At 36.1% G+C, this 72,089-nt stretch overlaps 4 protein-coding genes, 1 long non-coding RNA gene and 3 pseudogenes across 6 annotated transcripts in view; 4 read left to right on the forward strand and 4 right to left on the reverse strand.

Annotated features, from left to right (window-relative positions):
• The first annotated feature begins 3,116 nt into the window (after positions 1 to 3,116).
• Positions 3,117 to 20,240, forward strand: LOC120178663. Its single transcript, XR_005521532.1, has 3 exons — positions 3,117 to 3,128; positions 13,256 to 13,265; positions 20,075 to 20,240. It is a non-coding gene; the product is annotated as an uncharacterized LOC120178663 (long non-coding RNA).
• On the forward strand, positions 11,637 to 13,247 carry LOC120178646 (uncharacterized hydrolase YugF-like). Its single transcript, XM_039184446.1, has 5 exons — positions 11,637 to 12,083; positions 12,166 to 12,245; positions 12,474 to 12,708; positions 12,789 to 12,858; positions 12,932 to 13,247. The coding sequence occupies exons 1-5, from the start codon at positions 11,758 to 11,760 to the stop codon at positions 13,241 to 13,243; spliced, it is 1,023 nt and encodes a 340-aa protein (XP_039040377.1). The 5' UTR covers positions 11,637 to 11,757; the 3' UTR covers positions 13,244 to 13,247.
• Positions 15,334 to 18,367, forward strand: LOC120178655 (annotated as a pseudogene).
• Positions 20,241 to 33,255: 13,015 nt separating the features above from the next.
• Positions 33,256 to 36,451, reverse strand: LOC120178670 (pentatricopeptide repeat-containing protein At3g02330, mitochondrial-like). The gene has a single exon (XM_039184471.1). It carries the CDS (start codon positions 36,427 to 36,429, stop codon positions 33,730 to 33,732), a length of 2,700 nt encoding a protein of 899 aa, XP_039040402.1. The 5' UTR covers positions 36,430 to 36,451; the 3' UTR covers positions 33,256 to 33,729.
• LOC120178133 lies at positions 36,438 to 37,906 on the reverse strand (annotated as a pseudogene).
• Positions 37,791 to 39,108, forward strand: LOC120178697 (annotated as a pseudogene).
• Positions 39,109 to 39,249: 141 nt separating this feature from the next.
• Positions 39,250 to 43,151, reverse strand: LOC120178681 (protein FAR1-RELATED SEQUENCE 5-like). Of its 2 annotated transcripts, none has more exons than XM_039184479.1 (2): positions 40,683 to 43,150; positions 39,250 to 39,688 (listed from the first exon to the last, which is right to left on the reverse strand). In XM_039184479.1, exons 1-2 carry the CDS (start codon positions 42,888 to 42,890, stop codon positions 39,515 to 39,517), a joined length of 2,382 nt encoding a protein of 793 aa, XP_039040410.1. In that variant the 5' UTR covers positions 42,891 to 43,150; the 3' UTR covers positions 39,250 to 39,514. The 2 variants fall into 2 exon arrangements, with proteins under 2 accessions (XP_039040410.1, XP_039040414.1); XM_039184483.1 differs by lacking the exon at positions 39,250 to 39,688 and adding an exon at positions 39,938 to 40,007 and having other exon boundaries at positions 40,683 to 43,151.
• A 26,447-nt stretch (positions 43,152 to 69,598) lies between these two features.
• Positions 69,599 to 72,089, reverse strand: part of LOC120178707 (3-hydroxy-3-methylglutaryl-coenzyme A reductase 2-like) — a 2,525-nt gene continuing 34 nt past the window's right edge. Inside the window, exons 1-4 of the mRNA XM_039184501.1 lie at positions 70,919 to 72,089; positions 70,633 to 70,814; positions 70,195 to 70,541; positions 69,599 to 69,983 (exon numbers count right to left, since the gene is read on the reverse strand). The exon at positions 70,919 to 72,089 is cut by the window's right edge and continues 34 nt beyond it. Of these exons, the coding sequence (XP_039040432.1) occupies positions 69,741 to 69,983; positions 70,195 to 70,541; positions 70,633 to 70,814; positions 70,919 to 72,024 (1,878 nt within the window). The 5' untranslated portion in view covers positions 72,025 to 72,089 and the 3' untranslated portion in view covers positions 69,599 to 69,740. The remainder of the gene's footprint in view (positions 69,984 to 70,194; positions 70,542 to 70,632; positions 70,815 to 70,918) is intronic.

A 72,089-nucleotide genomic window follows, 5' to 3' on the forward strand; every position in this document is an offset into this window, starting at 1 on the left:
CAAAAGATCTCCCTTATGAAGGTGAACGGTAAAGATGATTGATGACGTGGATGGATATGTGGAAAATCGATGGATAATGTCCTATCAAGCCTTCCTAGTCGCGATGAAAAGGAAAACACAATAATATGGCTCTAACCAACCCTCCTATTCGCGATGAAAAGACAAATTGGAGTGTGAAGATTAATCTCCCTCACAAGAACTTGAAAGAACTCAAGGAGAAGAAGCTTCGAAGGCACAAGGCAATCAGCACTTGCAAAAACGAATTCTCGTTGTATTATTAATCAAAGAAATCTTGATTACAAAGTTGAATGAAGCCTCCTTTATATAGCGGCTGAGTTCTAAAAGTCCTAAATAACTAATGAATAAAATAATAATAAACTAAACATGTCTTAACTCTAATTTCTAATAAAATAATAATAACTAAAATTAATATTTTAACCCAACCTTAATTCCTAATAAAATAATAAATCTAATCCTAAAAGATAATACATCATCCTATATTAAATTATATTACAAATAATCAATAAAAATATTGAGAATTCGTAATATTTATAAAATCCCGTTTTAATCCCGTATAGGATTTTCTGAATGCACTGTCTTCAGTAAAATGGTCATATATTGAGTTCCCGATATCGGAATGATGCAATTCAAGAACCTTTGGAACGATAAGAGACATACGGTCGTATCTCCAGAGGACATATTAACCAAATAAGATCAGGATACCATTCAAAAAGTTGTCGTAAGTCTGCCTCTGTTCTGATCTTCTTTTCCAATGCTTGGACGAGTGGATCATTTGGAAGAGTTATTACTTATTCCTTTGATGTGAGCCTTGTGATGCACGTATCATCCTCCCTTTCTTCAAAAATATTCAACATCGAATCTAAAACATTAAAGGGAGCAACATTAGAATCATTTAATGATTCATTCACATTATACTTACCGAATAGATATGCTTTGAATCTTCGAGACTTTGTTCTTCTAATAGGTTCGAGTAGAAACATTAGTCCAAATAAGCATGTATTATGGACTCTGGTGCATGTATCATTCCCCCACTCCTCAAAAGGATTCATCCTCGAATCTGAAAATCCAAGAGAAAGAGACTTAGATGTGTTGAAAGGAAAACTTGTGAAACATTTACCAGGATCAATGTGATGTGTCTTTATGCATTTCAGTCGAGGTTTCTTCTTTGTAGGAACTGATTTCTTGTAGTCTTGAAATCCTCTTTTGCATACAAGTCTTGTAATCTGATGTTTAGGTTGAAATTCAACATGGTGTCGACCACTGTTTGCTTTCTGTATGATTGCTTCAGATAATTTCTCCATGGGTTTATTCGTGTGTGGTGAGAATGAGTGTTTAAAAACCATGTCAACTGGTTTGTTAAAGTAATTCCTTAAGTTTTCTAAGTGTGGTTCATGAATTAATAATTCTCGGTAGGAGATTTGTGGATTGTAGAACCTGTTTAGTTGGCAAGGAAACTCATATACAAGATAAAACTCATTAAAAGCACTTTTAAAAGTATGGGTAGAAATATCATAAATATCCGAGTTATCGTGATATACATCTTTTATATGTTCAATTCTTGGAATAGTAGCATGCTTAAGAGTATACTTTCGTGGTAGTGCATCGTCTAATGTGTTTTGCGTACCTCGGTCAGCTACGCACTTAAAGGAGTTGTGTTTAGTATGGATGACAACTTCACGAGCCTTACCTTGTAAGAAGGAGAAGAAGTATGTTACAATGTCATTAAAATGAGTAATAAAATATTTACCTTTGAACTCCCGTAAATCGTGACTCTTCATTGATATGGCATAATGATTAGGGCTTTCAGGTGGTAACCCGTCAGGAGGGTCACCTAATATATTCGACAACTCTTGGCTATAGAAGATGTTGTCGGCCAGTCTCGTGTTTCTTTTACTATTTCATCATTTACATGGATTTCCTGTGCACGAACTATAAAGCCTGTAGAGTTGTTCAAATCATGTTTTGTCATTAAGATGGCGTCACGATTAAGGCTTTCCTGGATGTAGCCTTTTTGTAACAAATCCAACTCTTTGGTTTCTTCGAGATTGTATGTTTGACGAGGTATGATAGAACCTTGAATTAGATTGGTTTGGCGTTGTTTTTCTCTTTTCAGTGGTAGTTCGTTAGGTAGATCACCTAACACTTCTCGAAAATCCTGTAAAAGAGATGAAAACACACTAGGCAAATCCTTATTAATGTTAGAAATCGAAACAATTGATTCCCTAAAGCGAACAAGGATGCAAGGCTGTTTGTAAAGAAGGTTCTCTCTCAATTCTTTTATGCTCACACATAGATTTTGAGTCACTCTTTTCTTCTCACATTTAGGTTCACTCACCTCCCATGGGTCATTATTCGTTTGGCTTTTATAACTAGTGACCTCTTTTGCTTTTGCCTCTTTTTCAACTTTTTCTTTTTTTGCTTTCCCTACCTTCTCACAAATTATCATTTGATCTTTAGGGACTGGAAGTGTGTCATTCTTTGCTGGTCGTTCTTTCTCCTTGTCAGGTTTGTCATCTCTTGGCTTTTTTAGAGAATATGGAGTAGAAGATGAGGAAGGATTTGAAGGATTACCTTGGTAAGAGGATGAAGTACCTTGGTAATGTTCACTGAATCGAGGTCTCCTTTGGATTTGTGCTTCGATTGTCATTGCTTTCTTTAGTGCGTCTTCAAGGTTTTCGTACCCTTGTAGATCAAGAAGATCAATGATGTTTAAGTTTAAGCCAACGATGAATCTTGACACGGTGACCTCTTCTTTTTTGGTTATGTTAGCCCTATTGAGTAAGGATTACATCTCCTTATAGTACTCTTCAACTGAACTTCTACCTTGTCGAAGTCGGTCTAGTCGTAGTTTAACTTCTCGTGTATAATGTGTCGGTAGGAATCACTTCCTCATGGTTTGTTTGAGGTCGGTCCAAGAAGTGATTGTTGGAATTTGGAAGTTCTGGATCTTTTTCCTTGTTTGCATCCACCAAGTTTGAGCATATCCTTCGAATTGTATGGTGATGAGGTGAACTCGTTTAGCTTGGGGGCAGTCATGGTATGCGAACATGAGATCAACTTTTCCTTCCCATTCGATGTACCTGTCTGGATCATTGTCTCCTTTGAAAGTCAGGATCGTGAACTTTAGTTTTGCAAAGAGTTTGGGTGCTTGAAAATATGGTTGTTCTCGCCCGGGTACCACAAGTTCAACATTGTTTGGTCTTGGATTCTGGTTTGGTAGATCCAGTTGTGGATTTTGTCGTTCTCTCATGATTTCATAAAATCTTTCAACTTGAGTCATGAGTCAGGAAAGTGCGACTAAGATAGCCGTAAGTTTCTTGTTGTTATTGTCGCCCATCCTGAAATCATAATACTCAAAAGAAAATTTTAAAGTAAAATAAAAATAAAAGGAAGAAAAATTAAACAAAGCAAGAAACCTCACAAGTCACTCCAAGAAAGTAACACAACGAGAGGCAAGTAAGTCAATCTTGTACTCTTTAAAACTCACTTTACCAAGTAGTCTTCCACAGTTCGTATCGGAGTTTGATTACTAGCAAAGGCGATAAGAAAACCTAAAAGTTCTAAGAGGCCAAACAAAGGTTAGACTCTAAGAGAACGAGAATGCAAGGAAGGAATAAGTATGCAAACTCTTTAGTCCTACTAAAACAAGAAATATAATGTGTTAGATAATGCACAAGAACAATAAGAAGAAAAAACAAAAGAACTTAAAGCACTAAGAGTCAAAGAAAAAAAAAGAACCAACCCAGAAACCTGGAAAAACGCTGGATCAACTTGAGCAACGTTTTTGAGGGGGTTACCGGTGTCCAAAAATTTTGGGAAAATTCTTGAATGTCTTTAGATGCGTCAAGAAACCACCTGTAAAATTTCAGAACCAAATACCTTCAGTAGTATCCAGTGGACTCTGTTGAACGGTGAGTCCTCAAACAATCTGTTTTTCTTGATCGCTTCGTTTGAAGGTGCTCTTGATCTCCAAATATTCCGATTTTTTGTGTAAATGATCTTCAATATATGAAGTTTCAATATGAAAATTTTCACCACGAAATTCCTTCTGTAGAATTTTCAAGAAATTCGACAAGATCCTAGACCGAATCTGCCGATGAAACTTGAAGAACGTATTTGAAGGCTCTAATGAACTCTGATTTGGGTGAATTTTGGACTGGAGATTTATATTAGGATGAATATAATATCTGGAGAAAATAAGCCCTAAATACCTCTTTTGTAAATTTGTTTTGAAATTTTGGCTTTTTGGCTTTTTTGTTTTTTTGTTTTTTGTTTTTTGTTTTAAAAATAGCAAACTAACAAGAAGGATTTGAATCTAAATTAAAATTAAATAAAAAGAACCTGAAACGATGAATCTTTTCTAGACTAGCTCCGTTGGGATACCTTGACGGTTTTGTGTGCAAGAACAAGCAAGATTGCTTGCTTCTTTCCAAGAATCGGCGCAAATCTGATACCAATTGATAGGGAAGCGGTGGCGGATTGATGAACGTTGCTCTTTTTGAAGAATCAAACCTAGAAAAGATCTAGACTCGATGAAGAACAATAAGGGATGAATGGGGAAGGTGGCAACAGCTAGGGTTCTTTAGAGTTTCTTTTTGGTGCTGGAAACAAGATAAGAAATAAGATTAAAACAAAATAAAGAAAATATAAAGGAATTGCAAATAAAATAAGATAACCAAGAAATCAAAAGATCTCCCTTATGAAGCTGAACGGTAAAGATGATTGAAGACGTGGATGGATATGTGGAAAATCGATGGATAATGTCCTATCAAGCCCTCCTAGTCACGATGAAAAGACAAATTGGAGTGTGAAGATTAATCTCCCTCACAAGAACTTGAAAGAACTCAAGGAGAAGAAGCTTCGAAGGCACAAGGCAATTAGCACTTGCAAAAATGAACTCTCGTTGTATTATTAATCAAAGAAATCTTGATTACAAAGTTGAATGAAGTCTCCTTTATATAGCGGCTGAATTCTAAAAGTCCTAAATAACTAATGAATAAAATAATAATAAACTAAACATGTCTTAACTCTAATTTCTAAGAAAATAATAATAACTAAAAATAATATTTTAACCCAACCTTAATTACTAATAAAATAATAAATCTAATCCTAAAAGATAATGCATCATCCTATATTAAATTATATTACAAATAATCAATAAAAATATTGAGAATTCGTAATATTTATAAAATCTCATATTAATCCCGTATAGGATTTTCTGCATGCACCGTCTTCAGTAAAATGGCCATATCTTGAGTTCCCGATATCGGAATGATGCGATTCAAGAACCGTTGGAAAGATAAGAGACATACGGTCGTATCTCCAGAGGACATATTAACCAAATAAGATCAGGATCCCATTTAAAAAGTCGCCGTAAGTCTGCCTCTGTTTTGATCCTCTTTTCCAATGCTTGGACGAGTGGATCATTTGGAAGAGTTATTACTTCTTCCTTTGATGTGAGCCTTGTGATGCACGTATCATCTTCCCTTTCTTCAAAAAGATTCGACCTCGAATCTAAAACATTAAAGGGAGCAACATTAGAATCATTTAATGATTTATTCACATTATACTTACCGAATATATATGCTTTGAATCTTCGAGACTTTGTTCTTCTAATAGGTTCGAGTAGAAACATTAGTCCAAAGAAGCATGTATTATGGACTCTGGTGCATGTATCACAGGTGAAGCTTCACCACCGATGGCCGCCGCATAGACACCTCATGTACAATTTTTGCACTCATCGATGTCGGTCTCTTCGCAGTTTTCACAGTTTTGTATGACCGGTGGGATAGTCAGTTATATACCTCCAGGGTCTTTATTCTATGGAGGTACTACATCATCATTTGTCCTTCATCAACAAAATATACCTGCTCCTGATGATTATGATGATGATGGCGACGGTGGTGGTGGTGATGATGATCATGATGAGAGTGAGGAGTCAAAACAAGTTCTATGAAGAAATCCTCCTCGAGACAGACAGTCACCGCCCTGTGGAACACATTCAAGACGCAGACATCGATAGATTTCATCATTTCATTATTTTTGTGTTTAATTTTTTATTTACTAACAATTGTAATTTTTTATTTAATTAATTACCTTTTATTACTTAATTTATTTTGTCTGCTAATTTTTTCTAATTATTCGAATGTTTTTATTATTTAGTGTTTTTTAATTTTTTTGCTTTATCATTTTCTTGTTTAATTAATCGGTGATGCTCAAATGATATTAACAGAAAGTAAATGAAAATTAAATTATAGAAACTTAGATTTCATAAATAACAATTACATCAAGCACAACATCAACGGTTACTTGATGAAAAAAGAGATGAACATTTTTTCCTAGTGTATACTAGGTTTCTACAATACCCACGTCTTTTGTTTTCTCTGGACGTTTCCTGAATATCCATATCACAATGAATTCGAGTGGATTTTAGACGATCGAGCTCCCTTAATAAGGACATATCTAGTACAATCGGAAGCCAATTATAAACTTCATTAGGGTATTTCTCATTACCTATGGGGGACTCAAATTCATATACCTTAAACACTTTTGAAAATAGGTATAGGGATCCACAAAACTATTTTGCATCAATTCTTTATTGATGAGGTTGATGTAATCACATCTTTCCTTATTCTTTCCTCGTAACTCTTGAAGCATGGACTCAAATTTTTCAAGTAGTAGTTTATAACCTGAGCATCAAATGTAGAACTTACTAATTTTGTTACCATAAAAAATGAAAATGATTGACAAATAAAAAATAGTATCTTGACATACCCATGCGCACAAGTAATTGGCGCTTATAATTCTTCTTGAACATTCCATGATAGTTTGTAGTAATGTGTTAGATACAGTACCGATGTTGGACATAGGGTGGTTGCCACATTGGACCCAAAGAGTCCATTGCTGCTTTGATCCCAGCTCCGTGATCTGAAATCACACAGATATTTTCCCTCGTGATAACATGTAAGCGTAAGTTTCTAAGTAAAAAACCCAAGAATATGTATCTTCTCCTCTAACAAGGTCAAAAACAACAGGAAGTATGTTGCGATAACCATCTTGGACAGCTACCAATAGTAAAACTTGTTGTATTTTCCATACAAGAATGTCTCGTCAATTTGGACCACGGGCTTGTAGTATTTCACAACATTAATGCAATATGGGTAAGTTCAAAAAAACTGGTACAATTGACATCGATCGCGAAGCACTCGATCATTGTGGTATGCATGGAAAGTTTCAAAGTTGATAGTTGTCCCAGGATTCAATCTACGCACCACCCTAAACCAACTTGGTAGTTCATTATAAGATGCATCTCATTCGTCGTGAAGTTTTTTAATGGCATTATGCTTTGCCTTCCATGCTTTCTTGTACGAGACGGTATACCAATACTGCGATTGTATAGCTAAAATCAGCACATTAATAGCTATATGGGAGCTTGCTTTTACCATGGGCATGATAGTTTGGCAGATAATGTCGGAGTCTAAGTTGGGATGATCTTGGTTGATCCCTTCAGCACAGTATGTATGAGGATCTTTGTATATCATTAGTTCACATGTATTGTTTTTCCTATTCATCTTCGATACGTGAATCATCCAATTGAATCCGTTATCACGTTAGACACAATGGTAGACATACTTTTCGATGGTAGAGCAGTCGAATCTAGACTGAACAAAATTATGAATATTGTAATTCTTAATTACCATCATTGCTTATTCTTTGTATGAAAACTCTATTCCTTTATATAACTCACCATCATTGACTAATGAGTTAAATCCACAATTTGCACCATAATTAGCTTCATACATGTGTACTGGAGGTTTAGTATGTACCATATTTGTGGGAACTTCATCTACATCATCATCATCAGAGTCTATGTTGAACTACTGTGATTTTGGCTGAATAAATAGTCAAGTCTCAGTACCATATGCATCTGGCTCACGAAGAGGTTCTTCTAATAGAGATGAGGGTTCCTTCACGCTGTCGACATTTAGGTTGAACAAGCTGGTAGTTGCATGCCTTCCCATTGAACTTGAAGGCATCTCAACATTGAGGTCGAAGAAGCTCGCAGTTGAATGCCTCTCCCTGAAGCTTAAAGGCATCGTGTCAAATGGGTACTGCATAGATTGATGCGTCGAGAGCATCTCCATATTTAGATTAAAGAAATTGATAGATGAATGCCTTCCCCTTGAACTGGACGCGATGTTGCTATACAGATTGTTTGTGGAGCCACATCGGTACAGATCGTAAGAAGTTGTTGATGAATGTCTCGCCATTGAACTTGATGGGATGGCACCATGATGTAGATTTCCTATTAACGATTTAGAATCATTACATATTACTTGAGTTAGGTTTTCAACTTGATCAGCTTGTTGAGCCAGCCCATAGTGGGAGCAAAATGACATACCACGAACAACACGTACTTCAATAAATTTCACATACATCTTTGTATCAACATCTGAATAATGATTTTGAGAATAAACATCATAGCAACATCGTCATCGTTGGATAGTTCGAACAATGTATAAGTTAAAGAAAATGATGCGGTTGGAAATTTGTACTGAAGTGAGAAACAATCTTCTAATACTTCTAACATGCACCTTCCTTGAAATCTTCGTTATCAGCTCCTCAAGAGTTATGTTTCTCTTGAAGAATATGTTGACAGAATGATTTGATACGAACACGACGCCGGTTTCATCTTCCTGAATTTTTCTATCATAGTAAAAAATAGCTGAAATATGCCTAATTAAATAAATAATATATGAATTAAAATATAACCTAATAAAAAAATTTAAAAAATTTCACAATAATTTAAATAATATAATTTTATAATGTTACCATATCGGCAAAAATGTCTCAACGTATGATCCTACTTTCCAATTTTACAAACGCAAAAAATAATACAAAATAATTAGTACAATAATATTTTTTCAAATAATCATATATAAAATAAATATAGTATAAAAAATAATTTTACCTTACAACAAAAAATCGAAGGAATTAATGAAGCAAAAATAGAAGGAATTGATGTGGTGATGTTTAGGGTTGAAGGGGTGTTATTTATAGGCGAGGGGAGTGTAACACCCCTAACCAGTACCCGACCCGGATACGAATCTGAGGTGTCACATTGACTTTTCAAAACATTGATTCACAACAAATAAGGAAACATTTAACTTTTATTCATAATGACAAGTTGAAACCTTTTAATGTAAAGTGTTTAATAACCCATATTCATACTTAAATAAAAGTTTTTAATAATTTACATAAATATAAAAGTATGAGTTTACAAAAATAGATCAGAGCATTTCAAATTAAACATATAGTACATGCCAACAGTTTACAAAATTATAGAAAACCTACATTCAATTTGTCTTGATCTGATCTTCAAGGGAGTATGCTATTCTCGACTAGCTTCACTCTTCTGATTTCTTCAAACCTACGTTTGAAACAATCACACGTTAAGTCGATGACTTAGTGAGGTAAATATGAGAGAAAACTAAATTTATAAACGAAATCTTTATTTATTTAATAGAAATATTTCATAAAGAATTCTTAATTTGTTTTCCATAACCATAAAGTATACTTTTATACATTATTTGTTTTATCTAACTTTATTTCCAATGCCCAACATATACTACTAAGAACTCTAGGTATTTGAGTACATTGAGGTTGTGCACTAATGCTGTCACCAAAACTCGTATAATTTGCATCGAAGTGCCACATAGTTGTCCCGAATGACCACATAAGTTTTTCCTGAAGGACCATATAGGTTTTGTCCCAAAGGACCACAAAATTTTGTTACGAATGACCACATAGAACCCTCGACTCTTGGCATGCCAACTATACCTCTAATCCTCATACATATACCTTGGGCTTTCTACCACATAATTTTTTTTCATTCCTTATTCGAAGTATCTCTTATTCACATAGGCACATTCACATTGAGTATTTTTGGATACACATGTTCACAGGTCACATTTTCATAATCATATACACATAATCATCAACATAGCTTACATAATATAATTTGAATAAAACATTGTAAAAATATAACATAAAAGAAATTGGAAGGTTTTCGATCGAAAACACTGAGGTTGGCTTATCGCAAGCCTTCATCAATTCTAATACAAAACCAAGAAGTTGCACTCACCTTTGCCTCACTAAAGTCCAAAACGAAATCCTTAACACTTTTGATCGATAACTTACAACGTCAATTTGACCAGAAGTTGATTTTGTTCAACATCTACACAAAACAATCGAAAATAAATATCGAAATTTGAATCGCTTATATCCAATCATAATAACTTAAGCTGAAAGAAACACTTATTTTATCATTTCATGCTATCGGTACTCCCACTACAGTACTGATACTTCCCTTCTATGGTATCGATACCCCCCTTCGATACCGATACCATTTCGATATACTGGAATTTCAACTTGAAAATGGTATCGATACCTTACTCTTGGTATCGATACTCCCTTTTTAGTATCGGTACCTCACTCAAACAGTACCGATACTGATCCTCGAATTCCAATTGGTTTAGCCTTAAAGTATCAGTATTGTTCTTCCAATACCGATACCCTTACCCAAAATTTACCATTTCCATTTCAAAATTTAACCAAAAACTTAACTAATCTCCTACTTTACCTTTAAACTCAACTTCATTTATCCAAACCAACTTGTCTTCATTTACTACTCTTAAACATACAAAATCTCACTAAAACTCTTTCATCTCAAAATCATACCATGATTTCAAACAAGTTCTTAATCATTTCTAATACTCCTAACTCTTTAGTTAGATCATTGACAAGTCAAATATATCAATAAAATTCCAAAAACTATACCATATCAACAATTCATTTCAAAACCATTTTACAAATTCATTTCTATTTCACTCCTCTTGTTGTTTTAAATCCCTTACAAGCTTTCCTTAATATTATACAACACTCAAGTTTTCAACACCAAACCAAAAATTTCAGTAAACCATCAAATAAAGTTACTCACCTTTGAAATGGCTTCCACGAGCAACAAGAAAGAAGATAACTTAAGTTTCCAGACTTATCCCTTCACTTCCAGGTGTTTTATAACCCATAAAGGTAAATATAAAAATTCTTCTTGTGAAAAGACCATAATACCCTTTTAAAATTCCAAATTTGATATTAAATCCTATACAAAATTTCCACAATAAATCCTTGAACTTTTCAAACTATTCTAATTAAACCACTAAGTTTTAAATTCTTATATTTTGGTCACTGACCCGATGATTGGGGTGTTATAGGGAGAGTTTAAAGGCCGAGATTTTCGAAACCAATAATAAAAGACACGTGTCAGAAACCCCAGAAAGGTACAGATGACGATCCGCGATCGTCATTACATGGCGTCATCCGCGCCTTTCATGATGTGACGCCAGCTTGGACGAAACCCTGAAAAAGTGCAGATGACGATCCGCGCCTTGTCAGAAAGTGTGCTAGATTAGTAAAATTTGAAGAAATGGTGTATGAAAGATAATTATTTTCTGTCATGGTGATTTTTCAGTAAAATCGCCTAATTAAAATGAAAATAGATAATAATTAAGTGATATCCCGTCGTTTACCGAGCAAGAGGTGAGAACTAGCCATCCAAAGTCCAAATGCAACCAGCGCCACACACAACTCCCGCATATGAGAAAGGAATCAAATTGAGGGGATGAGAAACCACTTGAGTGGAGAAGAAACTAAAGATTACAGCCACGGCTCTTCCCAATGTGGTGGCTTGTCTCCGTTTGTTGCATTCGCCGCCGCAAACGACGGTCAAAGAACCCAGAGTCAAAGGAGGACTGGCTTTCCCTCCTCAACTTCACAGTAACAAGCTTCCTATTCTTGGTCGCGCCTATAGTATTGGTAACCGTCGTTTCATCACTTGAGTCCGATGGCAGCGTGTTAGGACTGAGTCAGATAAAGGAGAAATGCAGTAAGTGGCAATGGAAAGGCCAGTACTCCATCAACTACTTTGTCTCCTCTTCTTCCCCTTCGAGTCCTCCTTTGCTTCTCGTTCACGGGTTCGGTGCTTCCATTCCTCATTGGAGAAGGTACCCAAAGTGGAAAAAACGATTGTTTTCAATTATTTGGATGATTTTATTATTTGAACTAATTACTTAGCATTTGTTGTAGGAATATTGGCACATTGGCTCAGGATTACACTGTTTATGCAATTGATCTTCTGGGTTTTGGTGACTCAGATAAGCCTCAAGGTATTTCATATTGCATGGAAGCATCCCCAAACTCACAAAAATGGCATTTTTATTTAAGTCAGAATTAATCTGAACCCATTGAGTGAACTCAGTAATAAAAGGATTTCTTGAATGAAGTTGTTCAGAAGCCTACTGTCTTGATTGGTAACTCTGTTGGAAGTCTTTCTTGTGTGATAGCTGCTTCAGGTAGTTAAAAAAACATTGAATTTCATTGTCTTGTTTTTGTAGTACAGTGTTGGAAAACCCATGTTTTGGTTTGTGATGATATGCTCTGCTTGGTACAAGATTCCAGTGGAAACATGGTTAGAGGGATTGTGCTGTTGAATTGTGCCGGCAGGATGAACAACAAGGCAATTATTGATGATTGGAGGATCAAGCTGTTGTTTCCTTTGCTTTTGTTGTTTGATTTCTTACTGAAGCAAAGACCGATCACTGAGGCCGTCTTCGAGCGTGCCAAGCAAAGGTATTCCATGCGGTTCAACCGTTTTCTTTTCTTTTTCCTACTGAAGATCATTGTTACTCATCCGGTTGTGTTTAATGCAGAGATAACCTAAGGAGCATTTTGTTTTCTTTTTATGGAAACAAAGAGTCTGTGGATGATGAACTGGTTGAGGTTTGGCTATTGATCCCGTTGCCTTACTAACACAAAGTATTGAACTTGTTATTGATGTTCTTTTACAATGCAGATCATCAACGGACCAGCAAACGATGAAGGTGCTCTCGATGCCTTCGTCTCGATTATAACTGGTCCACCAGGGCCGAACCCCGTCCAATTGATGCCGAGAATTAACTTACCTGTCCTTGTTTTATGGGGGGATCAAGATCCGTTCACCCCGATCGACTGTCCCGTAGGTAAGTTCTTCTCTTCCTTACCTTCGAAATCGTCAAATGTAAGCCTTCATATGTTGGAAGGTGTAGGGCATTGCCCCCACGATGATAAACCTAAGCTAGTTCATCATAAGTTGCTTCCTTGGTTGGCTCAAGTTACTGCTTTGTGAGAGCCATTGCAGAATTTGTAAAGTAGATTTTTCTTATGGGCCAATGTAATCCCTTTGTAAAACGATACAAGGAATATAGCAATGGAATGCCACTTTGGTTTAACCATTTGATTAACAAACACTTGGATTAAGCGACCTCAACTAGAAACACAAAAGCCCATGCACGGCAACATTGCCCGATCGACGCACAAAAGCGACCTGGATATGTGAAGCAAGGATCTGTTTAGCCTCAACAAGATGGAAGGACAAGTCGAGAGCGGGAGAGACAAGCTGACGGACTAGATTGGAAGAGCCACTCTCGACGATCACATGTTATGCTGCCAGGACGAACACCTTCCTCCACAATACTGGCATCACCCAACCCCAGAGCGTGACCTGCAAGAACTAGGCCATGGGAGTCACGACCAACAACTCCAATGGCAGACACAGCTCCCTCGACGTTGATTTTAACAGTGTTAACCGGTGGACGACACCATACCCCATGGACAGTGGACGAGGCAGACAACACTTGACCTGTAGCACTTAATTATTCGGATATTAAACCTATCGATAAAAAAAATAAAATTAATTAATTATTTTTATACTTAGACCTTCAACTGTTATCACATTTAGTTTTTTGACCAATGACATTAGTCAAGAAACTAACAAAATAAAAATTGACAACTTTATGTACCAAACTTGATGACAGAATTTTGCCATTTTTGTAGTCTTATTCGATTCAATGAAATTTATCTTTGAAACTATTAAACAGATAAACAAAGGACATTTATGACTTACACAGAAAAATAATGAAATTTTTTCTTTAGGTGCTAAAGTGAGAAACATCAACATTGGGGGCTAAATGAGAATTTTACCAAAATATAAACTTGTTGACTCAAGTTCAACTTAAAACTCTAAGAGGTGGGCTCAAAAGTTGGAGTTTTTTTTAGTTAATTGTAACATATTTCCCGGACTATAATCTTTATTCTAAATTAGTCCTTAGACTTTAAAATATTCTAATTTCATGCTCAAACTATGATATTCATTCTAAATTAGTCTTTAAACTTTTGAACATTCCAATTTCATCCTCAAACTATAACCCTTATTCCAAATTAGTCACTAAACTTTTAAATTTTTTAATTTCATTCTCAAATTCATCCAAATATGTAATTAATTTTAACCATAATTTAATATAAACTTTATTTTATTCAAACATATAATAATATAACTTGACCTAACGATTTTGTTAACATGGAATGTGATTAGTATTACATATAATTTGGGATGAAATTGAAAAGTTGAAAAATGTTTGGGGACCAATTTAGAATGAATGATATAGTTTAGGGAAGAAACTAAAATATTCAAAAGTTTGAGGACTAATTTATAATGATAGTGATATATTAAGGATGAAATTGGAACATTTAGAAGTTTAATGACTAATTTAAAATTAAAACCACAGTTTGAAGACTTATAATGCAATTAACTTTTTTTAATAGTTTAGTGTGATTTTAAGATGTATTTAGTTAAAATCTTTCTGATAATATATGTATACCTTACAAACCCAACCGTTAGAATATAAGATCATTAGAAAGAACATTAAACTCTTAAATTAGAGACAAATGACTAAATTTACAAGTTCAGTGTAGTATAAAAGTTAATAAATTAATAATATAAATAAATCCAACAGATTTAGTCACTATAATTTAAATAAGAAATTAAACTCTTAAATTTTGAAATATGCATCAACTTAAAATAATTAAATTAAATATTAAAATTAAAATCAATGATTTGCACATAACACGGGTATTGATAACATAATTTCATCATATTATGTGACAACTCGAATATGATATAAATGTATGAATATATTTAAAATAGTGAAAAAAAATAAAATTATTAATAATTAAATAACACCTGCAAAAATATAAAATAATTAGCTGTTATTTTAGCTGCTTTAACAGTCACTAAGCATTTGGTCTTAGCTTCCTATCTTCGTACTTCCACTGTGTCAGAAACAACGGTAAGAAGATTTTCCATTCATTCTCTATATCTATATTTTCCATTTTTTTCATTTTAATCTCAAATATATTATAAAAAAGTAAAAATAAAAAATAAAATAATCGTCATCAATGTTTCAATCTAATTTCTGATTAATTTTTCTTCTTTTAGATTACTCATTTCTAGAACTTTTTGTTGTTTCCAGCTATTCCACCATGGCTTCCAATTTGAAGAAGGAACCCACTGCTGCCGGTGAGCTTAATCTCATATTTCCCTTTCCTTCTCTTTCTTCATCACTATTTTGAATTTGTTCTGAGATCTATCTGTGCTGTTCGTGCTTATATCTTAATCGTCGTTTAATTTACTGTTTTTAGGTTATTCTGGTCATTCCTTTTTCACTTCTAAGTTTATCCATCGCATTGATCTGATTTCCAATTCGAAGATGCTGCCTATACCTTTTCAGTTTTAATGAGTTGAGCTCTAGCAGTCGTGTTAGGGATTGAGTAATTTGAATTTGTTTGGGGTTAATGTTGATGAATCCAGACGTGACTTGTTTTTTTTTCAGAGAGCAAAAGTACAAAACCCGAAACATCCACCACTGATAAGAAAACTTCAAAACCGGAGCCTTCTGCTGGGGACTTACAACCAGCACAAACAGGTACTGCCCCTGTCGCCTGCTCCTGGGTTTGCCCCGCCGAATCCGTTTGATTTCTCTGCCATGAGCGGCCTTCCTAATGTAAGCATCTTGCCTTTTGTTTTAATTATTGTGTGGAATATTTAGAACTCATTGATTCCGTCGTTTTTCGGGATGTGCCCTTTCTAAGGCTGCAGTAGTAGAGCATAGGTTTCTGGTTGATCTCATTGATTAACCGTTTCAGCAAGGAATGGAATTGCTCAGAACTGGCAGTAAAATTTATGTCTATATGGATGCTAACCATCTTGGTTTGTTAGGATCCAAGTATCAAGGAATTAGCTGAGCAGATAGCCAAAGATCCTTCATTTAATCAAATGGCAGAGCAGCTTACTAAAACTTTTCAAGGGCCAGCAACTGAAGAGAGCATGCCACATTTTGATCCACAACAGTACCATGCAACTATGCAACAGGTTATGCAGAATCCCCAGTTTATGACCATGGCTGAGTGCCTTGGTAATGCATTAATGCAGGTATGTGGTCAATTCTTCTAGTATTTTCCCCTAATATTAAATTGCATGAATCACTTCTGGTAGATGAACTTTTGGTTGTCCTTCTTCAGGATCCAGCCATGTCTAGCACGCTTGACAGTTTGGCTAACCCTCAACAAAAAGACCAGATTGAGGAAAGGATGGCTCGTATAAAAGAAGATCCGTCCTTGAAACCTGTTTTAGAAGAAATAGAGACTGGTGGCCCCACAGCAATGATGAGGTGAGTGATTCAAACGGTAAAATACTGGGAGATTGGAAACCATAATATGATAAGCTTGTGGGCATAACAATTTCTTCTTTAAAATGTATGATTTTGCATCCTATGATTTCTTCAGTATAATTATCAAGAAAGGTTTTATGGTTTAGGTATTGGAATGATAAAGACGTTCTGCAGAAGTTGGGTGAAGCAATGGGTCTTGCTGTTTCAGGAGATGCAACCACTTCTGCTAGCGACTCTGCAGCAGGTGAAGAGGAGGAAGCAGGAAATGATGATGAATCAATTGTACATCATTCTGCTAGTGTTGGTGATGTTGAGGTATGGTAGAATGAATGTTTTCTACTTATGTTTTCCCCTTTGACAGATGATCTAAAATCTCTCGACTGTATTCGTGCCTTAGGGTTTGAAAGCTGCACTATCCTCAGGTGCTGATAAGGATGATGAAGATTCAGAGGGAAGGACTGCTTTGCATTTTGCTTGTGGTTATGGTGAAGTAATAACAATTTTATATCTGAATCACTCTTCCCTCCTCCTCCCTTCCCTTCCCTTCCCCTCTCTCTACACTACTGCATGACATAACAAATGTAGTAGTTTCATCTTACAAGGGTAAAGTTGGTGACTTGGTGTGGGAAGTCAGATGGTTTTAATCAATAATACAAGTATCCAATACCAATCTCTAATTGTTTACTCTCTTTACATCATAACCAAATAACCACATTTAGTGCACTAAGCGCCTCTTAATAGCTTCATTTAGTGTAAGTTTTAGGAAGAACAAATATTGAACCTGATAATAGACTGCCAAAAGCAGTTGGAATGTAGGACTTGGATTAAAGCATCCTTTTATTTGTACCATCTCATCTTTGGATTTTTGTTTATAATACATATCTGAAAGACTGAAACAATTAAATCAGGCTTTTCTTGTTATTATTTTATCTGATATTAGTTTATCATGGAATCTGTTGGCTACCAAGCAGTGATAGCTTCTTATTTTTACTGTAGTTATTGCCATCTAGTGGGCCTATTCAATACATTTACTTTAAAAATGATAGATTTATTACTTTTGAGATGTATTCTACCAACTTAGGGCAATGCATGACAAGACAAGAAAAAGGATGGATATAATCTAGCAGCATACATGAGCTTGTCCTTGTCCGAGATTAAATTATTGGTTTCTTGAGGCTTATTTTCTATGGGGGTAAAAGCAAATACTATTTTGGTTTTATTTCAGGTGAAAAGTGGATGCTTTGGACAAGAATAAGAATACTGCACTTCATTACACACCTGGTTATGGAAGGAAAGTGTGTGTGGCCCTTTTACTGGAAAACGGAGCTGCTGTGTAAGTACCAAGTGTCTTTGGTTTAAGATATACAGTGAGGTGGTCTCTCAGGAGTGAGTACTGGCTATTTGCTTTCATATTGACTGCAGCACTCTCCAAAACTTGGATGGAAAGACTCCCATCGATGTTGCCAAGTTCAACCATCAGAATGAGGTAGTAAAATTGCTGGAGAAGGACGCCTTCCTTTGAAGGGTTGAAGTATTGGCAATGCCAATGGTATGTGTATGTTACATTCTGCAAATATTATAAACCTAGTGCCTTTTTTTTTTTGAGGAATTTCTACATGGTGAATAAGGGGACGAGTAATTTATATAAGAAACCTTCCCGAGTTTTGTAGGTTGAGACATGAGAGTAGAATGTAATGTTGTATGCCCTTTTTCAATAGGATTTGGGACGTCTCAACCTCTGTCAAGCTTTTTCTTTTTATGTTTTGCATCTCTCTTGCATGGGTTTTGCTTCTTATCTTAGAGTTTCAGTTTTTTTTTCCTTTTCGAATTTTATACTTAACTCATTAGCTATGTATAGCAAGAATGACTTCTTGTTTTTCCCCCCAAGGGAATATCTTCACATATGACATATCATACCATTAATATGAGTTATATATTCACTCATCCAATGATCTAAATCTGTGTAAAACTAAAAAGTTTTACATTGTGTAAGTGGATCTTAACTCATATATTTATCTTTCTATTATAATTTGCATACGTAAACTTTAGCCAAATGTGTCTCACATTGCCTCTAATAATGAACGAGAGTGGGTTTAAACAAACTCAATATATGCCACAAGATACCGAAAACAAACACAATATCATAGGTTAAGAAAAAAAAACATTCGACATGCAACTTTAACCGACCGTTTTGCGTACCATATGTTTTATTTTCAGTTTTTTTTTTCTTAGAAATGAGATGTTAATTTATTATTTTTTTAATAGTCCATGAAAATTATATATTTTATAAATACAACTGTTTAAATTCAAAATCTGAAGAGAATAACACTTTCTTAATCATATAAAATAAGTCAAATAAAGAAAAAATAAATAAAAGGGGTTCAGTTATCGGATCTAAAAAATGAATAAACCATCTAAAATTTTGTAACTAACTAAATCATGAAAGCAAAAGAAAATAGGAATCACTAAAGACTAAAAGAACAGAAAGATCAGCAGTAACGGGAGAAAAAAAATTAAGATTTCGTTTGATTTTAGAAAATGTTTTTTGTTTTTATTTAAAAATAATAATTCATTTTTTAAAAAAAATTAAAAAGTTTAAAGGTCACAGTTACCCTTGTAATAGATCAAATTTATCAATTTCTTCCATATCGTATTTTTATATTAATTTTTCTCTCAAAGTTATTTAATTATATCAATTTATACTTATAACGGTAATAACTAACAAAATCATTGATTTCCGTTGACGTGAACACCAACTAACCAATTATTTTCACGTCAAAGGATTAAAGTTATAATTTTTCCTTTTATTTTTTCTACCGCCCAAAACTATGTAGTTTCGGAATCAAATATGTTTCACCATTTTAATATATATTTTTTCCCACTTTATTTCTTTCCTCTTCCACCCGTGCTCTTCACTCTTAAGCATGGTTGCTCTATTGGTTTCCAGGTACTTCACCGATCGATCGCAGGTGACACCGCATCGGCCGCCATTTTCGGTGGTCGGTAAAGATCATATTTCACCAGTTAGCTCGCTTCGACCTCCTGATCATGGATCTGAATTCCGTTTTCCCCAAATCGTTGTCGTTTGCTGTAGATCTTGGAAAAACTTATCGGCTCCTTTGAAGTAAAACAACTCCATTCGCCGCCGCTGACCGTCTTATGGTTTCGACGTCGGAAAGAAGGAACCTACAGTATCTTTTTTTTTCTTAGATCTCATTTATACTTGCTTGTTTCGTTTCGTTTCGTTGATTAAATCCCAGTAAAGCTTGTTCCTTCTAAGCTGTCATTTTTTTTTTAATATTTATGATTTCACCGTCAAGTCTGCCACTGCCAGACCAGATTATTTACATTCTAGACTTTGGCCTATAAATTTAGCAACCCAAATTTGAATTTCCTTGTCCAAAGAAAAAGGAAACTCAGAGCACGCGTTTTTTGTTTTTAATTTGGTTAAGGGAAAATGGGGAGTAAAGCAGGGATTGTGAGGAAACCAAGATTTCTCGGCTTCCATGGATTTAGAACAAGCATAGCAATTCTCAAGAAACAGATAGAGAGAGCGATCCGCCTTATTACGAATGGTTTCAGTTCAACAAGGTAAAAATCAAATGACAATCGCTCGTTTCCCCCTTCAATTTTCTTATTATTCCTTTAGATTTTTTTCCCAAATCAATACAATCATGGGTTTACCTTTCGGATTTTGATCGAAAATATTGTAATTAATCAAGGACCTTTCGATGGTCTCCTCGGTTTTTCATCTGTTTGGTTGCCGAGAATTTGATGGGATCCTTTTTTATGTTCAATTTATTTTCTATTCATCCAAACAACAATTCAATTTATTTTCTGTTCGGTTTATCTCCTAATATCTTCCTCATTGTCTGTCTGGTTTGCTTGCTCTTCTCCGGCCAATGACAACCCTCTGAGTTTGTTTTGGTAAAGATTCTATCTTTAAGACTCAGACCGTGTTATTGTTTATTTAAAAAAAATAATATTTATTTGTTATTGCCACGTGGTTGACACGTTAGTAAAATTATATGGGATGGAAACAGTTGGTGTCCACGTCAGCAGAATTTAACGGTTTTGTTAATCAATAATTTCTAGAGTAAAATTGATACGAAAATACGATAAGGACAAAAATAATAAATTTGATATCCTACAGGGACAATTGTAACCTTAAGCCAAAATTAAAAAAAGTGTTTGATTAATATAAATAAAAACTTGAACTTAAAAATAAAAATAATGAAAATATATTTGATTTTTAATTTTTTAAAAATAGAGATGAACAAATAGTTGGTAGATAATTGAATTAAAATATAATTATTAAAAAAATTCATTTAGTAAATCTAACATGTGAATTATGTAAATATAAAATAATAAAGTTGATAAGAAATTTCATAACATAAAAATTGTTTTAGTTTATAATAAAAATACAATGTTAATGTATATTATATTATTAGATATCAATTAAATTAAAAAATACATAAAAATTATTTTAGTTTATGATAAGAATATATGTTTAATGGTATTATGTCCCTCAAACTTTTGGAAGAAAAAAATAGTGCAATCATTATTATTTTTTTTGCATTCAATGTGATTCTTAAACTTAGAAAAAAATCAAACCTTTTAACTAACAAAATCAAACGTTTATCGTTACGACGTTTACATAACAATTCACAAAGTTTATATAGAAATCTACAATGTTGATGTGATAGTTCGCGATGATATATTGACAGTACACGATGAACGATGATGTGATAGATGAGCTTACTTAATTTTTTGACTAAATTCGAGAACTTCATTGATTTTTTAAACAGTTTGAAGACTTATTTAATTTTTTAAAAAATGAGAAATTATTTAATTTTAAATATAAAATATAAATAATTATTAAGATATCCAATACATTGAATATAAAAATACTAAATTATTAAATTATTAAAAAAATCAGTCTAAAAACCATATTGAATGTTAAAAAAGTTTAGGGGTCATATTATTTTTTAAAAAAAACTTGAGGGTTTCATATACAGTCAAAAAATTGTTGTTAGAAAGATTTGAACTCGTGTAAGTTAAGATAAAAATTCTAGATACCTTATTTTTTCTATTTTCAAATTTCAAAAATAATTTTAATGAAAATACTGAAAATATCTTATTTATGTTTTTATATTTTCACTTTTTTTTAGAAATGATTTTCTAATTTTACAACTAAACACATTTTCTTGTAACATTTTCTATTTTCTAAAAAAATGAAAATAGAAATAACTTATATTTTCTAGAATCAAATAAACCCTAAACCATTGATTTCATTCACATTTCTCATCTATCAACCCTAACATATAAGGTTTGTATAGCTTTTTACAAAACTCGACCCAAATCCCACTCTAATATTTATTTATTTATTTATAAAAGTCCATTATAAAAGTAAAATGGTTAACCATTAGATGGGGCAAACGGGTCATTCGGATCGGGTTCGATTCAGGTCATTTTGATTTAGACTTAATTCAGGTTGGGTCGGACTATTTTGGGTTTCAATTTTATTCGAGTCTGTAGTAAATCAGGTCATTTTTTATTCTTCTATATGTTTTTACTTGGTATTTGATAAGATTGTTCGATTAATAATGATAGTTTTTGTATGAGATTAAGAGTTTATAATGATTTACAGGTTTTGAAGCATCCCATGCCCAACAAGAGAAGAAAATCTAGGACTCAACCACCGCCAACATTTGGTGCAGAACCATCTACAGAGTCAAATTCGTTCGATGGAACCGAAGAATACATTGCTCGAGTAAAATGACTGCAATTCATCCTTAATGTTCATAAGCAGATGATATGACTTTCACCATCTTTTCGAAGATGACAGCAGAATTGCTCAGCATAATGTTGGCAAAACATAATCTTTATGGATTTTGAACTACAATCAGTATGAAGAAGTACAAGAACCAGCTTGTGTGATATGATTGTTTACCTCTGCTGCTGAACTGAAATGCAGGCTAGTCTTGCAGCTAGGCAGTTGATTAACGGATTGTTAAACCGAGACCCCTCCAGCCGCTTAGGGTCGAGAACTGATGCCAATGAAATTAACCAACACCCTTTCTTCCACAGCATTTATTGCCATCTTATACGCATGGTAATTAACACTTCCTGCTACATTAGAGAACTGAAACCAATTCAAATGATCAGAAGACTTGTTTTAACTCTTTTGGAAGCCACTCTGCTGCTGCTGTTTCTGATACATTGTTCCAATTGTCGTTTTTACCTGCAAACACCAATTATGTAAAGCAAGAGGTGTTTGTTAATTCTAATGACATGGATATTTTCTTCTAAAGGTTCGTTAAACAATCATAGTTTTAAAAACTATCAATATCGTCATACGGTTTGCGTACCAATCTAATCTTAACAGCAGATTTACCTTGTGTCGTAACCGTTTTTCGGTTGGCCCCGAATTGGGCTTCGACTTGAAATAATTGGGTTAGGAGTCGCCACCGACCACTTTAAAACGAATTTAGGTGGGTCGGACACCATCTTACCTGATCTGCATTTTTACTAGAAATGTGTCAGGTTCGGGAGTCGATTACGGTCAATGAAGGATTAACACCATTGAACCGCCTTTTCGGTACCAATTAATTTGCCAGTTGTCTTAAATTAAGAAAATTGTAATTTAAAATTAAAAGGTAAAAATACGATCACAATTACTTACCTTAGATAGTTTTAAAGGTGTGGCCTTAAGAAGGTCAAAAAACCATGTTAGATAAAAAGGTAAGAAATAAATTAATTAATTAAACCGACCACTTTAAAACGAATTTAGATGGGTCGGACACCATCTTACCTGATCTGCATTTTTACCAGAAATGTGTCAGGTTCGGGAGTCGGTTACGGTCAAGGAAGGATTAACACCCTTGAACCGCTCTTTCGGTACCAATTAATTTGCCGGTTGTCTTAAATTAAGAAAATTGTAATTTAAAATTAAAAGGTAAAAATACGATCACAATTACTTACCTTAGATAGTTTTAATGGTGTGACCTTAAGAAGGTCAAAAAACCATGTTAGATAAAAATGTAAGAAATAAATAAATTAATTAAATTAAAATGAAGAAAAAAAATTAAATAAAAGATAAGATAAAGAAAATAAAGATAAAATAGTAAGTAAAATAAAAAGAAAACAAATATATAAATAAAACAAATAAAAATAATAAAAATAATATATATATATATATATAATAAAAAAAAAAAAAATAGTAAATATATATATATATATATATAAAAATTAATAAAACTGATAATAAAAAATAATATATAATCTAAAAAAATAAAAATATATACTAAAGTAAAAAAAATGCATAAAAATATTACATGAAAAAAAAATAACAAAACAATTAAATAAAATGAGTAACAAGGGAAATGTGCGTATAAATAAAGTTAAATAAATAAAATAATAATAATTAAAACGTAAATGTAAGAGACCGAATCAAAAGTAAAAAAGATGCTACCTTTTATTTCCTTTTCGAATCGTTTACAATAGCTTTGTCTTTGTATTTTCGTGCTTTCCTTTGTATTTTGTATATAAATCGCGTGTTATAAATGGGGAGGATTACATGTATTTATAGTGAAAAAACTAACTATTTTTAGAATCCTATTAACAATAGAATCCTAATGCAACTAGACTCCTTGCTCGGTTGTTGCACGTTTGTTGGTGTGGTTGTTGCTTTAAAAGATATGGTGGTGAAAGAGTACTCCTAAGAGAAAAACTCTTGCTAGTTCTATCTTTTAAGAAAATGTGTGTCTACAGCTGCCCCTCTTTGTCCTTTTTCGTGGAACGAAAAATATGACAAAGAAAAAAAGACACAAATTTTCGTTCAGTGGAGTTGAAGAATAACTCCTTGTCGAATTGAATTGCAGATGGCTCCTCCGTCGCGAAGTCGAGTCCATCTTGAAATGATTTGAATCAGAATGCGGCTTCTCGTTGTAGTCCACTTTGGTCTTCTTCTCGGTTTAAAGACCTTGGCTAAAAATTCGACTGGAAAGTAATCTATTGACTCCATAATGTGGTTGATATGCCCTCGAGCTGAATGAAACCAAACTCGAAAAGTCTTCGCTGACAGATAGCTTTTCTCGACTTAAGCTATGCTGACGGAAAAAAGGCTTCTTGCTACTAAGGCACGGCTAACCCAGACCTTCTTCTCGGCTTGAAAAACCTCGATTGCAGCCGGACAATAGTGTGATTGAGGTGTCATCGAGCTGAATGGAATCGAACTCAACAATTTTATTGACATATAGCCCTTCTTGCCTTGAGTTATGCTGTAAATGATGTGCCTTAGAGCTGAGCATAGTCGAACTCGAAGGTCTTTTGGTGACAGATAACCCTTCTAGCCTTGAGTTATGTTGTAAATTATGCGCCCTCGAAGCTGAGTGTAATCGAACTCGAGGGTTTGGTGTTTCAAGAGAAACATTTTCAAAGGTTTTTTGTGTGTGTGTTTCAAGAGAAATAATTTCGAGGGTGTTTTTTTTTGTGTTTCAAGAGAAACCGTCTCAAGAGGGACAAAATTTGTTTCAAAAGAAACTGTCTCAAGAGAGACAAAACTTAGTTCTAAAAGAAACTGTCTCAAGGGAGACGAAATTTGTTTCAAGGAAAAGATATTCAAAGATTTTGTTTCAAGGGAAACTGTCTTAAGAGAGATAAAATTTGTTTCAAGGGAAACTGTCTCAAGAGAGACAAGATTTTGTTTCAAGGGAAACTGTCTCAAAACTCGTTTTAAGGGGAACTGATTTAAATATTTTGTGTTTCAAGGGAAACATTTTCAAGGTTTATGTTTTAAGAAAAACTATCTCAAGGGAGACAAAAATTTGTTTCAAGGGAAACTATCTCAAGAGAGACAAAATTAATTTCAAAGGAAATGTTTTCAATGTTTATGTTTCAAGAGAAACTGTCTCAAGGGAGACAAAATTTTGTTTCAATGGAAACTACCCCAAGCGAGATAAAATTTATTTCAAGGGAAATGTTTTCAATGTTTATGTTTCAAGGAGACAAAATTTCATTTCAAGGGAAATTATCTCAATTGAGATAAAATTCATTTCAAGGGAAATGTTTTCAATGTTTATGTTTCAAGAGAAATTGTCTCAAGGGAGACAAAATTTAGTTCCAAAAGAAAATATCTCAAGGGAGACGAAATTAGTTTCAATGAAAACATATTCAAATATTTTGTTTCAAGAGAAACTTGGAAACTGTCTCAAGAGAGACAATGGTGAGCACGATTCCCTTCGTCGTGAAGTTGAAACCGTGGATGACCCCTTCGTTGTGAAGTCGAGCCTTGGAATTGGATATCCTTCGTCGTGAAGTTGAAATCCAAGTAAGTTGTATTGTTCCGAGTCCAATATCCTCCGTCGTGAAGTTAAAATTGGCTCTGGAACTATGAAATTGTTTGTTGACATCCAGCCACCCCTTCGCTGTGAAGTTGAGCTTGTGCTATCTCGAGTCTAATATCCTTCGCTGTGAAGTTGAAATTGGCTCCGAAATTGGAAAATTGTTTGTTGACAACTAGCCGTCCCTTCGTTGTGAAATTGAACTTGTGTTGTCTCGAGTCCAATATCCTTCGCTGTGAAGTTGAAATTGGCTCTGAAATTGGGAAATTGTTTGTTGACAACCAGTCGTCCCTTCGTTGTGGAGTTGAACTTGTGTTGTCTCGAGTGGCACGACATCCTCCTTCGTGGAGTTGAAATCGCAGGTGGCACTTTCGTCGTGAAGTTGAGCCTTGACTTGGATATCATTCGTTGTGAAGTTGAAATCCAAGTATTGTATATTGCGGGTGGACACGATTCTCTTCGCTGTGAAGTCGAAACCGTGGATGACCCCTTTATTGTGAAGTTTGGCTTCGAGCTAGATATCTTTCGTCGTGAAGTTGAAATCTACTTTCGAGTGAATTGTGTTGCTTTGAGTTCAATATCCTTCGCAGTGAAGTTGAAATCGACTCTGACTGAAACTGGAAAGTTGTTTTGTTGTCAGACAGTCGCCCCTTCGCTGTGAGGTAGAGCAACCACCATATGCTTTTGAATCGAGCATCATTCATCTTGAAGTTGAAACTTGACTCTAAAAGCTGCAAAAACTTATGCATACAAAAAATGATAAATGTGATGCTCTTAAGTATGCCTAAGATGCATGTAACATGAATTAGTTCTGTTTTATCCCCTGGATGGAGTCTCGTGCTTTGTGTGCTTGTTCCTACATATGGAGGAAATGCCTTCAAAAGGTCTGATAATTTGCATCAGGAAGTTGAATTCCCAAAGATGCCCCAATATTCGATGTTGAATCTCAAAAAATGCCCCAACATTTGATGTTAAATCTAAAAAAATGCCCCAACATTTGATGTTGAATCTTCAAAGATGCCCTCATTGTTCCTGATTTCTTGCTCCAACATTGATTCTAAGCATGCGTTTTGTGTTTGAGAGCCACATGTCATTTACCAAGATCCACTCTAGAGATATTGTATTGTTTTGAAAAAAAAATGTTTTTCTTTATTTTTTATTTTCAAAGTTCTGAAAATATCAAAAAAGAGTTTCGAAAAATGTTTAACCAAAAGTTTTGAAAATATTGCCCCTTTCACGGTTTTACAATTGATACAAATCATAAAACTAGAGTTCATTGGATATCAAATAATTAATTACATTGTTAATCCTTCAATAAATTATAGCTGTTTGACACGTGCCAAGATCAAATCAATTTTTGGGAAATGGTTAAGTAAGGAAAGGATAAAAATGTCTCAGGTTATTGTGTTTGGTCAATGGTTTGACATTTTTGTTTATTTGATGCTCAAAGGTTTGATGGGGTATCTTGCATGCTCGTCTATTGGAAGTGTTTTCCGATTCCCAGCTTTCATGGTCAAGCTTGGATTGTGCGATGCCTTATCAAGGAATTCGTGCGATCGCCTCAGCTGCCCAATTTTTGTATTCGAGCCGCCTTTTCAGGTTTTCAACTCGAATCCTCCTTTGGTTTCAAGACGTCATTCGTAATTTACATCTCGAACCCCCTTTTGTTATTTTTCTCTATCATGCATTAATTACACTATTTTTTGCAAAAAAAAGATTAATCCTGATGGGCGGGATGAAATCTAAAGGTAGTCTATTATATTTAGAAATCCATGTATGATTAGAATGGACTTTTAAGGCACGTAACGTAGGTCATGGTTCATGGTTATGAAAAAATGGATAAAAGGCCCAAACAAGTGTTTAAGGGTGATTGAACCAATGATCAATTCATTCTAATGTCTTCGATCATATCTTGCTCAATTTGAATCTGCTCGTATGTGTCTCTCTCTTGATGCTCTATGATCTTCGAGTGGAGTGATTCAGTAATTCAGAAATGATTGTGCTTGATCAATCTCATTTGATGCTCTATGATCTTCGAATGAAGTGGTTCAGTGATTCGGAAATTATTGTGCTTGATCAATCTCATAGTTTGAATCTCGATGCGTCATTTGAATCGAGAGAATCTTTGCATATGCATCTTGTCTTTTCCTTTGTTTTTTTCTCTTTGCTTTTTTTTTCTCTTTTTGCTTTGATTAAATCTTTGCACTTGGCATTTGGTTCACTTTTCAGTATCTCATTAGAATCAATATCTTCACTCATGCGAGCAGAGTTTCTCCACCTTGCCCCTCAGTGCGGAGGGTGATCCTTGGTTAGGGTTGAATCAGAAGAAAAATACTATAGGCTCAAAAGGGGACACAAGGGATATATATTTTCTCCTGTTGTGAAGGGATGAAGAAAGAAAGTCGTTCATCATTTCATACATGGAAGTCCTCACAGAAAAGGTATCTCTAGAGGGATAGATTTTCAGGATTATTTTTATTCACATGAAAACAGTGCTATTAATGCATGGTAGAATTATTCCAAGTGAATTCTTCTTTCTGCTTCTTGCCCCCAACATGTCTCAATGTTCATGCTCCCTACGAGATACCCCAAGTTGTGTCTTAGAAGAAGGCTCATGTTTAAATGAACAACTCAATGCCTTGGGTTTTAATGGCATAAAAATGTCAATTTTGAGTCTAAAAAGACAATGGTGTGACTTTATTTGACTCAAAGAAAGGTATGGGTGTATCAAAAGATAAAGGCAATGTTCACAAGTTTCAAATGGAGGTAATGTCAAAATTTGGTCTTTTTGGTAATGACCATGAGTTATTTTGGGTAAAGAATTAAGGTATTTTATTTTAGGGTTTGAGACATGATAAGAAAGGTCTAATCTTGCCATATGTCAAAAATCTATAATTCTTGAAGAATTAAAAGAATCCTTAATTCATTTAATATTCGAAGAACTAAAGATTAAAATTTGTTCAATTGCTCCACCTTAGAAAGTAGTATAAATTGAATCGTTTAAAAGATTAAGCATACATGAAAGATCAAAGACGTGTTCAAACAAAACAATCCTCTAAGTGCAAATGATATATGCAATGTCCTCTTCTTCGGCTGTCCATGCCCCTGAATCCATCAGGTTTTGGATCTCGCGCTTCAGCGCCTTATAGTTCTCAGAGGAATGTCTGGAGCATCCTATGTGGAAACTGCAAACAGCTTCAACATCGTAGCCCTTAGGATATGTGGACTCTTTTCTCAGATCATCCTGGCAGGCTTAGTCGTACAACCAGCTGATCGGGTTCATTCGTTGTGATTTCAACTTTTTTTCTTTTGATGTTACAATCTTGCTTCCATGTGGTGTCATGTGGTTAAAACCACTTCATCGAATTCTCCATGAAGAAATTTCATGTTTATGAAAATGCTTAAAAAATGAAACGTAGATGCAAAATGCAAAAAAGCATGAAATGTTCGAGGCATTGATCCAAAAACATGTCTGTTATTATAAATAATCTTTATTGGGACAAAAGTGTTTGATCTTTTAAGAGACAATAAACTATTTAAAAGTACATCCAGACTAAATCCTCTAGACCCTGAAACAAGTTAATTAGTCTTCTACCTTCGTCTGTCACTGGTCGAATACCCTGCCGAACCGCTCCGGCTTCTCTGGCTAAATCGTGCAAGTGATGAGCTATTTTTTGTACTTGTTCCCAGAAGTATCGAATAACTGCATCTCTGGCTTTCATCCTTTGCTGAACCTGTTCTATAACGGAAACATCATTGAAATCCTCCATCAAAAGGATTATCTGAAGTTCATTGAATTTGTCGACAATGGCTTCCAATTCAGCTATCGTTTTGTCATCTTGTTCTTGTTGTCTTTGAAGGGACTCTCGAGGTCAGTAACCTTTTTCTCGTCTTGTCCCTGCCACCTTTGTCAACTCATTTTTGAAAAGTTGACTTTTGATCTATTTGATTGTGGACACCATGTCTTCTTGATCGAATGTGACACATATTTGTCTTCCAGATTATCCTCATTTTCTTTCTGAGTCTTTTCTGACTATAATCAGACCCCTGCGTTTTTCACCTCTTGTATTACAACCCCTTTGTCCATTAATGCAGATCATTCATGGTTTAACAAACACGTTTTTGGTGGATCAACACCTCTTTTAAATGATGCAAATGATGAAAACAAAATAAAAGAGAACAAAAGTCAAATAGAGTTAGTGAGATAAATCAAAACAATAATAAAAACAAAAAAATCCTACCCCATATGATATCTACCCCACATACCCGAACATGATCTCTATCCCGCATGCTACCTCCACACAAATCCTAACCGCATATTTGTCTAGTTCGCATGCTTTGAACAAAAAGTAAAGCATGAAACAAAGCAACCTAGGGTTTGGAATGAAGTTTTGGGTGGGCTCTAATTCCATGTAATCTCCCGGTTTAGGTTCTAGAAAACGGTACCCGAGTTCTCCTTGTCGGCGCCCCCTTGGGCTTACCAGACCCTTAGTCCTAAACCCATCACAGGCTTGTGTGGACTAAGTTAAACTCGAGAGGACACATTCCCTTATGTCTATGCGATGAATAAATTCACACGAAGACATAAAGGTATATGAATCCCGAAGGCTACTAGCTAGGCCTGTGCAGTGAATAAATTCACACGAAGGCGTCGCTTTCACCCCCACTTAAACAGGGTTCGAAGCTCGGGTTTAGAGCCTTAAGTGAAAAATAAGCTTTGAAGGGCTGAAATCATTAGAAAACGGTTAGTACAACTATTTACTCGAAAATATAATCAAAAGTAAGCAATAATGATCGAAATGTTACCTTACAATTTAAACTTACCCTTTTCGTTAAAAAAACAACTGGAAATTACCTTAGCCTGACTCACTTACATGTCCCCAACAAAGTCCCCAAGTTGTCGTAACCGTCTTTCGGTTGGGCCCTAAATTGGGCTTCGACTTGAAATAATTGGGTTGGGAGTCGCCACCGACCACTTTAAAACGAATTTAGGTGGGTCGGACACCATCTTACCTGATATGCATTTTTACCAGAAATGTGTCAGGTTCGGGAGTCGGTTACGGTCAAGGAAGGATTAACACCCTTGAACTACCCTTTCGGTACCAATTAATTTGCTGGTTGTCTTAAATTAAGAAAATTGTAATTTAAAATTAAAAGGTAAAAATACGATCACAATTACTTACCTTAGATAGTTTTAAAGGTGTGGCCTTAAGAAGGTCAAAAAATCATGTTAGATAAAAAGGTAAGAAATAAATAAATAAATTAAAATAAAATGAAGAAAAAAATTAAATAAAATATAAGATAAAGAAAACAAAGATAAAAATAGTAAGTAAAATAAATATAAAAAAATAAAAAAAGAAGAAAAAAATATATAGATAAAACAAATAAATAAAATAATAATAAAAAAGTAAAAATAATATATATATCAAATAAATAAAAAAAATTAAAAATAGTAAATATATATATATATATATATATATAAATTAATAAAACTGATAATAAAAAAATAATATATAATCTAAAAAAATAAAAATATATACTAAAGTAAAAAAGAAAATGCATAAAATGTAAAAAAAATATTACATGAAAAAAAGAAAAGAAAAATAACAAAACAATTAAATAAAGCGAGTATCAAGGGAAATGTGCGTATAAATAAAGTTAAATAAATAAAATAATAATAATTAAAACGTAAATGTAAGAGAGCGAATCAAAAGTAAAAAAATGCTACATTTTATTTCTTTTTCGAATTGTTTACAATAACTTTGCCTTTGTATTTTCCGTGCTTTCCTCTGTATTTTGTATGTAAATCGTGTGTTACAAATGAGGAGGATTACATGTATTTATAGTGAAAAAAATTAACTATTTTTAGAATCCTATTAACAATAGAATCCTAATGCAACTAGACTCCTTGCTCGGTTGTTGTACGTTTGTTGGTGTTGTTGTTGCTTTAAAAGATATGGTGGTGGAAAAGTCCTTCTAGAAGATAAACTTTTGTTAATTCTATCTTTTAAGAAAATGAGTGTATAAATCTTGCTTACAGTAATTTGAGAAAGAATGATCCAAAGATTCTACTCTTCTCACTCATGTAGTCATGTTCATAGACTAAACAGGTATAAACTCTTAAAAAGGATATTGCAATACATCAACAAACAAGACGCTTCCCAGTGCTATTCAAGATGAAACTAGCTAGGTGGCAGTACACTTGCTGATTAGTAAAGACCAATAAACCGGTCCTTATTGACATGTGTCTTTGGCAGGTTAGGCCGGGAGATGAACTGATAAGTAGATCGATTTCGTACCTCGAAGTCAGTTGCTTGGAGCCTCATGATGTAAACCTTCATGAAGCTGTACCATGAATTTGACTTGATACTGGGAGTTACATACCAAAAGTGCTATGAGATTTTTCTTAATGGGAAGAGATATTGTTGATATGAAATGCAAACTACCCCTGAAGTCGAACCCCCAAGATTAGCAAAGCCGAAACCCCAACAAAGGAAGAAGAAACAAATACAAAGGAAGATTCGATGATTCATCACTCAAAAATGATGCAGGTCCTATCTGATAATATTCAAGACTCGTACGGTTAAACATGTGAATCAGTTACAGGAAACAACATTAAGCTAATAGCTAATAAACCACAAATGCCCACAAAGTTCTTGTCATTTTCTTTATATCTGTTAATGGCTAAGCCATCTTCCATAGCTCCTGCTACCTTCACATTACTGTCATTCTTGATATTGTTATATGTTATGCAACCAAAAAATGGTGATTTCCATGTTTCTCTTTTTACAGGTTAAGGCTAACTCATTTATCAAATCATTATGCTACAGGTATTCAATCTAATATGATTTTAGTATTTTCTTGCAAGGTCTACAGTTTATGAAACAACATACCAGCAATTGCTTGCAATAGCACTTTTACTAGTTGCTGTGATCTATCATGCATATAATAGTTAAGAAAGCATACCAACCAATAGATTCAGGAAGCAAATACATATATAAGAAGTTGCATATAGAAAAAAGAGTAACATCCATTCATAAACTCCGAGAACCTTCCATATTGTAGAAGTGAACAAATAACAGGAAACCAAGAAAAAGGGGACAGGACAAAGGGACTTGCTGATTTCAAGAGCCTAACAAAAGAAGATAACATGAAAAACGGAGGAGTTAAAATATTTTCTGAGATGTTTTGTTGCTTACCAAAGCAAAGGTGAAAAAGGTGCTCTCGTGTCCAGAAATTGTCTAAGATATATATCATAATTCATAAACCAAAAAATCCCTTTTGTCTTGAGTTACAATAACATATATCTTTTGACTGTCAGAAACTCGTAAATTGTGTTCATTGTAATACTTCTTTGAGGTGAAAAAAAATATGCTTGCATCCTTCATGAGATAAAGGTCAACAAAAAATCTCATTTCATGCTTAAGATCAAAGTCGGACAGATGTTTACAACTCCATAATCCTTCACCAGTAGCCTCAAGCTCTCATTCACAACTGGTGCTCGATTGTGGTTGAGGCAGTGCCTGCAAGGAGGGTCTGGTTTGTGTCCGGTTGTGGTGGCAGTGCCCGCATGAAGGTCAAGCTAGTGCCTGATTGTGCTCAGGACAACACCTCTCCATGCAAGGTCAGAAAAGTAATATATTTGTTGGAGTGTTGAACTTCTTAGTTCCTGTTAATCAAACTTCAATCTCTAACAAGATCAAACACCGAAAAGTGAATCTAATAGTCGTTTAAAGAAGAGTTTCCTATGTTTTAAGGATATATTATGCCGAAAAAGAATTCACTTGCCTAAGGCAATAAAATTTAAAATTGCACAAGATGATTTTCAGCTCTTTTTGCCCCTGTAATTGGTTTGCCTCCTCTTCAAGCAAAAAAACTGTATCAGCCATGTAGCATCTCATTTCATCAACTAAAACACCAAGCATCTCATATATCTCTTTGCATCTTGGATGAGCCTTTTCACCAACAAGGAATGCATGGACCTCATCTTTTATTTCAATCCAACTACACCCAGGTTCCTTCTTGAGCTTATTATACCTCATCAGCTTCCTCATATACGAAACCTTGCCCCACAATCCGGCATCAGCATAAATGTTTGATAGAAGAATATAAGCAGAGGAATCTTGAGGGTCCAATTGCAAAAGAGAATCCGCCACTTTCTCGGCCACCTCTACATTCCCATGGATCTTGCAAATGTTAAGCAGAGTTCTCCATATAACATCATCTGCTTCAAACGGCATATCATTTATGAGTCTCAATGCCTCAGTAATTTGGCCTGCCCTTCCCATTATATGCACCATACACGAATAGTGCTCCAACTGAGGTGCTAAACCATAGTCACTTGACATCAAGGCAAAATAATGCAATCCCTTTTCTACCAGCCCTGTATGTGCACATGCTCGAAGGACTGAAACAAATGTTGCGTGGTTTGGTGTCACATTCTCGATAATCATATCCTCAAAAACTTGAAGAGCCTCTTCTCCGAGGCCATGTTGGGCATACCCACAAATCATGGCATTCCATGTTACAAAATCCCTATTAGTTGCTTTCTCAAATATGAGCTTGGAATCATACGTGTTTCCACATTTTGAGTACATATCCAAAAGGGTGCTGCATATGTATACATCTGATTGCAGTTCAAGCTTGATGATCTGAGCATGAATTTGCTTACCAAGTCCAATGGTGGCCAAATTAGCACATGTATCAAGAACTGTTGCATAAGTGAAGTGATCTGGCTTTACCCCTATTTCCAACATTCGGGAAAAAAAATTCTGAGCTTCTTCACTTTCTTTCTGCAGAGAAAATCCAGAAATTATTGCATTCCAACATACCATGGATTTCTGCTCTATTCTGTCATGGATATTTTCTGCCTCTTCCATCATCCCACATTTACAGTACATGTCAACAAGAGCACTTCCAACAAACGAATGCAAAACTACTCCAGATTTAATTGTTCTATTATGGATCCCCATGCCATAATCCAAGGCTTTTTGACCGGCACAAGCTTTTAATACGCTGCCATAAGTGAACTCATCAGGTTCCATCCCGGAATGCAGCATGGAAGCAAAATGAGCCAGTGTTGCCTCTTCATTTCCATTCTGTTCATGTGCTGCAATAATTGCATTCCAAGAAATAGCATCCCTTTTCTCCATTTCATAGAAAACATGGCATGCTTCGGCTAAAGCTCCAGATTTACCATACATGTCCAGTATAGCATTGGCCACACAAATATTTGACTCGAGAGTAGATTTGACGGCCAAGGCATGCACTTGAACGCCCTCCAAATACCCTTTAATGACTGCACAAGCACTAAATGCTCCTGATAAACTTATTTCATCAAAACCAATATCAGACTTGAGCAAATGTCGAAATAAATGCAACGCTGGAATGGCCTGACAACTTTGGGCATAACCAATAATTATGGCATTAAAAGATTGCAAATTGCGAATAGGAAACAAGTTAAATATCTTTTGAGCTTCAATCATGCTACCACATTTTGCATACATATCTAAAATTGCTGTTCCTACGATCAAATCTGATGCAAAATTCGTCTTCAAGGAATGACCATGCAACTGCCTTCCTAACCAAAATGCAGAGAAACCAGAGCATGACCTGAAAACACTAGCATAAGTTGACTGGCTAACCCCAATACCTCCCCTTTGCATTTCTTTGAACAATTCAACACCCTTAATAAACTTACCATTTTGAACACAACCTGCAATGACAGCACTCCAAGAAACCCAATTCTTCTCTGGCATTTGATAAAAGAACCTAATTGAATCATCTAACCTACTACATTTTCCATACAAATCCACCAAAGCACTTCCTGTAATGACATCTTTATCAAAAGCACCTTTAACCGCCACACCATGAACTTGTATCCCCACATCAAACTTTTTCAAAACAGCACAAGATTTCAAAACAACAGCAAAGGTTGTCCAATCAAACCCAACTCCAGCCTTCCTCATTTCCAGGAAAACCAAAATGGATTCCAAACACTCACCATTCTTCAGGTACCCTGAAATCAATGAATTCCACGAAATAACATCCTTTTCAGGCATATCATCGAAATATCTTCTTGCACTCCCCATCATCTCATAACTAGCATACCCAAAAATCATTGCATTCCATGACACCACATCTGGTTGATACATTTTATCGAACACTTTAGTAGCATATCCCAAATGTCCGCATTTAATGTACAACTGGATCAAACAATTGGCGACAAAGACTGTTGGAACAAACCCAGATATTATCATTTGGCAATGTGCTTGTTTGCCTGGGTTTAAGGATGTTCGGCATGAACATTCTTGGAAAATGTGGGAAAATGTTTTTTTAGACTTGGGTATAGTGTGGTTTGTTGCTAGAGTTGAAACAGAGAGAGTTTTAAGGGGATGTACTTTGGACAAGGGATGAGAAAAGAGGAGCTTTGGGAAGTTGAAGTGAAAAATTTTATATGCCATGTAAAAGCTTATGCTTTGGCAGGTGTTTTCTCTTGAATCAAAACAGTATAAATAAAGGCATTGGGAACAACAACTTTCGCTTGCATCTTCCTGAAAAATCTCTTTGCTTCATCAAGCTTGTGTGCTGTGCAGAAGCCATCAACAACAGCTGTGTATATAACAACCTCCGGGATTGTATCTTTTTCTCTCATTAATCCAAAAAATATTCATTGCTTCCTGGATTAGCCCATCTTTACATAGACCATCAATCATGGCTACAGCATCGTATATGAGATCCGTTTCCTTCATTTTCTTGAAAAGCTCATCAGCATCCTGTGGTGGGGAAACCTTTTCTTCATGCTCTTTCCTATGTATTGCTTCAGATTCTCAGGGCAGTTCACATCGGATTGAGAATCTTCTCTCTTGTTTTTAGGATCAGAAGCAAGCTGAAACAAGGAAGTATTAAGATCGAAGTTGGCTCCTTCAGTTTCACAAATAGAAGGATTGGAAGGCCTTTGACCCCTTAAGGGTCTACTGCGGATACGTTGAGGAGCCTCATCATCTTTTCCATTTCTATTAAAACCATGTTGAAATGGGGTGATGGGGCTTCAAGGTTAAAATCTTCATCAGCTTCGTAAAACACCCCGAGCTTGTGATGATTCTATATCGTAGCACTGGTTTCTAGTATCAAAAGCTGTTCTTTTCTTCAATTCATAGAAACGGCTATGGGTTTGACAGGTTTAAGCTGAGAGAAGTTAGGTTTTTGATCCCAAAAGAATCAAAGGCTGATCTTTTCCTTCTCAATTCAAAGAAGCTGCTCTGGGTTTGACAGGGATTGAGGGTTTAAGCTCAGAGAAGTTCCATTTTGAGCCCAAAAGGAAGACTAGAAGGGGAAAAGTTTAGAACTTTAGGGATAAAATAGAACTTGTGCTTACATGCATGAAGGTAATAACGGTAATATGGAAACAAAAGTGAGCAAATCCTAGTTTTTTATTTTTATTTTTTTATTTCAGCGGTAAACCCAGACCCCAGTGGCGAAGAGACTGGTTATTAGACAAGGCTTCACAAGACGCAGAGACGGAGCTCGAGGCTACTTTTCATCCCGGTAGCTTATGCAGCTTTAATGCCCCCACAATCTAACCATTTACAGAAAGCACTTGGGTTTTGCCTATGGTTTTCCCTATTTCAACTCCAGTAGGTAAAGGTAATGTTGCATCTTTCAATCTATTTGACCTGTTAATCAACACCAATAGAATTGGAAACCCAGAGTAAAATTGTCTGTGTTTCTTTCAGTTCTTTATTATTTTGTTTGAGATATTCTCTAGTGCTTTTGCTTTGATTGCTTGGTGTCATTCACTGAATTGATATGCTTGGTGTTCCATTGGTTAAGTTATATCATCATTTGTTTGTTTGTTTCAGCCTCTGAATCCATCTTCTGTGACTTTTATTCGGCAGTGATTACTTGTGAGTCTTCTTTCAAGAGGCTCCATTCACTCATTGCTCGCTTCTTAACTATGGCGCCATTGCAACATAATTTACTTGGGAGTCTTCAAGTTCTATTATCCATGTGAATTTGTAGCTGTTTCTACTTTATAGATATCAATGTTCTGTATTATGCCTTTTTTGCATACATGGAAGTTGCTAGCGTTCAAAATGTTGGTAGCATCATGTGGTTCTTCAGAGACGTAGGTTTCGATGATAAAAGTATCAATGAAATGTTCAAAAAGTGTAAACGCCTTGAGCGTGTGCACAAGGAAATAGCCTCCGAAAACTGGACTTACCTGAATAGGATTGGCATTCAAGAGAGAAAGCTGCCTTCTATTGTTTCCAGGCGCCCCAAGATTCTTGCTCTTGTCTAAATGAGAAGCTTGTCCCCATGGTAGAGTGCCTCGCTACTCTGGGAACTAAACACTGTGAAGTCCCTTCGTCATTGCTAGATCCCGTCATATAGTCTCTCACACTATGGAAGAGAAGCTTTGCCCACTCCTGGCTTTTTTTCAAGCATTGGGAGTCCCCGAAAAGCAACCAGGCAAAATGATATTGCTGAATCCTAGGCTCATCAGCTATAGCATTGAATCTAAACTCACAGAAATAGTTTACTTACTTGCCACCCTTGGCCTTACCAGAGATGGGATGATTGGTAAAATTCTGGCTAAATACCCATTTATAATGGGTTATAGTGTCGACAAAAGGCTACGTCCTATATCCGAGTTTTTGAAATCAATTGTTTTGTCCGTGACAGATCTTCAAACAGTGACCATGAACTTCCCTGAAGTCTTGTGTAGAGATGTTAGCAAGGTTCTAAGACCCAACTTTGCATATCTCCAAAGAAGTGGGTTTGGGGATAGTCAGATAGCGCTATGGTGACTGGCTATCCCCTGATTCTTATCAAGATCATCAAGAATTCCTTAGAACCTAGGATTAGGTTCTTGGTTGATGTGATGGGGAGGCAAACCGATAAACTGGCTAATTACCCTGACTTCTTCCAGCACGGTTTGAAGAAGAGAATAGAGTTGCGGCACCGGCTTTTGGAAGAAAAGGGTGTCAATTGTAGCCCAAGTGAAATGCTAGACTGCAATCAGAAGAAGTTTTTATTGAAATTTGGTTTGTTTAAAGGGCTTTCCTGAGGTACTATAAGCCATTAGCCACACTCCCATTCTCTTTGATTATCATTCTTCGTATTGTAGCTTAATTGTCACCTTGGTACTCGTTTTTGTCAATGAGAAATTAAGATCAGCTATATTTCTGTCATTATCATTGAGTTCTGAACTTCAAGTCTTCACTAAGTTTAAGCAATGCAGATAGTCCATAGAGATACCATAATTTTGATGCATGGGGAGGTTATCCAGAAATCTTCAGACTATATTATCGACAGTGTCAACTAAATCTCCACATAGTTTTAACTAAAAGAAACTAATCACTCAACTTGACAAACTGTGCACCTAAACGGCTAAAACACATCAATTATACTGTACATGGCTACAAGCCAGAAGCTAATCCTAATTGCTCACAGCATTCAAATGTGAAGAAAAACCTAGGGTCGGATTGAAGACAGACTTGAAGTATGAAATCGGATGGGATTAGATAGGAGAATTGTGGTGTGGCGTCACAGGCCATCTTTCATACTGATCTTTATATTTTGCACTTTAATTGACAGCTGTAGCTTATGGTCTTCGATTTCCTTTAAAACAGAAAGCATATTTGACCGGTAAACTTCACTTTTTCGACTTGCAAACTCCAGCTCATCAGTGAGTTCTCGGATTTTCTTGTCCATGTGATCCTGAAAAAACAATGAAGCGCCCAGCGTTAATTTTTTTCCTTTTTTGTTCCCTTATATGTGCATATTCGGTGATGTTCTTTTTATAATTCTAACACAAAGAAACTGACAGTGAGTAGAGACTGGGAAAACCAGATTGTTTACATCCTAGGAATCATTGAACAAAGTCCCTTAAGATAGCATACATCAGATATCTAAAAGGCTACATGATTGAAAGACAACATGGGAGTATAATCAAATTGATCATTCAGTATGAACATGTTATGCCTTGCTTAATCATGAGCAGAACACCTTAGGCAAACAAAAGATACTATACTTTGACCTAAACTTGTAACCAGATTGTTGAACAAGAATATGAAATTGGAAGGATATATATGAAAAAACATTCTCTAAGAACCGTTAAAGCAAAAGCATGAGGAAACACAAAACAAATTGTATTGGAGCTAAAAACCTAAGAAAATAGTGAACATAGCTTACAAATTCATCAAGCAGATAATTCATTTCACTTCAAAGAAACATGATATATTAACAATATAATAAAGAGAAGACATGATTGTCAAAAAGAAAATAACAGATGGAATAAACCTAGAGACATTGGCTACCAGAAAACAAATGTTTGAATATGTGCTTTAGTCTCAAATGCTGAGCCTGCTAAGGTAACTCTACAACTTATCTATTCCCACTGAAATTAGGATTTGGGTGGTCCCCTTCAAGTGGATCGTGCAATCAAAAAGTTTACAAGTTTACAACACAATTTCTAGACCTACCAATATCTTGAATTACATATCATGGGACAGAAATAATCTCTTAGGTAAGGCTTACTACAATAAAAACAGTTCCAAATGCAAGCAGTAAACCAGGTATTGGAGAAAATGGGAAAGCAAAAATTTACAGAAAAGTTCAAACAAGAATATTAAAAGCACTCATGGTCATAGATTTTCATTCAAGATGTCATATGTATAACAAGCAACAGGAATAACTGAATAATAGTTCTCACCTCAGATAAAGGTTGCCTGGGCATTTTGTGATTAAGTGTATTTGCCCGATTAGCATCATGTGAAGAATCCCCCCTGATCCGCCCATTAACCAGTGTAGTCCTGCCATCATTCTTTATCGCAAGTGCAACTCTTCTTGCAGCCTGTTGGAGAGCATCGATTGCCACATTGCAAGCGTCTAAAGACTTTGATCCTTCATCAACAAGCTTGAAGGCCTCATGGCGTAGGGTATTATATCGGACTGTATGAGATTCTAGATAATTAGTATATGCATCGCTTGAACGATCTTCTAATATGACACTACTCCTTGCATTTTTCGTCCATCGTTTCAAAATATAATGAGAAGGGAGAGTAAGGACATTGGTTACTCTGAAAACTGCCAATATATGTCTACAGAGAAGACCAGAGAACTCAAACATCTGGCAGCTACAAGCAGCTTTCATTTCTAAAACATTGAACTTAACATTGAAGGATTTATGATCCTCTCCGAACTTTGCCACCTGATATGTTATAGTATCATCATCGTCGTCTGATTTTGATGCCATAAATGTCAGAGTCCCAACTAGCTCCTCTTGAAATCTCATAAACAGTTTTCTGGTATAAAGCTCTGACGCCTGTTTCTCCATTGGAGATGGGGTCTTCAGCGCAGGGGAAGTGTTCATTGTATCATAATCCGCTTTCACTTCTTTCTCGTTTCGACTCTCCAGAGCTTTCTCATAGAGCTTAAAGAACTGATTCAGATTGGTTGAAGCATTCACAAAGCCATCAAAGTACGAGTTCATGCTATCACTTCGTTGGGTTATAGACATCTCGGCAAAAAAAGTGTCCCGCAGATATACAGGGATCCAGTGTCTGCGGTAATTGTAAATCATCTGAAGCCATTCATGATCCCTGAGTTCATATCGATCTACAAGAGACAACCAACAAGACTCAAACTCCTCAATCGATTCAGGCAAGTTAACACACTTATGGAAATCTGCTTCAAAAGTCGGATGCTTAAGGAACACATGGGACAACTTCTCTTGGCATTTCTTGAAGATGTGCCATTTGCAGAAACGGTGCCGAGTCTCAGGGAAAACCTGCGTGATGGCTGACCGAATAACAGCATCTTGATCGGTGGTGATAGACACAGGAGGGCGACCAGACATTGCCATAAGCCAAGTCTTGAACAACCAAGCAAAAGATGCTTCAGATTCATTTATTAAAAAGGCACAACCAAACAAAACCGGTTGTCCGTGGTGGTTTACTCCAGTGAAAGGTGCAAAAGGTAGCCGATACCTGTTCGACCTATAGGTAGTATCAAACGTAACAGTATCCCCAAAGTAAGTATAATTCATCCTAGACTTGGGGTCAGCCCAAAACACATTACTCGTCAAAGCTTGATCCTCATCACTTTGAACGGCAAAAAAGAAATTTGGGTTCTCAGCTTGCATTTGCCTCAAATAATCCATAAGTAGTTGAATATCTCCTTCTAAGCTCCTCTGCCGATTATTCCTCATATAATTCCTACAATCCACTTCTGTAAATCCAACCTTACTAATTCCACCATACTCTTTTATTAAAGCAGACATAATCCTACGAGGCCCCATCCCAGCAGCCTGCAATGTATCAATCAAAGTCTTAGCAGGCCCAGATATCTGCCTATGAGACCGAAGACAATGAACCTGGTCAGGAGGAACAAGCTCATGATTATGTTCTCTAACAAATCCAGACACAACCCATTTCCCCGAATCCTGCACTTTAACAGACAAAGAAGCCTTACATCCCACTCTAGTAACAGTACGAGGACGCTTAATCTCCCTATCTTTTGTTCTTTTCTCATTCAAGTTCCTAAACCCTTCTTTAGCACAAACAAATTGTCTCTGAATAATTGCTCCATCGCGCCTAGAACGACGAGAAGAACTTACACGCGTACTAAAACCGACGCGGCGAGCATAAGAATTGTAAAAGGCCTTTGCGGCCTCTTCAGACTCAAATTCCATACCTTCATATGGCTCAAGATCCAGTAGGTCCCCTTCTGGGAGATAAATTTCGCCGCTTCCGTTTCCAAAGCCACCTCCACTGCTATTGGAAGCAAGAAGTGAAGGAGCAGGACTATCGGGCATGTCCTCGTCAACGTCTAACCCTATATTGTCATCATCATCGCCGTCTCGACCGCTGCTACCTCCTCCGCCTAGGCCAATGTCGAATTCAAGAACCCCCGGGTCCATATTATCGTTATTTTATTTATTTTTTACGAAAAAAGATGGGAAAAAATTAGTGCTGTGAAGGTGGAATTGCAGAGGGCAAAAAGGAAGCAAGCTTGGACATGGAAGAAACTAAAAAAGAGGAGGAGGTGGGTTTTCTGTAGAAAACGAGAGAAACCCTAGAATCGAGATTTTATGAAAGGGGGATTGAAATATAGAATGGAAAAGGGAAGAACACAGTGAAACAATGGAAGCCTAGGCCTCTAGGGGAAGTCTGCAAATTGCGGTGAGTTGAAAATTAGGTTTTGATTTGGGAGGTGAATGTATCGGTTATTTGACATAACTCACACCGTTTTGTTTTTATCTTTCTGACACCATTTGACCAATATTTCCAGAAGTAGCACCCTTTCTGTTGAGTTGGCAAAGGCGCGTCCTCGGGGACGCGCTTTACCCGTGTTTTCGTTGAGTTGGATGCCACGTGTGGAAGGCGCATCCCCAGGGACGCGCCTTTGCCAACTCAGCAGACACGTGTGGAAAGCGTATCCCCGGGGACGCGCCTTTGTCATAAATGCCCCCATCCGTTTTTCCTAACTACCCTTCCTCCTCCCCTATATAAACCCCCTCAACCCTCCCTCATTCTTCACACCAAAATCATATTTTTCTCTCTTATATAACTCAAATTCTCCAACTATTTGAGTTTTAAATTTGTTATTAGTGGTAAGAAATTTATTTTTATGTTAGTATTTTTTTAAATAGTTATTATTTTTTATATTAATATATTTATGTAAATATTATTTTTTTATTAAAATAATATTTATATAATTATTATTTATTTAGACTTATTAATTTTTTTTTGCTAATTATATTGTTTTGTCTACAGTTATAATGGAAAACGAAATGCTGTTGCGATTGGATATTGATCATATCTCCAGACATTTTAGCGATATGGTAATATTTTTATAATTAATGTTAATATTTAAATTTATTTTTATTTTAAAGTTATTATGAATTTATATTAATTTTTATTTTTTATAATGTATATTATTTAGGATGCTGATCGTATTTTAGAGACTTTTATTAAAAATCCACGTATACCGACACCGGAACGTATTTTGCCATATTTGGCTTCTGCCGGGTTCGGGTATATTGCAACAATTATAGGCGGTTGCAAACTCGAACCTGTCCTAATTTCTGCACTGATTGAGAGGTGGAGGCCCGAGACACACACTTTTCACCTTCCATGTGGAGAGGCGACAATTACATTGGAGGATGTCTCTATGCATCTGGGGCTTCCCGTCGACGGAAATATGATGTGTGGTATGGCGGATGGTGATTGGCAATCAATGTGCATTGATTATCTTGGAGCTGCTCCGCCAGAGTTTAATGGAGGTAGAATAACTTTATCTTGGTTGAAAGCTAATTTTGAGGTTTTAAATGAAAATGCTTCAGAGGATCAAGCAAATGCATGTGCTCGGGCATATATTCTACGAATAATTGGAGGAATATTGATGCCCGACAAATCTCGCAACCAGGTGCATTGTATGTGGTTGCGGCATCTGATCGATTTTGATGAAGTTGGAAGATATAGTTGGGGTGCTGCAGTTTTGGCATTTCTCTTTAGAGAAATGTGTCGGGCGACGAATTATAAGAAAACTGCTATCGGTGGATGTCTTCTGCTTCTACAATCATGGGCGTGGTTCCGCATGCCTTTCTTATGCCCGATCGTGAATGAACCATACGTATTCCCCTTATTGTTGAGGTAATTTTCGAACTAAATTTTGATTTAAATATTTTCAATTAAATAGGGTGATATTTAGTTTATATTATATTTCATAGGTGGTCGATGAAAAGAATGGACCATAAAAGTATACCTACTGGGTTAGAGGAAATTCGTTTACTTATTGATACGAAAGCTGGGTCTGAGGTATGTTTTTAAATTTGTTTAATTATTAATATTTTAATTTAAAATGTTAGATATAATTAGAATATTTTATTTATTTGAATTGTATATTTATATTTCAGTTTCAGTGGATACCTTATGCGAGCGATGAAGTGAAAGCTTGCATCCCACCCCACCTTAGTGGGTCATTAGAGGTATGGATATCGGTTATACCTCTTATATGTTATGCTATTATTGAGTGGCATCCAGTTGATCGCGTGCTCCGTCAGTATGGTTGTACGCAATATATTCCTGGAGCTCATAGGAATTTAGACGACGTGCATAACATAGATAGACGAGGAAAGAAAGATGTTAACTGGGTGGTGAGACACAGAGATTGGATTGCGCTTTGGGAGAACCGATATACACTGGTGGCCCCTCGACAATATTACGCTGAAAGTGGTCATATGGTTACGGATAACTATATGGACTGGTTTAATGAAAATGGGAAGCCGTTTCTACTTTCGACGGAAGCACGAGGGGTTAACATTCCTAGGCACCGAGAAAGACGTCAACCGTCTCAATATCATCGTCCCCCGACGCGTGGACGGAGAGAATGCGCTACCGGTTCTGCATCAGTCCCACCACAACATCCTTATTCGTCGATGCCGCAGGGGTACATGCCCAGCCCTCCACTTCATATGCCAAGCCCACCAGTTTATATTCCATCTCCGCAGGGTTACATTCCGAGCCCGCAGGGTTACATTCCTAGCCCGCCAGGTTACATGCCTAGCCCACAGGGTTTTATACCATATGGAGGTGCATATACGACTATGTTTAATGATCCAGCATATGGTTCATATGCATCTTATTTGGCTGGTGGTGCTTCTCCGCAGACACCTCAATCTCCATCTGGATCACAAACATCGATGCCAATGTTTCCACAGTTTTCACAGTTCCCGGGGAGCGGTGGGATTGTTACTAGCACTCCTCCAGGGTCGTTATTTTATACAGCCCCTTCAGCATCATCTACACCAAATGAAGAAAATGCTGCTGATGATGATAGTGAAGATGAGGAGACTGAAGAACAAGTTCCACGAAGAAATCCTCCACGAAATAGACAACCACCGCCATGTGGAACTCATTCGAGAAGACGACATCGGTGATCCAGTTTTATTTAATGTTATTTAAATAATTATATTTCAGAATTTTATGTAATTTGGTTATGTTATTTAAATGTTTCATGGTTGTTACATACATATTTTTTAATGTTATTTTTTATTCACATTTAACATTAAATGTTTGATAAATGTTTTTAAAATACAAATTATATTATTCGAAATTTAAAATAAAAATAAAAATAATATTATTCAAATTTAAATTTAAAATATAAATTATAGTATTCGAAATTTAACATTAAATTTCAACTTAATATTCCAATTGTATTCGAAATTAAAAGTTATATTCCAATTATAGTTCACAATACTTAAATTGAAATTAAATTTATCCATACATATGATTTTATCATTAACATATATATTAAAACGTATACATTAAAATCAACTTATGTTGAGTTCGTCGATCGACGAAATCGGCCAAGAGGGGGGTGAATTGGCAATTTATTCAATGTCACATTTCAATGCTCATTACATACAATTTCAATGTCACAATCAACTTATCACTTCACATTTATTCAATTTATCCATAACATTTTATCTAATTTATTCAAACTTCACATAACGTTTTAATTTAAGTTATTCTTAACTTGCTGAACTTTCAAAAGAAGTTAAATTTTGGTTATAATTTACCTGATTTACTGATATATCTAGTGTCCCTGAGGGACATGAGTGACATAATAGGGCAATGATAACATATTCTATGACAAAATAATGGAAGGCGCGCCCCCAGGAACGCGCCTTCATGTCCCCTGAGAAATAATAGGTACTGATATATCTAGTGTCCCCGAGGGACATGAGTGACATAATAGGGAAATGATAACATATTCTCTGATGAAATAATGGAAGGCGCGCCCCCAGGAACGCGCCTTCATGTGAATAATGAAATAATAGGTACTGATATATCTAGTGTCCCCGAGGGACATGAGTGACATAATAGGGCAATGATAACATATTCTCTGACGAAATAATGGAAGGCGCGCCCCCGGGAACGCGCCTTCATGTGAATAGTGAAATAATAGGTACTGATATATCTAGTGTCCCCGAGGGACATGAGTGACATAATAGGGCAATGATAACATATTCTATGACAAAATAATGGAAGGCGCGCCCCCGGGAACGCGCCTTCATGTCCCCTGAGAAATAATAGGTACTGATATATCTAGTGTCCCCGAGGGACATGAGTGACATAATAGGGCAATGATAACATATTCTCTGATGAAATAATGGAAGGCGCGCCCCCGGGAACGCGTCTTCATGTGAATAGTGAAATAATAGGTACTGATATATCTAGTGTCCCCGAGGGACATGAGTGACATAATAGGGCAATGATAATATATTCTCTGACGAAATAATGGAAGGCGCGCCCCCGAGAACGCGCCTTCATGTGAATAGTACTCCGATTATAGACACTATTATATGCAACGTATTATAAACTTTCAAAACAAACTTCAGTTCACAATCTTTCAAATTCTCAAATTCCCAAACTCTAAATTCTCAAATTCTCTGAAAATGAGTCGTCTTTCTGCTGTTGTTTTGTATGATGGAGAAATTAAGGAAGCTGAAGAGGGGGTTGTTTTTGAGTCAGATCATTATATCCCCTTAACCTTGAAGAGAAACATCACAATTGAGGAGTTAATCACAAAAATTTCGTTAAAGATTCGTGTAGCAGGCCAGAGAAGACCATCTTCACTTCAATACAGATTTCCTACTGAACTTTTTCTGCTCACGTATACATCATTTCAGCTTTCAAACGATGATGATGTTTCTATGATGGTTGATGCTCATATGGGGAGTTCACAATCTCTTATTGAAATGTATGCCACTTTTATTGAGGTTCGTGCAACTCGTGGTCTCTCATATTCCTCTCACTTTGGCATTGCATATCAAACTGATCAAGTTGATATCCCGACACAACTGATCTGTAATGATTTCACATCATTAATGGCGGATCCAACGCCATATACCATGCCATCAAGTTCAATAGGAAGGCATTCATCTGCAACTGCTTATGATCTCAACCCACGTGGCTTCACGAATAATCCATATGGCAACATCTCTTCTACTTCAAGGGGCAGACATTCATCTGCCAATGTTTTCGACTTACATATGGAAATGCCAATGAGACGACAGTCTATTCACATCCCACATGATATAATAGCCTCAAGTTCAAGGGGAGGACACGTAAGCGGGAACTTATTTGACCTCAACATTGGATTATCGGAGGAACCCTCATCTCCACCAGAAGAACCTCTTCGGGAGCCAGGTGCAGATGGTGTTGAAATGGGATTATTCGTTGAACCTGACTCACCACAGTTTAACGTACATTCTGATGATGATGAGGATGACGTTCCGATAAATACAACACCAGCCGAACTTCCTGCACATATGTATGAGGCTGATTATGATGCAATGTATGAGCCTGAATTTCTAGATCTTCCTGATGTTGGCAACTATGGACTTCAATCATCAGTCAATGACGGTAATTTACATATTGGAATGGAGTTCGCATCGAAGGAAGAAGCAATGATGGCAATAAAGAGTTACAATATTCGTAACTCAGTTCAGTCCTGAGTTGATCGATCTAACACGGAGAAATATGTCTGCTACTGCGTCCAACGTGACAACGGATGTCAATGGATGGTCCGTGTATCAAAGAGGAAGAGGAAGAACAACTTATGGGAACTAACCAGATACAACGGTCCTCATACATGTTGTGCAACAGGTATAAACCAGGATCATCCCAACTTGGACTCCAACATTATTTGTCAAGCAATCATGCCCATTGTGAAGCAAAGCTCTCATATAGCTGTTGCAGTGTTGATTTCTGCTATACAGTCACAATATGGGTACACTGTCTCATATAAAAAAGCGTGGTTGGCAAAACAGAATGCCATTTGCAAACTACATGGAGAATGGGATTCCTCTTACAACGAGCTGCCTAGTTGGTTTCATGTTGTGCAAAGACTTAATCCCGGTACAATTGTTGAGTTCGAAACTCAACATCATTACATGAATGATCGAATGTTTTGTGATCGCTGCCAATTTTACCGAGTCTTTTGGACTTACCCTCAGTGTATTAATGCAGTCAAGTACTGTAAACCAATTGTCCAAATTGATGGTACTTTCTTGTATGGGAAATACAAGCAAGTTTTATTATTGGTTGTGGTCCAAGATGGAAACGGCAATATTCTTCCTGTTGCGTTTGCCCTCGTTCAAGGAGAAGACACTGAGTCTTGGGCTTTTTGCCTTAAAAATTTACGTTTACATGTTGTCACCAGGGAACGAGTATGCATTATTTCAGACCGAGGAGCCGGGATAAAAGCAACAATGGACTCTTTGGGTACAATGTATAGACCTCCACATGTTCAACATCGTTATTGTGTCCGTCATATTGCTGCAAACTATTACGGAAAATACAAGAAGAACGATGAACGTCAATTAGTCGTGCGGATGGGTATGTTACTTTTTCCCAATTTTTCTATCAATTTCTTATTACTTATTTATACTTTATATTAACTATTACATATTCCTAATGGCTTAGGTTACGAACTCTTACCTCAAAGGTTTGAGTCGATGCTACAAGAGCTGTTTGGCAAAAATAAGAAGGGGTGCGAGTACATTATGGACATCAGCAAAGAAATGTGGACAAATGAATATGACGGGGGGTATCGCTATGGTCATATGACAACAAACTTGGCTGAAGCAATAAATTCAACCTTAAAGGGTGCGCGTCATTTACCAGTCACGGCGTTGGTTAAAACGACTTATTTTTGTTTGGGTCAACTCTTTGCAAAGCTCGGTGGACAAGCTCTTACTTGGATGCAAAACGGACATATTTACCACCCAAGACTAGTAGTTGATTTACAGAAAAAAGTGGCTGCATCAAATGGGATGTTAGTTACAAATTTTTCTCGCACCCGTGAATTGTTTCGTGTAACCGAAATGCCACGTCCCCTGCAAGGGATTGAAGCTAACTCTTTCAGAGTTAATCTGCAAGAGAGGTGGTGCGATTGTGGTTTCTTTCAAGCACTCAAATATCCATGCTCTCATGTCATTGCTGCTTGCTCACATTCGCATTTGGACTACAAAAATTATGTTGATCCCGTATACCAACTTTCACAAGTATTCAAGGTATATGAATTTGAGTTTCCGCCCATAGGAAACGAAAGAGACCCAAATGAGATTCAAACTTGGCTTACAATTGTACCAGATCCATTGCTATTGAGGGACTCAGGTCGTCCAAAATCTACTAGAATACATTGTGATATGGATATTCGGGAGAAGTCAACAGAACAAAAACGATGTGGGCATTGTAGAAACATCGGGCACAATAGAAAAAAAAATGTCCAGCTCTGTTATCATCATATAACCGTTAACTCTTATGTAATTAATATTGTATTTAAATGAATGTTTTTGTTTCTAATAATTTAATGTTATTGCATTTATATAATTTGTCAATGTATGTACACCTAAATAATTTTTTTAACTTTTAAATACATAAATATATTTAATATATTTATTTAATATAATAATTAATATTATTAGTTATATTTTTTTAAAATATAATAATAATTCCACCTTCTAAGTAGAGAAAAATATTAAATTAAACAATTAAAAGTTATTAAAAAATTTATGTATACGATGACACATTTCATGTTCTGATTGGAGGATTAAATTTATTAAATTAAATTTTCAATAAGACTAATTTTATAAAATATGTAAGTCTTGAAGATTAAATATGTAATTATACTAATTTATTAACTTATGCATCAATATTTTCGTTAAATATTGATATGAGATGACTAGATTGATAACATTTAAATAATTAACTGATAAAATTAATAGATCGATAATCAAAATAAAAAATAATAATATAACCATATGTGTAATATTATAATTTCATACATTTTTCCTATAACAACAATAAAGTCAAAACTGGTTTTCATATATTGTTATATCATATTAATGTAGATAATTCACTCCACCTTTAACACACATTAACAAAATACATTTGATAATTCTTACATTATAATCGAAACATTTTACATAATATATTATTAATTTATAATAATAATAAAAATAAACTATTTATTATTAAACAAAATACGTGTCTGTTGAGTTGGCAAAGGCGCGTCCCCGGGGATGCGCCTTCCACACGTGGCATCCAACTCAGCGAAAACACGGGTAAAGCGCGTCCCCGGGGATGCGCCTTTGCTAACTCAGCAGAAAGGGTGCTACTTATGGAAATATTGGTCAAACGGTGTCAGAAAGGGAAAATTGAAAAAAAACGGTGTCAGTTATGTCAAATAGCCGAATGTATCTGTTAGGGGTGAGTCCATTTGGATAAATGATTTTTTTAACTTAATTCCATTTAATTTAATTCAAATAGTTTAGGATGTTTAAAACAAATATTATTAGTTGTAAGCATTTTAGATTAATCAAAAAATAATTCGTGCATGAATTAAATTACCTTAATAATTAAAGGAATTATTGTTATTTTTAGAGGTCATGAAATCAAGCACAGTGATTACAGTATAGATGATTGAACATCTATTACAAAATGATTGAGAGTATCAAAATTTGTAGTAATTAATGTATCGATTCTCAAGTTCGAAACGAGTTTCTTAATTCTGTATGAAACATGTATATTACATATGAAAAAAATATAACTAAATAATTATATATATATCATGCATGGTTATAAAAAATCATTTAATTTATAATTAATTAGTACCATAACATTATAAATATTTACAATTAAATTTAAATAGAAATTCAAACAATTTGATTCGAACTTGAATTGAAAAAAATTTAAAATAAAATTTAAATTATAAAATAATATTTGATAATTTGACAACCGTAGAAGGAGATGATTATATATATTGAATAGTGTGTGTGTGAGAGAGAGATTTCATGAAGGCAAATCAAAAGGAAGAATCACTGAAAACATGAATATCATGAAGGTCACCATACACATATAATTCTAATGATATTGTTCTATGGTGAATGGAGAGTAATGAAAATTTGCAATGTAGAATCCGAGTCGAGAGTTGAATGATTCGTTAAAGCTGAATTGCTACTCTACAGCAAGGGTTGCAGTGCCAGTGGATAACGCTGTCATACCCTAATTTAGGGGTTAATTTTTTTATTAATTTTATTTTAAAGATTAAATTGAAATTTTGGTTAAATTAGGAAACTAAAATGAATTTTTAATTAAATTTAAACCAAAATAAAAAAGTATCAAAGGTTGGAAGACTTATGGAATAATTTTTCCATTTCCTATTACGTAAGGTTTAAAAGCTTCCCAAACAGAATATTTCCATTTCTGGAATCCCAGAACCTCCCTCTTCAATTTTCTCTTTTTAGAAATTTTCTCAGGAAAAACTTCAAACAACGTTTCTTTGTCGACTGTAGTTCTGTTTTCGACATCGCCTACACTATCATGGTCTTTATGTCGTTTTGAGTTCACCGGTGTTGGATTTGTCACCGTTGCTACCGACGTATGGAGGGCTGAATAACAAGAATTTATCGTCAAGTAGATATCGAGCTCTTAGCCGTTCATTGTGGTGAACCAAGTTTGGTAAGTGTCTCAAAATCCCTTGAAATGATTTTAGAATTTTTCTGTAAATTTTTTGTTGCCCAACACTGCCACACGTCTACCCCACCACCTGACTTGACCCGACTCGTGGTGGACCTTCTAGAAGCGGGTCAACCCACCCGCTGACCTAACCCGACTCGTCTACCTGACCCGATCCGAAACTCATTTGGCACAAACTAGGCCAACTAGGCTAGCCTAACTGAACCAGACCAAAACGATTGACCTTTAATCGTTGACCATCATTGACTTTGACCGTTGATCGCCATTGATTTTTCTGAAAATCCATCTCTTGATGTTTTTCGACGTCCTGAGTCCGATTTTGCACTATGTTTCACCAAATTCTGACCCAAAAGCCTCGAAATGAGCCTTTTAATCCGAAAATGCTTAGTATTTTTAGCATTTATGAGTGTTTACTTTGACATTGAATCTGGAATTGATCTGAGATCATATTTTTATGAAGGTACTCGTGTTTCCCCTGATCGAGGGTCGACTAGATATGATGTTTCTCATCGGATAGATCTAGACAGTCCACGTTCTTGAAGAGCTACTTGTAGGTTTTCGTAAATTATTTAATTAGTTTATTATGTGTTTTAATAGGATTTTGATTTAGTTCTTTTGATTTGCAGGAACTAACACTACCATTGACCGTGATAGGCATACTCAACATTTAGGCTATCGTACCAGACTTCTCAAATTGGTTCAGGTGTGTTCCTTATAGTGTTACATTATCGTTTTGAACTATCTCTCTGAACTATTTTAAAATTTTGTTGATATTTAATATTTTGACTGCATGATATTCGATTTACTGTATACTTATAGCATGATCTCTTGTTACTGTATTTATGTATCTAATTTTTCAATATGGAATGTTTTCACGTTTTAAAGAATTAAATTATCGTTTTCACTCAACTATATGCATATTTACTATAATTGGGGGTATTATTAGAGGAAGTGTAACACCATAGACCCGATTGGATCTAAAAATACCATATTGGGCTACCGAGGCAACCCCTGATTTTCAAAACTTATTCGTTTTCTTTTAAAACATATTGAATGGTATCATAAATAAAACATACATATTGTTATAAAAATGAGTTTACAAAATTGGAGATTCGTGACACATTATTTAAAATCAAAATAATTCTACTATGAGTTTAATAAACTGAATACATAAGTAAGGTACTATGAATACATATGCCCACTCAGCTACGGTGCAACACTATTAAGGAGATGCTGGAAGTCATGCTGCAACAATGCTCCACGAACTGCTCATGTTACTAACCTGCTAACGAAAATCATCCAAAGTATGAGCTTATAAAGCCCAACAATATAATAATTAATCTAAAGCAACATAAGAATTTCATAAATGCAAGCATGCTGAAGATATGGTGATAAGTAGTAAATATATGTCTGATCTAGATCGAGTACTACCTGCTTAAGGCTTAGTTATCCTATCACTAAAGTATGGGTCTCATGTTTCCCTAAATCCTCTGCTAAGGGTTTAGCCACGAGTACCACCGCTAAAGGGTCTCTAACCCTAATATATGTGTTTGATTTATATTATCTAAATGTGATACTGAAGCTCTTGTGCACTATCGGAATGTAATACTAACTCTGTTGTGCATTATCTGAATGCGATACTGAAGCTCTTGTGCACTATTAGAATGTAATACTAACTCTGTTGTGCATTATCTGAATGCAACACTGATACTACTATACAACATAGAAGTTGATGTAGGCATCATGGTGGGACTGAGGGGCTGCATCTCGAAGTTTACACACCCTTTTAGCTTACCTAAGATACCCTTGGGTGCCTGGTGAGATTTGGAACTGCATCAAAGACGTACACTCGACCTAGAGGATATGTGGGATGAGATCCGGAGCTGCATCAGAAACGTACACTCTGTCAACTTACTCCATCGAGTCTTGGGGCATCTGCGCCCAGCTGGCAAAAGAAGTGTCATGGCACTGACTGGTATATAACTGGATATATTGACAAACATGAAAATCGTCCTACTGCTAAAGTAACTTGGATATCCTGGTTGTTCCCAATTGTTACACAAAGGCTAGTTTTATGACATCATATATGTTACTAATTCTATTTGTTACTGTTTTTAGCTGTTATCTCTCCCGTTCTCTCATCTAGAATGTTAAGTGAAGATTAATTAATCTGTTACTATTGATAATATGTACTAATTTGGATATACGCTATTTAAGGGTAACTTTAGTCATTCTCTGACTCTGGGAAATCTCTACGCGATTTGAGACTTTACGACGATTATTGAGTTTACTGTTTAATGGATGAGGTTCTAGTTAGCCTGATATCTGAATCAGGTTCATTTTTGGGTAGGACACTCTATTCACTATTACTATATTTTCCCCAAATTTTCCCTCGAACTAAAGGAATATATGTACGTCCAACACTCTCATTCGTTCTTACAGTATTTGACCCTGCATCTCATAATCTGATTACTTGGTCATACCTCTTGTCGGTACACCTTGTGCACTGATCCTCCATCCATAACTATCTGTTACGTGCTCACTAAATATTCTTGGACGTATTACACCTATTATGGTTACTGTAATGCCCTGGATCTCAAGTTAGAAGTTTTGGGTTAACCTGAGATGGGCATTGGATTAATTCTTTAGCTTGTAGGAAGCCTTGACCCAAAACCAAGTGAAATTAGACTTGGTCTAGCCTAGAGATTAAAAATGGTATTTTTAATTTACAACCAAAATCAGAAGGACCAAGGAAGCAATTATACCAATTTTTAAAGAAAAGACTAATCACTCTATTAATTAGGTTATATCATGTATGGTTCCCTTCATTATCTTTTCTTCATACCTTTATCTTCTTCTCTTCCGATTCTTCATCATCTCCTTAAGTAAGCTAGGTTAAAGGTTGAAACTTTGTAGAATTCAAGACTACATTTAATAGCCTAAAGGTAAGAATCATATTCCTTACATCTCAAGCTTCGTTTCAAGCTCTCAAACCACCTATTTCACCATAGTTTTCCAAAAATGGGTTTTGTGGAGGTTTAAGAAATCCTTGTAGTTTAATCCATTTTCATAAAGTAAAGCCTTAGGAAGTGTTCTTGAATCATTCTCATCCTCTAAACTCAATTAGTAATCTTTGTTTTGAATCTTGTTTAGTGAGAGAGATTAGAGAAATATCCAAAGCTAAAAGGAATGAGAAACTCACTCTTGGTTGAGAATTGGGTGTTTTCAGCAGTTTAGCATCAAAGGTAACTCACTCTTAACTCATATATACCACATGTAGATCATTTAGATGAATTTTGGTATGTTGCATGAGTTGAGCATGCTCATGGTAGATTTGGTGTTTATGTGTTTCAAGCATCCTATATTATCATACATAACATTTAAACATCATTTGGGGGACCCTTTTTGGGGTTTTATGATAGAAAGATAGGATTTTTAGCTCCAACACAGTTCACTCTACAGGTTGAGCTCGATACTGAAAGGTTGGTATCGAGACCGTTCTTCATTCTAGGTAAAAACCCATGATTTCTAGGCAGTGGTATTGAGACCCAGTCAGGGGTATCGATACCAGGTCACGGTATCGAGACAATAATTCCAGTAGCCTTTTTCGATATCAATACTCATATCGGGTATTGTGACCAGGTCAGGGGTATCGATATTGAAGAGTAGTATCGATACCAACAGTTAACTTTAGGTGAAATAACCCCAAATTTAAGGGATTAAACCCAAGGTACCCCAAACAATTAGATTAATAGTAAATAAGACTTCAAATGATAATAGTAATTCATAACAGAATAGTAGAAACAATAACATCTAGGAATTTCATAAAACTAGCCTTGTTTGACACTCGGGAAACTGTCAGGACACCCAAGTTCCTCTTAGCAGAAATACATCAGTAAGTGGTTATCCAAGTCAGTGTCAAGGTACTTCAATAGGCGATTGGGCGTAAATACCCCAAGACTCAACAGAGTAAGTTGGTGGGTGTACGTTTTTGATGCAGAATTCCGAATCTCACCCTAGTGTATTGTGAGTATACATGCACTGCCAGACGGGTGCGTAAGCTATTAGATGCAGGATCCCTCATCCGCACCATGATTCCATCCACAAATTAGTAGTTTAGTAGATGCATGTTTTAGACTTGTGCCACTAATCAATTTATCCAGTGAATGCATATAGTACAATACAATTATTAGTGAGACACTTAGCTTGAAAGCTCAGTGTTCGAAATATTTTTCATGCACAGGTTCTTAGGGTCAGATCACGGGGAGTTATCGTCACCAAATATTTCAGTGCAGTAGACCAAACCTACAGAGACCATCAGAGTACGTCTTGATTCATATTTAGAGGGCATGTACTATTTATAACCCTTTTGTATATTCAATTGTAACTTTTATTTGTACTTGGTACTGTATTATTTTGGATAAATATTTTGGGAGCTCCACATTATTTTGTAAACCCAGTTTATCATCATGTTTTATTTTTATTACTATGAATGATTTGATTTCAGTGATTATAAATATTTTTTAAAGAAAAAATTTGGGTCACTATTTCAGTAGTCCCGTGTAACATTTTAATTCATGGATCTTTGGGTTGAACTAGATTAGAGTGTTACGTTTAGTGATATCAGAGCGTTCATATTTAGTCATTCCTAGGACCCACTGGTTAGAGTTAGTCAACATTAATATGTGTACATGCCTCTAGGGAGTCAAGAGTACTATAACAACTGGAATGACGATAATGACCTATTTTTATTTCTAATTTTAGATAGATATCATGACAAATAACCATACACCTAGTCAGGATGAAAGAGACAGGAGCATACCTCGTGAGCCTCGGATATCGGTGATGAGTTTGTTCTTGATACTTTACAATATGAGGTTTCAGTAGATGTGGGGGTTGAGGAGGCGACCTTTTTCAAGGGCCTGACCTCCATACTTAGACAGATAGCTAGTTTTTCCCCCAGTTCTTCAACTGTACCACTGCCACCACCAGTACCCCCAACTCAGCCAATGGTCACTCCCTATGAGTCCCCAGTAAAGCAACTGTAGATATAAAACCACCGAGTTCTTCGACTTTAAGAATGATGACCCTATAGCATCAGATCAAAGGCTCAGAGAGACGGTCCGCACCCTCAAACAGTTGCATCTTATAAGAAAGGGTAACCTGAAGTGCGACATTGCCCTGCTTAAGGGTGACGCGATAGAATAATAGAGACTATTGAGATGGTGATGGAGTCAGAGATACCGACCTTGGAGCAGTTTCTCACAGAGTTCAAAGAGAAGTACATCGGGCAGATCTACACTGATGACTTGATGGAGCACTTCTTGCACTTGACTCGGGGTGATCAACCAGTGATGGAGTATGAGCGAGAGTTTCTCAAGCTGAGTAAATATGCCACAGAGTTGATTCCGATAGAGGAACATCGCTACCGTAGATTCAGAGATGGCCTTTGGTGTGACATCTTGACACACCTTGCAGTTGATCCCCCTAGAGTCTTCTCTCGATTGACCTATCAGGAAAAGATGGTCGATAGGGGTTTTGATAGGAAGGCCAGATAGACCTAAGAGATTGTAGGACAGACCAGGAGAGCCCTTGAGCCAATAAGGTAATCTCAGACTCTGACCAAGTAGGCCAGAGACAGTCAGGGTTTATTGAGCCCTCAAGCAGCACAGTCGAGGAGGACCCAGCACAGTCAAGTAGGACCGCGCAGAGTTCTGACCGAGGGGGTATATCTAACTCGAGGAGGAAACCACTGAATTTAACCTCTGAGAGTAGTGTCGATGAGCCGACCATAGAGTTCACCCACCCCACATGTACTAAGTGTGAAAAGAGACACCCAAGGACATGTCAGTTGGAATTCAGGGGTTTTTATAGTTGCAGCTCCATGGACCACTTTGCCAAAGACTACCAAGGAGCTCAGGGTGCAGCATCAACAGTGACTCAGTGATCGACCCCTCTATGCAGAGTGGTCAGGGCCAGCTATGGGTGGTAGCATGATGTTCGAATATCAAATTTGAGGTAAATCTAGATCAGTGGCTGGTACAGAGCCTAGAGTAGCCTCCAAACAATATGCAGTGCTAGCCCGAGAGGAGGTTGATGCGACAGATATGATATCAGACACATTTACAGTCTTTTCCATTTAAGTTACTGCGTTGATCGATTTCACCCATTCTTTTATCTGCTTCGACCTAGCTCAAGAGATAGAAATCCCAACAGAGAATATAGAGATAGGTGTTCGTGTCTGAAGCCCCCAAGTTTATACGTTATTATGGACAAGATCCACAAACGTTGCCCAATGAAAATTCAGGATCAAACTTTTCCAATAGACTTGATGGAGTTACCTTTCAAGGAGTTCGACTTGATATTAGGGGATGAGCTGGTTAATAAAGCACGATATTAGTTTGAGGTTCAAAGATAGACGACTTAAACTTAGATTAGTCAATGAGACCAAGTTAGTAATGACCAGCGAGAGATCTTGCCATACGATGATATTGTCATCTTTGAAAGCCTAAAGGATGATCGACCATGGGTGTGAGGTATTCTTGGCTCATGTGGTCGATACTCGAATCTCAGTACCAACACTCGAGGATGTCCGAGTAGTGAGATAATTTCTCGATGTGTTCCTAGAAAAGTTACCATGTTTGCCACTTGAGCATGAGTTAGAGTTTGGAATCGAGGTAACGTCGGGTTCATGTATGGTGTCCATTACTCCATACAACATAGCACCGACAAAACTAAAAGAGTTAAAGGCTCAGATTCAGGAGTTGATAGAGAAATGGTTTATTCGACCAAGTATCTCTCAATGGGGATCAGTCTTTCTTGTTAAGAAGAAAGATAGGTCGATAAGGTTGTACATCGACTACATGAAATCAAATAAGTTATCTATTAAGAACCGTTAACCACTCCCTAGTATAGACGACCTCTTTGATCAGCTGAGAGGAGCGTGCATCTTTTCCAAGATAGATCTGTGGTTAGGCTACTATCAGTTAAAGGTCAAGAATATGGATGTGACAGAGATAACTTTCAGGACAAGGTACAATCATTATGAGTTTTTCGTAATGTCGTTTGGACTCACTGATGCCCCGAAAGCATTCATGGACCAGATGAACCGAGTCTTCCACCCATACTTGGATTAGTTTATGGTGGTGTTTATAGACGATATCTTAGTGTACTCTCGATCTGAGAACGAGCATGATCAACATCTTTAGAATGTTCTCCAGACGCTCCGAGATAGACAATTATATGCCAAGTTTGGGAAGTGTGAATTTTGGCTTTCAAAAGTTTCGTTCTTGGGTCATGTCGTATCAAAAGATGGCATCAGAGTTGATCTTTAGAAGATTCAGGCTATCGTTGAGTGGGAACCACCCAAGAATGTGTCCAATATGCGTAGTTTCATTAAGTTAGTCTAGTATTATCGTCGTTTAATTCAAGGTTTCTCGATGATAGCCAACCCAATTACCAAACTACTTCAGAAATGAGTTTTTTTTTTTTGGAAAGAAAAGCTTTAGGAGAGCTTCGAGTGGTTAAAGACCATTCTGAATTAGGCCCCAGTGTTAACCTAACTAGAGTCAGGTACAAACTTCAGGATTTTTAGTGATACATCTTTGAATGGTCTTGGATGCATGTTGATGTAGGAAGGTAAAGTTATGGCATACACGTCCTAAAAACTTAAGCCTCATGAGCGTAATTATCCTACCCATGACTTTGAGCTAATAGCAATGGTGTTCACTTTGAAGATTTGGGGACACTACCTCTTTGGTGAGAAGTGTCATATCTTCACCGATCAAAAGAACCTCAAGTATCTCCTCACTCAGAAGGAGTTAATCTTCAGACATCACATATGGGTTGAGTTACTTAAGGACTATGACTGTATGATAGACTACCATCCCGAAAAGGCTAATGTTGTAGCAGACGCCTTGAGCAGAAAATCAATATCAGAGTTGCGAGCTCTCCTAGCACATTTGAGTTTACCCGATGATGGTGGGTTGTTAGCCGAGTTATGAGTTGATTCGGATTAGTAGAAGAAGTCAGGAGACTGCAAAGTTTAGATGATTGGTTGATAACTCAAATTGATCAAGTTCATTTGGGTGAAAGATTTAAGCTTCATGATGGAGATGTGAAGTACTTCACGGGTCAATTGTACGTACCTAAATACACTCAATTTTATAGTAAGATTCTCCATAAGGCTCATTAAAATCCACTCTCAGTCCACCCAGGCAGTAATAAGATGTATCCTGAGCTTCACCGATTATTCTTTTGGTCGGGTATGAAAAGAGAAGTGTCAGAGTTCTTCGCTAGATGCCTAGTGTGTCAGCATGTTAAGGCAGAACACCAGGTTCCCTCAGGTTTACTTCAACCCATTCAGATTCCTTAGTGGAAATTGGACAGGGGAACCATGTACTTTGTGATCAGGTTACCAATGACCAAATAGAGACATGACACAGTTTGGGTCATAGTAGACCACCTAACCAAATCAACTTACTTCCTCCTAGTTAGTATGAACTGTACCTTAGAGAGGTTAGTTCAGTTGTACATCCATGAGGTAGTGAGATTACATGGTGTGCTGGCCTCCATCATATCAGACAGAAACCCTTGATTCACTTGTTATTTTTGGAAAAACCCTTCACGAGTCCCTAGGCACCAAGCTATATTTCAGCATAACTTTTCATCCTCAGAATAATGGCCAGTCATAGTGAGTTATCCAGATCCTTGAGGACATGCTCCAGTGTACCATTATAGATTTAGAGGTCAGTTGGGATGACCATTTACCGTTAGTGGAGTTTTCCTACAACAATAGCTTTTAGTCAAGCATTCAGATGGCTTCGTATGAGGCCTTGTATGGGCGTAAGTGTAGGGCTCCACTTTGTTGGATGAAACTCGTTGAGGGTAAAATAGTAGGCCCATATTTGATCAGAGAGACAAAAGGGAAGGTTCGGTTGATTCAAGGTCGGCTAAAGGAAGCTTCAGACAGACAGAGGTCTTGCGTAGATTTGAAGTGTAAGGACATTGAGTTTGCAGTTGGGGACAAAGTGTTCCTCAAGGTTTCCTATTAGAAAATGTACTCCACTTTGGGTGCAAGGGAAAGTTAACTTATCGCTTTATAAGACCATATGAGATACTCAATAGAGTCAGAACAGTGGCTTACAGGCTAGCCTTACCATCATAATTGAAGCGCATTCACAATGTGTTCCATGTTTCTATGCTCAACAGATATTATTTTGATTATTCGCATACCATACCCCTAAAGTAGATTGAAGTCATCCCAGATATGACCTATTCAGAAGAACCAGCCAAAATATTGGCAAACGAAGTGAAAGAGTTAAAAAATAAGAGGATTCCTCTAATAAAGGTGCTTTGGAGGAACCATGGCGTTAAAGAGGCAACTTGGGAAACCAGAGAGGACATGCAACTTCTGTATCCTCGCCTCTTCTATCCAGGTAAAATTCGAGGACAAAATTTTCATTAAAGAGATGAGACTTGTAACACCCCGGATCCCGAGTTAGGAGTTTTGGGCTAACCTGATATGGGCCTTGGATTAATTATTTAGCTTGTATGAAGCCTTGAACCAAAAACAAGTGAAACTAGACTTGATCTAAGCCCAATAGAGATTAAAAATGGTATTTTTAATTTACAACCAAAATTAGAAGGACCAAGGAAGCAATTATACCAATTTTCAAAGAAAATACTAATTACCCAATTAATTTGGCGATCCCGCGTCTGTTTCCCTACATCCTCTATTCTTCATACATTTGTCTTATTCTCTTCCTATTCTTCATCATCTTCTTAAGCAAACTAGGTTAAAGTTTGAAACTTTATAGAATTCCAGACTCTATTCAATAGCCTAAAGGTAAGAATCATAATCCTTACATCTCAAGCTTCGTTTCAAGATCCCAAACATCCCATTTCACCATAGTTTTCTAAAAACGGGTTTTATGAAGGTTTAATAAATCCTTATAGTTTAATCCTTTTTTTCATAAAGGAAAGCCTTAGGAAGTGTTATTGAATCATTCTCAGCCTCTAAACTCAGCTAGTAATTTTTGTTTTGAATCTTGTTTAGTGAGAGAGATTGGAGAAAGCTCAAAAGCTAAAAGGAATGAGAAACTCACTCTTGGTTGAGTATTGAGTGTTTTCAACAATGTAGCATCAAAGGTAACTCGCCTATACCACATGTAGCTCATTTAGATGAGTTTTGGTAGGTTGCATGAGTTTGAGCATATTCATGGTATATTTGGTGTTTATGTGTTTCAAACATTGTTATGGACTCTTATTCACCTATATTATCATACATAACATTGAAACATTATTTGGGGACCTCTTTAGGGATTTTGTGATAGAAATATAGGATTTTTCGTGCCAAAACAGTGCACTCTGAAGGTTGGGTCTCAAAACCGAAAGCTTGGTATTGAGATTGTTCTTCATTGTAGAAAAAAATCCCATGATTTCTAGGCAATGGTATCGAGACTCAGTCAGGGGTATCGATACCGAGGTCACGGTCTTGAGACTCACAGGTTCATTATCGAGACCAAAATTTTAATAGCCTTTTCGGTATCGATACTCATATCAGGTATCGAGACCAGATCAGGAGTATCGATACTGAAGGGCCAGTATTGATACCAACAGTCAGCTTTGGGTGAAATTACCCCAAATTTAAGATATTAGACTCGAGGTACCCCCAAAAACTCAGATTAACAACAAATAAGACTTCAAGTGATAACAATAATTCATAACATAATAGTACAAATAATAATAGCTATGAATTTTATAAAACTAGCCTTGTTTGACACTCGAAAAATAGTCAGGACACCCGAGTTCCTCTTAGAAAAAAATATGATAGTCAGTGGATATCCAAGTCACTGCCAAGGCACTTCAGTAGCCGATTGGGCGCAGATGCTCCAAGACTCGAAAGAGTAAGTTGGTGGGTGTACGTTTCTAATGTAGAATTACGGATCTCACCTGGTGTACCGTGAGTATATCGACAGTGCTAGAGGGCCAAATCGTGGGGAGTTATCTTCACCAGATATTCCAGTACAACAGACCAGACTGAAAAAGACCATCAGAGTATGTCTTGAGTAAAATTTAGAGGGCATGTACTATTTATGGACCCTTTTGTATATTCAGTCGTAACTTTGATTTGTACTTGGTACTGTATTATTTTGGATATATATTTTGGAAGCTCCCCATTATTTTGTAAACTCATATTTATCATAATGTTTTATTTTTATTACTATGAATGATTTGATTTCAGTGATTATAAACAGTTCTTAAAGAAAACAATTTGGGTCACTATTTTGGTAGTCTCATGTAACATTGTAATCCATGGATCTTCGGGTCGAACTGGATTAGAGTGTTATAGTTACACTGGTTGTAACCCACTCCTACGAGTGTCACTGGGCCCTTTTGGCCATTCACATTCTTCATGGACTAAGTTTTATCCTTACGGACCATCTAAAGCTCTTACGGACCTTAATTTGGGTCAAAACTGATCATCTGAGGTGGGTATTATTGATACTCTAACTGTAGTACCGATATCATAGGGTCAAGTATCTATACCCCTATGAGTATCGGTACCAACATTTTTAGTCTCGAGACTAAAGGGGCAATATCAATACTTCTTTGGCAGTATCGATACTCCCTGCCCAAATACCCTAATTTTCCCCTGATTCATACAATATTGATTCTTGAACCCATAAATGGATATTTTAGGCTCAAGAATCACCTAAAAATCACCTTAAAGGCCATGGTTTGATTCTAAATCATGTACTAATGATGTGTGTTATTATTTAGGGTCTTAAAGTGTCATAAAAACACTTTATTTACATCTAAAACATTATTTATGTTATTAATCAAGTTTGAACCCTAAAATGTTAAACTATACAAATCTTAGCAATTCTTGAAATTTATAAAAGATTAATACTTCAAGGGATTAGAAATACACTACCTTGATGATTGAATCCCAAAATAGAACTCCTTTAGCTAGAAATCATCCTCCACCATGACTTGGATGATAAAACCCCCAGCTTTCTCTTTCAACCAAAGAAACCATGGCTTGAATGGTTAAATCCAAGTTACAGGAGGGATTAAGAATGAAAATAAATCTTGAAGAATGTAAGAAATAGTTCAAGGGACTCACATTGGCTTAAGGAGCTTGACGAGGAAGAAGAAAGAAAATGAAAATTGAAGGGAAAAAATGAAATGAGAGACATATAAAAGCTCTCATCTTTAAAAATTGGATAATTACACTATTGGTCCCTCTTTATCTTTCTACTATGCAAAAATCCCCTTTTCATGGCTAATTGGGCCCAATACTAACCCAATTAAGCCCAACGATTGGAATTATAATTTATATGGGGTCCACTTACCTCTCGGGTAGACTCGAGACTACTATCTCATAATTTGGGGTGTTACAGGAAGTATGTCAGGCCTAGTCTATGACTTGTAAGACCTTACCGCAGGCTCATCTACTTTGTGCACAAGGATAGTCCTTATTGTAGATCCTTATGCTATCAGTATATGGTCCTTACCGGGTGTCACTAAAGTAAAACAGGTTTTTAGCGAAATTTTTTGGGTCATATAGCGGCGTTTTTAAGCGGCGCTAAAAACCCTAACGGTGAAAAAATCCTGCAAAAAACGTCGCTAAACCCAACACCGCAAAAGGTAACAGCGTTTGTGGATGAAAAACACCTCTAAAGATTATGATTTTTAGTGGGTTTTTTCCAAAAATGCTGCTAAAGGTTATGATATTTAGCGGTGTTGTTGAAAAATGCCGTTATATATCTTTTCTTTTGTGGCGTTTGTAAAAAAACGCCGCTAAATGTTTTGACATATAGTGGAATTTGTTCCAAAAAATGTCGGTAAAGGTAATAACATATAGTGGTGTTTGTGAATGTAAAACACTGCTATTGACTATGGTTATAGTTGTGTTTTACGTATAAACGCCGCAAAAGATCTAGAGCTTTAGTGGCATTTTTTCTAAAATGCCGGTATTGAGTATGTATTTAGTGGCATTTGTTATACAAATGCACTAATTAACACTGATTTTCCAAATGTTGTTTTCTACTCTTTTGTTACCCAAATTTAAATTTTTAACTTGTAGCATTATCCAATAAATTTGACATCCATAACAACAAACTTGATATCCATAACAACCAACTTGAACTCCATAACAACCAACTTGAGCTCCATAATAATAAATCAAAGTTTACATTAACGTAAAGTATAATGTAGCTCAACATTGTTAACTAGAATAAACAAAGCATATATCTAAAATAACACCTAATATGGTGGACTTTGGGGTTGGTTTTTTCGTATCATATGCATCATAGCTTGAAGTCGATTTTCAAAGTCTTCACATTTTTTTGATATGATACTTCTCTCTCTGTTTCCCTCACTTCAGTTTCGGCTTTCATTTGAGCAACTTTTTGATCCATTTCAGCCAATTGTTGTTTTAAACGACTAACTTCTAATTGGGAAGACTGACTATGTGATGACATGTGCTGAGATGAACTGAATCTAAAATATTTAGTAGAAGTAACGAATGATCCTTGACAACGAACCCGACCATATCTTTTAGGACCCAAAACTTCATTAATAACTTGATTGTCTATGTCACCCGCATTAACAATATCATGACTTGAAGCCGTAGCTTCATACTCCGCCCTTTTATCCCTCAATTTTTCCTAATAATCAATTCAATAATTATTTTAAATAAGAATGTCATACTATAGATATAAATATAACATAATTCAAATCTTGTGTCCAATAAATGCACCATAATTTATGGTACTTCATCAGTCCTATGAGTGCCATCCTTTTTTGTATGTGTCATGTCGAAGAGCTTTATTCGTCCAACTTTACCACCACACATATTTTCTTACAATGTAGAATTAAAATTAAGTATTGCAAAAAATTATTTAATATTATAAATAATTTTCATTACTATGTGCTACCAATTGTAAATCACTATGTGAATAATCAATAATATCCCATCATTAGCTATACAATCAAAGCTCTTCGATCCTGCTGTGCGAGTAAACTTTTGTTGTTGTTTCTAGCTACACCAACATGCTCTCGGTCCTAAAATTTTAAATTTGTACTTATAAAGTAGATATTATAATGATATATGAAAAATACATCATACTTGTCTTTTCTTTAAACTCCAAAATCTGACTTCATCTTTCTATTGATACATGAGCATTCTAGGTGGGACAATTTGCAGCATATAGGCTGAGATCATTCTTGAAGTATTTCTTTTTTCAAGGCTGAGATTATTTTTAAAGAATGCATCATTATTAAGACTTAAAACAAAAATAATGTTTTTCCATGTGAAGTAAATTATACGCAGAGCAAAAATTCTGACCTTTAATGTTTCTAAAACTTCAAAACATCACTGTCTGCCGTCAAGGAGAAAAAATTACAAAACCAACAAAAAGATCTCTAGATTCAAACTAAAACATACTTGTTTTAGCAAATTTTGAGGGTGAAATGCCATTGCTTACATTTTGTGGGTTATTCTGTATTTATTGTTAGCTACTTTATGAGAAAATTTGTATATTAAACCCTAACACCAATCACCAAAGACAAGAAAAATCATGAATACTAAAAATAATTTTCCATCTCCATCACGTAAATAAGCTTACCTTTGGAAGAGAAGCAATGTACTGTAGCTGAAGTGCCAAGAATCCTACCTTTTGCAAACTTCAAAATGACAAACTAAAAATCTTTATTCCGTAAACATATAAAATGACAAAGTAAAAATCTTAAAGCTGATTGTAATTCAACATTAATGCACCAAAGACCTCTTATAGTGTTATATGGCAATAATACCTTGGGTAAAGGAAACCAAAACAGCCACTCTGTTCTAGTTCAAAAGGATAAACACAACAAGTACAATATTATTCTGACTTATGTTAAAAACGAACTTGAATCAGTTGAGTTAGTGCATAGAGTGAAATCCATGATTGTGTTTGGAAACAACATAGATATAACTTTTAATGACTTAAAACCAGTGCGTGATTAACCCAAAAATAACAAAATACTTTTAATAATGTGAAAAATAATATTTAAGCATATTTAATAAATACATGTATTGAAAATAAACCCTAAATATAGATGTTCATTCATAATTATTTCCCACCGTAAATGCTTGTATTGCATGTAAATGCTTTAACTTTTAAATGTTAGGTTGACATGAAACATTTATAATGATCAGTACGTCATATAACATTTGAGATAACCACACTAAATCAGTCAGAAGGTAATCTTTGTTTTTATATTAACTCAATATTATAAAAGAAATAAATCGAGTTTATTACCAAACATCGATCCAAATAACACTAAGCTCCCAAACCAGAACAATGATATTCATTGGAGCCAAAAACTAAACCAATCTATTTGTTATTCTGAACACAACTTGCAGTGAGACGAGAACAAGGAGCAGTGCACGTGTAATTGCACATTGAGATACTAAAATTTCTTAGCATTTTTACCAACTACTGAAACAAGTATGAATCTAGATTTCCAACGACAAATCAAACCAACAAATTTATATTCCTTAAAGATAGAAGGAAACAGACATCGTAATTAATCTTATAGGGATGTATAGGTAGATAAGGATTGATAAAAAAAAAACATAGAAAGTTTCAGCAAAGCCCAAATGGGTAATTAAAGCATAAAATTCCCAGAATTTTCCAGTACCTGATTGCAATTCCAAAAAAGAAACATCGCCATTGAAGACCGCTTGCACCAGGATATTAAAGAAGCGAGAATGGTCGGCAGTTGGTGACCGGACTGGCGACGACGTCGTGATGCAGAGTCAAATTTCTTTACGTATTGAAAGGAAGAAGAATGTTAGAATAAAATTATGGATTTTGATCCTGATATGTTAAAGTAGTGTTCAGTAGGGGCATTTTTTACGTAAACGCCACTAGGTTATATGACAATTGCGACATTTGGTATTAAAACGTCACTAAAGTTCGAGTATTTAGCGGCGTTTGTATAAAAACGCCACTAAAGTACGAGTCTATAGTGGCATTTGTGTAAAAACGCCACTAAAGTACGAGTCTATAACGGTGTTTGTATAAAAAGACCACTAAAGTACGAGTTTATAGCGGCGTTTATATAAAAACGCCACTACAATATGAGTCTTTAGCGGCATTTATATACAAACGCCAAAAAGTCTGAGTCTTTTGCGAAGTTTGTTCAAAAAACGCCGCTAAAAATGCTTCATTTTGCTATAGTGTACATATTGGTGTATGGTTTAGGGGACATATACATTTTGGTGTTCATATTGGGGTGGTGTTCATGTTTTAAAAGCATGTTTTATAAAATAATTTTTACCATAGTATATATCTGAGTATTTTCATATATCGCAAGGAGCACACTGACTTTTTAGTTCATTCTTTAATTTTTAACTTTTCAGATATCATTCGACAGTAGACTAGCAGACTTGGCATCAAGAGGATCAACTGTTCTCCGTTTTGTATCACTGTATATTTCTTTATGCCCATTTCTACTATATTTTGGTGACATGAGTTTTTCCTATTGTCTTCGTGTATCTGTATTATCAATATTTTTTTCTAAACCTATTTCCATATGAACTTCCGATGTTAGTATACGTACATGTTCACCGTATGAACTTTACCGTTATGTATTTCCGTATTCTACCTTTTATGTGTTTTTTCATTGAAAATGTTTTTCTGAAACTGATATGTCACCGCCTAGATTCAGTTGTAACGTCCAAGTCGGGTCTAAGAGGTTACACTTATTGTTTAGGGTATATGAAAATTTCGAAATGATGAGGTGCTTCAATATGCCATTAATAGATTTAGCTTGGGTTATGGAAGTGCGACACATTTTTCATGAGAAGCTTAAGTGTACAGTCAGCATGAAGCCTTAAGAATATTACATATATATGTAATAGAACGTATGACGTATATTTTCACTCTTTTTTGTAAAATAAATAATTTATATTTATTTAACCGATACTTATAAACATATTTTATGAAGTGAGATGCAGAACGAGTATAACGGGATTTCGAGACTATAATTAACAATCCTATCATTTTACACCATTCTCACATTACATGCCTTTTCTTCTTCTTTTCTTGGATATAAAATAATAACAAAGTACAAAACAAATAAAGGAAATTACAAAGGGATGGTCAGATACATTTATATAGCATGGGATTTGCAACAAACAACTAAACCATGACAACGTTCATCTAGGAAGAAAGCTTGGAAACATCCTTACTTGATCTATTGTACTTCATGTGGCTCTTAACTAGTTGACCCGCTGCTAGTGCCGACATGAGTGACAGCTCCCCCGCAAGGACCGCACCGGCTACAATGGTTGCAAGCATCCTAGAGTTTGCTCCAACTACCTCTTTGCTCGCACCTTTAACCCCCAGCAGGTGCAAACAGGCTGACTGAGATGCAAGCTGAGTTCCACCACCAACAGTGCCAACCTAAACAACAAATCACACATCAACCATCATACTCCTAGTCCTAGTGCTTCCATGAACTCTCTCCAACTGAATCTAAACTAACCTAAATCTGCAGTGACCCAAAATGATCCTATCCAAAACATCCAAACCTTAAAACTCAAATGATCCAATCCCAAAACGATTCAACCGGAAATGACCTGAACCAAAATAGATCATTTTAAAAATCAATTACCTCGATTGAAGGCATTGTGACAGAGACGTGAATGTCCTTTCCATAATTAACAGCTTCCATCATCGTGATGCAATGAGAGCTCTCGACATTTTGAGCCGGATCTTGGCCAGTAGCTATGTAGATTGCAGTGACAATGTTACTGGCATGGGCATTAAATCCACCCAGAGCTCCAGCCATTGCTGAACCAGTAAGGTTCTTAAGCATGTTGAGCTCCACAAGAGATTCCACACTAGTCTTCAAGATCTTCCTCACCACATCACCCTTAATTATGGCCTCGCAGACAACAGATTTGCCTCGTCCTTCAATCCAGTTTACAGCAGCCGGCTTTTTGTCAGAACAAAAATTTCCTAAATCCATCATGAATCTCTAAAATTGAGTTATGAAGCTCAAACAAAAGACGAACAACATAATTATAAGTAATCAGCAAATGAAGATTACCAGAAATGCCGATGACATCCATATCAGGAAAATCAGTTTGAAGGAAATCCAGAACGTTTTGAACTCCCTTGGAAACTATGTTCATCCCCATAGCATCACCAGTACTGCAAGTGAATCTCAAATATAGATTCTTCCCAGCAATTGCACATTTTATGCTTTGAAGCCTACCAAATCGACTTGATCTGCAACCACCCAGAAACTCAAAATATTTTTTTTTAAAAAAGTACACCATAATTAGCTAGAATTTGAACCGCTGAATCTGAAATTCAAAAATACCCAAACAAACCTGTTAAAAATAACAGCCAAAGTATCGAAATTGTCAGGATCTTCCAAATAAAACTTCAGCTCAGCTGCCCTTTTCGCTGTGCTGAACCTTACAACAGGAGCTCTAGTCATGCCATCTTTCAATATAATACATGTAGCTCCACCAGACAAATGAATAGCTTTACAACCCCTGTTAGTACTAGCCACCAAGCACCCCTCCGTGGTTGCCATAGGAACTGAGAACTCTCTTTCATTAAGCAACAGTGGCCCAGCGATTCCCACGGGAATCTGCACGTACCCAACAGGCATCTCACAACACTGCCCTAAAATGGACTCGTAATCAAATCCATCCAGTGGCAAACTCGATAATGATTTCCCCGATAATCTCTGCAGCGCCTCACGCCTGATCGCAGCGGCTCTCTTGCAATCACCTAACTTTGATTCTAAAGAATAGGAAGGGAGCGTTCCGGCCACTACGGATGTAATTATTTCTTCGTCCTCTTCGGTTCTAACAACAACAGGCTTTTCATCCAACAGTTTCTGGGTAGACACAACAGGTACTCGAGGTGGCAGTGAAGGAAGCGAACAATCAAGAGCCTTCCCGCAAGAGACTTTACGAGTATCTTCCTCTGTTGTAACTCTAACAGGCTTTTCATCGAGCAGTTTATGGGTAGTTACAACCGGCGCTATAGGAGTCAGTGAAGGAAGCGAGTCATCAAGAGCTTGGCCGCAAGGGACCGTACGGGCATCTTCTTTACGAAACAAGACTCCATTTTCCTCTTCCTCGTCATTCCAAACGTCACCAGAAGGCCGGAGAATCAAAGACTGAACAAAGCCGACCCCGAAGAACCCCAAAAGATAAATCAAAGAGGCGACTAAAGCGAAAATCGCAACGATCTCGGAAAAGGTGACAAGGTGGAGAGGTATTGAAGCTCGGATCTTTTCGCGCCAACGGGAAAGGAGAAAGTAAACAACGGAGAAGAAGAATGTGAAGAACACAGCATTCGTTAGATACAACGGAAGAGGTAACGCGTCGGAGGCTTTGGTAGTATCTTCCCCTAATGGGATCCTCTTTGTTGGCCTGACAGCATGAACCCGTTTAGCCGCTATAGGCCGGCTGGCTTCCATTACGGACGTCGGTGGCAGCGGAAGCCAGCGGAGGAGGAGGAGGGAGGAAGGAAGTCGTGGGAAAC

This window comes from Hibiscus syriacus, unplaced genomic scaffold, assembly GCF_006381635.1.
Source record: "Hibiscus syriacus cultivar Baekdansim isolate YM2019G1 unplaced genomic scaffold, ASM638163v2 tig00003507_pilon, whole genome shotgun sequence".
Lineage (NCBI taxonomy): Eukaryota > Viridiplantae > Streptophyta > Magnoliopsida > Malvales > Malvaceae > Hibiscus > Hibiscus syriacus.

Coding starts and splice junctions, on each gene's coding strand:
- LOC120178646 (XM_039184446.1), top strand. CDS start 11,758: ATGTGGTGGCTTGTCTCCGTTTGTTGCATTCGCCGCCGCAAACGACGG. Junction 12,246..12,473: donor TGACTCAGATAAGCCTCAAG/GTATTTCATATT, acceptor TTGTTTTTGTAG/TACAGTGTTGGAAAACCCAT. Junction 12,859..12,931: donor TGGATGATGAACTGGTTGAG/GTTTGGCTATTG, acceptor TTTACAATGCAG/ATCATCAACGGACCAGCAAA.
- LOC120178670 (XM_039184471.1), bottom strand. CDS start 36,429: ATGGCATATAAAATTTTTCACTTCAACTTCCCAAAGCTCCTCTTTTCT.
- LOC120178681 (XM_039184479.1), bottom strand. CDS start 42,890: ATGGACCCGGGGGTTCTTGAATTCGACATTGGCCTAGGCGGAGGAGGT. Junction 39,689..40,682: donor CCAGGCAACCTTTATCTGAG/GTGAGAACTATT, acceptor TTGTTTTTTCAG/GATCACATGGACAAGAAAAT.